The following is a 72,089-nucleotide window of genomic DNA, read 5'->3' on the forward strand; positions in this document are numbered from 1 at the left end:
TTCCTATGAGTGACTTAGTAAAATGGGAGGGGTTCGAATCCCCTTTGTGTTTTTTTAAATATAGAAATTTATCCTAGATAATAAATATTAGCTTGCAAGCCTTGCAGACATCTTAATGACCATATAAATATTACATGCTAAATATGTAATCACAAACCAAGGTTCTAAAAAACGTTAGGCGCTAGTCGGACGGCGGGCGGCGGGTGGCGGGTAAAGGCCTAGCGCCTAGGCGGATTTATATAAATTTATTATATATCTTCTAAATAAATGCTTATTTACACTAAAAATATACTTGTATAGATAATAAAAGAATTATAAAATACAAAACTAATACACAAAGTACATCTATCCAACAAGTTCAATATTTAGAAAATGGTAAGCATATAATCATAATGAGAAGTATTGTTGGATGATAGACTAAATTATTCTTATTTATGATCATTGCATTAGATTGAGTATAGATTAAATGAAATATTAATATATATATATATATATATATATATATAAACTTTTGAAAGAGAAAAGCCCACGTAGTGGGCTGTTGTGAAATTAAAATCCATTGAATGTGCACTCCACCTCTCACATTACCCAAGGTGAGTGTGCACTCCACCTCTCACATCCCAAATAAAGTAAAACACCTTCCCAATTTCCCATTAAATCTGTTCGGTTCTCATCTTCCTTATCTCTTTTAGAAGAATCAGAACCACAAAGTGAAACAGAAAATGCAGCTCACATAGTCGCACCGCCACACTGAAATGTCAAATACCCTCTCTCTCTCTCTCTCTCTCTCTCTCTCTCTCTCTGCGCGTACTATCTCTTCCTTCATTTGCTCACAGACGGCAAATCTGCAGAAGCTCGTCGAGATCGGAAGTTGCAGATTCAGAGTTGCTGCGCGTTTGGGATTTGCAATCACCTAGACGGGTACGGTCCACCCGGGACTTGGGCTCGCACACCCATGGCTCGCGGGACCTGGGTAGGGTGTCCTCTAGGTGCCCCAGAGCTTCACGGAGACGAAAGGAGAGAGGGTTAACGCCATTGATGATTTTGGTACCGTCGTCGATGGGTGTGGGTGTGTAAATGGGTGCGTGAGTGTAGATCGGGGTGAGAGGGAGAGTCTGTGCGAGAGAGAGGGGGAGAAAGAGGGAGTGAGCTGAGAGAGAGGGAAATGTTAGTGTGGGTAGGGAAGGGGTAGGGAAGGGGTGGCGAAGGGGTGGGGGGTTATAGGGAAGGGGAAGGGGTTCTGGGGATGCAGAGAGAGAGGCGAGAGAGGCACTTAATATATCGCGATATTATTGATAATATCGATAATATCGCGATACATTAACGATAATTAAATGGATAAGTGTAAAAATATCATTTTCTTAAAAAAACGATATTATCGGCGAAATATCAATATTTTGTACCATGCTTTGAAGGAGTTTTAAAACTTATATTTAAGTTTTATTTCATGAGTTGGAGATGTTGTTAGAATAGATAACACCGTTCGTTAAGAAAATAGTCCAATTGCGCCAAATAATTTATGTCTGACCGTGTGGGCCTCAGTCAGAAATAACTAGACAAAATGCCATTTTCAAATTTGAAAACGTACGGACGATAAATTGATGTTTTAGATGGGTCTGGATTCGGGAAGAAGCCTATTATATCTTAACTGGCTTTCCCGGCATATCTTCACTTGCTTGAGTTGAGTTCCTTCGTCCTTGGTATTAAAACACACAATTCGAGCCCTCTTCACTATCAATCAAATCTCCCAAACCCTAACCCTAAAAACATATCCACAAAATTAATTACTTTCGCCATCTTCAGTCTAAACACTGCTAGGGTTTCAATTCTATGCAATTCAATCGCAATGGCGCCTCCGACCAAACCCAACAAGCTAGCCACAGACGATTCGGAGACGCCGTCCAACAATCTCTGGGTTGGGAATTTGGCCAGCGACGTCACCGACTCGGATCTCATGGACCTTTTCGCCCAATTCGGTGCTTTGGATAGCGTCACCACCTACTCCTCCCGGAGCTACGCCTTCGTCTTCTTCAAGCGCGTCGAGGACTCCGCCGCTGCCAAGGAGGCATTGCAGGGTGCCCTTCTGCGCGGAAACCCTGTTAAGATTGAGTTTGCCCGACCGGTTCGTATTGATCTTTGTGCTTCGTTAGGTTTATTTGGTTGTTTTTGTATGATATTTATCGATTTCTTTGTTTTTCAAACACGAGTTTTGGGTTTATTTGATTTCAATCAAATTGTGCCTCCCGATTTTTGCAAAGTTAGAGTATGAGTGATGCGCTTATTAGATTATAAACTAAAGAAATTGGGAAAGTTTCGCTTACAAATCTAAAAGGTTAGGCATGAAGAAACATAATTTATAATGGGAAACTAAGAAGTATGTGGACGCTTATAATTTTGATTCCAGCGTATGTTTTTAGTGGGAAACTAAGTAGCCCTTGTTTTGCGCCACCGTATGTTTTTAGGTATCCCATTCTAGAGTGCTTAGAATCAATAATTTTCATTCCAGCGTTTCTAAATGCTGCAAAAGTCGATAATTTTCAGGATATGAAGGATATTTATAATGTATCATGCATCCATTGCTAGGATTTTTCCAACCATTTCATGAAATCCTGTTCGTTGTAAAAGTTTAACAATTAGCAAGATGCGTGCTATTGTGACCAATTGAATCCATAACCAATTTAAGTCTCAAAACTGTGAAACAGAATTTACATCAGCGGTTAGGTCTCTGACTCTCCCCATATATAACTTTTCTAATATAATAAGAATTTGGTAGTACTTAGCTGTTATTTGAAATATTCTTCTTCTTTTTTCCCCACGGATAGGAGTGATTTCAAATATTATTGTGACCTGCATATCAGATGTTACAAAACATATATACAGATGCTCAACTCAAAATTGTGAATTGATCTCAGTTAATACAAAGTGGGGTTTCAGTCGAAACTGAAGCACCAAAATCAATATTTGTGCACATACCAATCTCAAGGCTCAGTTATGAGTTATGAACATTTTGAAGTCCAAAAACCATTGAAATGAATCCCTTAAACATCCCCATGCTCCAAAACAGCAAAACGAACGCACAACTTCAGCCTTTGTTGGTCTCTGCGAATCACTAAATACAACTCCCAGTAACATGATAGGTGATTAATTTGAAATCCCATTGTACAGATAGGTGATTGATTTCAACTTAAAGGCACAACACAAAATTATGAACCAACGTAAAAAAGTTGTGTTTCAGTTTCATATTAATTTAGCACCAAAATAGGCGAGTTTTAATTTCAACTTGAGCACAAAAATTGATATACGTGCACTCACCAATCTTAGTTGTGCTTTAGTTTCAATGTTTTAGGTGCAGACACAACAGAAATGTTTATATAACCATTTCCAAGCTCCCAAACTGCAAAACAAACACTATCTCCTGTGAATCAAAACTGTGAAACAAACACTACCAACTGCGAAAGATCAACTACGATTCCTATATTAAATGATTTGAAATCTTATTTTAGTCGCATTGACTGTACACAATACTTATTACCTCGACAAATAACTAAAACACTTACCAATGCCAGTAAGTGCACAAAGGCGTGTTTCTGTTTCAAGCTAACACTGAAGTGTGAGTGTTTGTGTAAGCACGAATCTCAAATGATAGTTAATCAACTGTTGAGGTGACCAGATCTGACAAATTCAAGTGCACAAAGGCATGTTTCTGTTTCAAGCTAACACCGAAGTGTGAGTGTTTGTGTAAGCAAGAATCTCAAATGATAGTTAATCAACTGTTGAGGTGACCAGATCTGACAAATTCAAGTGCACAAAGGCGTGTTTCTGTTTCAAACTAACACCGAAGTGTGAGTGTTTGTGTAAGCAAGAATCTCAAATGATAGTTAATCAACTGTTGAGGTGACCAGATCTGACAAATTCTAGTTTGATGGCCTGAATTAACTACGTACTAAGCTTCACAGTCTTCTTTTACCACCCATATAACGTATGTTTGAAATCCTTTGATTTTTATAAGTTCAGCATAACTGTGTTCCAAGAAACGAATTAATAGGAGAACAAGTGTTGTGGAACCAAAGTTACAAAATGATTGTATAATTCATATTAATTGGATCAGATGATGGGACTGTGCATCTCTCTATTTTTTTTGTTGCAATACAAGTACATAAGAGAGATATCTACCTTTTTGTTGCAAGACAAAAAAAAATAGGTAGGGCACTGTGCATCCCTACCAATGTTATATCTACCACTGGCACAGGCATTCCACTGATGTGTTCTTAACTATGCATGCATTAGCCCCCATGTCCGGATGTGGCTTACTTCAAATTTTTGATGCATTCGTAATACATGTGGATTTTCTTCCTCTGCTTAAAAACTGTTATACAAAGTGTTTTTACTCTGAGATCACTTTGTTTCACTTGTTGTTTATTTTTTTCCTCACCTTGAGATAAATTTTTGCAGCTTTTTTTTACATTTTTGGGGAACTGAAATTTGTCGTTCTTACGCACTATTTACAGGCAAAACCTTGCAAGAATCTATGGGTAGGTGGAATTAGCCCATCTGTCTCAAAGGAAGAATTAGAAGAAGAGTTTTGTAAGTTTGGAAAAATGGAGGACTTCAAGTTCCTTAGAGACCGTAATACTGCATTTGTTGAATATTTTAAATTGGAGGATGCTTCCCAAGCAATGAGAAACATGAACGGGAAGAGATTGGCTGGTGACCAGATACGTGTTGATTATCTTCGATCGCAACCCTCGAGAAGAGTAAGTTTATTATTCATAACTTCAATGGTAGTTCCATGTGTATATTATTGCGGTTCCAGGACTTTGTAGGTTAGCAGAAATATTGCGAGTGAAAATTCGCTAGAGAGCAGTAATAGGCTCACTGCGTGGCAAACTCTGGTGCTGATACTTTGTTTTGAAGGATTCTTTCTAGGGCTATGTGGGTGTCTAAGGACATGACACTCCCACCTGAGTAACAATGCCAAATATATTACACTTATTAAGTGGATAGAAGGAAAGGAGTTAACTGTTTTAGAAGGGTTATGCATTTTTGTGGAGATACTTATCGTGTGTAATATTTCAATCATTTTAGTAAATATGATAATTTTCCATGATTGCATATTTTTGAATGTCATAAACTGATAATCATTATTTTGTTGTTTACATGGAAAAAGAAAAGACCAAAGAAAAACTAAGAAACAATTAACCTAGGCCGGGAAACACCAGCCATATTATCAGCAAGAATTTGAATCAAACAATCAGGAGGAGCATCTATTAACAATTGTTTATTGATCAGTGTACTGTGATTAATGCATGATTTGCTTGTTCGCTGTAACATGTCTGTCTTCGGTTACTTATTAAAACACTTTCTGGTTTCCTTTGCTCTTTTGAACAGGAACAGTGGCCTGACTACAGAGACGGACAGTTTCCAGCCAGAAACACGGGGCCTGATTCTCACAAAAGACAACAGGTGAGTAATAAGCTACATACAGTGTTCTACTAAAGATTGTGAACTTTTAGAATGTTGATTGTGTATATGTTTGTTGCTTCATAAGAATGATTTGTTTGCTGGTTATGTCACACAAGGTGCATCTTACCTCCAATATATAACTTGAGTTGTAGACTTACCTTTGGTCCTAGGATCTGATTTATGGATTTGTGGGTTAGACAGAAGATGGAAATCTGTATGTGAATTCCAAGTAGGAGTAAACTTCTCAGTTGTGATTATTTTCTCAAAGTTTTGTGTCATGTTGCAGTATCCACAATCTTCCGGGGGACGAAAAGGTGACAGCCAACCCAGTAATGTTCTTTGGGTTGGTTATCCTCCTTCTGTTCAGATTGATGAACAAATGCTCCACAATGCCATGATTTTGTTTGGTGAGATTGAGAGAATTAAAAGTTTTCCTTCAAGGCACTACTCCTTTGTTGAATTTAGGAGTGTAGATGAAGCTCGGCGGGCCAAGGAGGGCTTGCAAGGCAGGCTTTTCAATGATCCTCGGATTACAATTATGTTCTCAAGCAGTGGGCTGGCACCTGGGAAAGATTACCCTGGCCCTTATCCTGGAGTCCAAGGACCTAGATCAGATATGTTATTCAATGAACATCCATTTCGGCCTTTACAGATGGACATGTTTGGTCATAACCGTCCAATGATGTCTAATAATTATCTTGGAGCTCTACCACAAAATGGCATTCTTGGACCAAATGCTCCAATGAGGCCTTTAGGTCCTCAAGGTAGGTTTGACCCTCTGCTTTCAGGCCCCGAACTTAATGATTTGGCGTCGCATAATAATTATCAAGATGGAAGTTCCAAGAACCTGATGGGTCTCAACTGGAGGCAGCTGTCTCCTCCCACACCTGGGGTTGTGTCTTCTCCTGCGCCTGGTATTAGGTCACACACGAGACCTGCATCTAGTGCATGGGACGTTTTGGATGTTAACCAATTTCAAAGGGATGCTAAACGGTCAAGGATAGATAGTCCTTTGTCCATAGACGACCCTCCATATCCGTTGAGAAAGATTGATGACCATGGATTAGGGTTCGACTCGTCTTACGGACCTGGTCCAGTAATTGATGGAGGTGCTTCTGGACCATCTATGAATGTCCAAGGGAAGAATCACCTTAGTCCAGCTGGTGTAAGGGTCTCAGTTGGAGGGCTTCCTGATAATGATTTTATATGGCGTGGAACTATTGCCAAGGGTGGAACACCTGTTTGCCATGCTCGCTGTGTCCCTATAGGAAAAGGAATAGGAAATGAGCTGTGAGTACAATTTTCCTTTTATCTTCTTTTTTTTTTCCCCATTTTCTTTGGGCACTCGAATGGCATATTTTATTTGTTTTACTAAGAACATGTACATGGATTCCACTGTGCTATCTGCTATGGTATTTGGGTAAAAGTTTATTGTCAAGTTACCAAGAAACCATAGTATTTCACAATTGTTCATATTTATCCATGCAATATCACCTTTCTCATGATTACATTGATAACCGTTTCTTATTCGTCCTGTTATACATTCTCAGTATTTTGGAAACTAAATTATGGTTTCGACTGATGTTCCAAATGGTGTATCTTGAAAGAGGGTCCAAGTGAAGTTGATCAGACGCCTTACTGCACACTTAATAAAACAAAGTCGTTTAGTGTGTAGGCTTTTTTGGTCTAATGCATGTTCCATGACACCCTTTTTTATTTATTTAATGTATTTTATGTATGGATAGATGAACCCGTTACTATTAGCAGTTTGTCTACTTTATGCTAGAATCCCCTGAAGCATCCCTTTTGAACTTAATAAGACTATTAGCATAGAAGGGTACAATAGTCACCTAATTATTTATGTGAAAAATTCACATAATTATTTATTTTTTATTATGATCTTCCTTTCAGGGCTACCTATCCGGCTATACCAATGCTTTAAACTTTTCTTCTTTATGGTTTTGCAAGTTTATAGTCTCAGACTAATACTTCTTACCTATCCTTCACCCTAAAGAAATAATATTTGAGTTAACTCGCAATCATACGTTCCATATGTATTTCAGTACGTAGGTGGATAGTTCTAGAAGTGTATAAATCAAACAACTTGGTTATAATGTAGTTAAATCCTTATTATGATTACTAAAAGCACAAAAGTGAGTTCAGACTTGCTAATATCCCTCTTTATTTTCAAACCGTTTCCAGACTCTATGATTTTGGACTTCCAAAATATTTATTATGTTTCTTTTGTTATATTTCTGGATAATCTTTGAAATTAAACTTAGTTGCCCTGTATCTTATATCAGCATGGGTTGTGTTTGGTGTGTGACTAGAGAATTCTCTTGTTTGTGTTTAATGTATTTGTATTCTGTTTTGCAGTCCTGGAGTTGTTAATTGTTCGGCTAGAACTGGACTGGATATGCTCACAAAACATTATGCTGAGGCCATTGAATTTGATATAGTATTCTTCTTGCCAGATAGTGAAGATGATTTTGCTTCCTACACTGAATTCCTTCGTTATCTAGGTGCAAAAAACCGTGCTGGTGTTGCAAAGTTTGATGATGGGATGACCTTATTTTTGGTGCCTCCTTCAGATTTCTTGAAGAATGTCTTGAAAGTTGCAGGCCCTGAACGTCTGTATGGTGTGGTTCTCAAGTTTCCACAACAAGGTCCTAGTACTGCCTCCATGCACGAACAGATGCAGCCTATGCCACCTTTACAGTTTATAGACAGACAGCAGATTCCTTCTTCACAAGTTGAGTATAGTGTAATCCCACCGAATGATGATCATATTTTACCTATGGATTATAACAGGGTTTTGCATGAGGGCTCGAAGCTTTCTGCAAAACCATTGTTTCCACCTACTAGTGAGTCCTCTAGAGTGCAACCACAAGACTATGCTTCTAGTAATAGTGCTGCAGTATCACAAGCTGGAGTTTCATTAACTCCTGAACTTATTGCCACTCTGGCCACTTTACTGCCTGGAAATGCACAGCCGTCTGGTCCAGAAGGTGCTAGGGTGCCAGTATCCTCAGCAGCTAGGCATTCATTTCCTGCTTTTGCACCAAGTAAAGTATCCTCTCCTGGATGGAAACAAGATCAACAAATTTCTGATCATACTGGTCATGCATTACAACAGTTAGGTAGTCAGTTTAATCCACACGAACAGAATCTTTTGCAGTACCAGCCTTATCCATCTGTTCCATACTCATCCAACCATTCTGCCCCACTGGCCCTTGGTATCAACCAAATCCCAGACTCTTCTACCAGTCAGCCCTTGCAGTCTGCAAATCCTTCTAGGCCTTTGAATAATTTTACAATCCCTTCTCAAGGTGGTGGACAAGTTACTGGATCCTCTCATCTCAGCCAGTATCTGGCTGAAGCTCCTCTTGGTACTCAGAAATCAGCACATGGAACTGGGTTGTACAATCCACCTGTTTCTCAGCAACATAATAATTCCATGGCCTTTTCTGATCAGACTTATGGTGCTAATTCGCAGTCTCAGACCATTCTGCCATTAGCGGCTGAAAAGGTAAACCCAGAATACCCAAATCAAGTGCAGCAACTTCAGTCTGCACTTATTGGGGCTGGTCAGAGCGCCCCAGATGGTGAGGCTGACAAAAATCATCGGTATCAGTCGACGCTCCAATTTGCAGCTAACCTCCTCCTCCAATTACAGCAGCAACAACAGCAGCAGCAAATGGGTAGTCAAGCAGGGCGAGGGTCTGGAAGTCAACAGTGATAATTATTATCCCATATAGGTATTTTCCCGTCTCTGGCTTATGGCTATTTTTTTTTCTTTGCATATGATCAAATTTATGTGCTAGTATAATAGTATTTGTTTTATATTAATTAATGCAATAGGTTTAGCACATATTTCCTTGGGCGATTGAACAATATGTGATGTGCTCTTTCTAGAGAAAAACACATCTTTTGGAAGTATGAGTCAGCCAACTCATGTGTTTGTTTCTGCTTTTTGCATATGGTGAAACTTATGTGCTAGTTTTCGTTTTCTATTACTTCATGGATCAGTTTAGCGAATCATTCTTCTTTTGATCGAACTATATATAGTCTACATTCCTGGTTGCATAGACATCCACGTTCAGTTATTTGTAGTGTCAGTGACTTTGTACTTTGGTATGAATGTTTTTTCTAGAAAAACATGCATCTCTGAAAGTTTTGTCAGTTGGCTAATCTATTTGCTTGTTTTCTTTTCTTTTCATATGGTGCAACTTATGTGGTTGTAATTTTTGTGTAATTAAGTCCTTAGGTTTTATAACATCTTTCCTAGGAAGTAGAATTGTAGAGCTATATATGATGTGACATGTCTGGTTGGATGGGGTTGCTGATGCAGAATAATATCTAGGATATTATTATTTAGTTTCCTATATTATTTTATATACCTATTTATTATGGAATTAAGATTACTTTCCTATTTCTAGTAGATTTAGGATGGCTTTTTAGTCAAAATGGTCCTGAGATTGGCGTAACTCCTCAATTTGATCCCTGAGATTTGAAATAGATAGAAGTAGTCGCTAAGTTTGTCCACTAATTATTTTGGTCATTCCGTGAAAAATCTCCATTAAATAAGAAGAAAGTGACAAAAATTCCCTCAATTTTTGTCAAATCATTTTCGCTCATTGGTTATTAAACTGAGGGTATTTTTGTTATTTTGGTCCTTATTTAACAAAAATTTTCACGGAAGGACCAAAATGTTTGATGGTGGACAAACTCAAGGACCACTTCTATCGATTTCAAAATCTCAGAGACCAAAGTGAGTAGTTATGGCAATCTCATGGACCATTTTGGCTAAAAAGCCATTTAGGATTCTTTCATATTTGTTGTAGGATTAGGTTACTTATTATAAATATGTGCTTTGTAATTGTATTCGGGCAGTTGAATGATTGATTAAATGGATTTTTTCTGAGTCTTTATTCTATCTCGATCGTCCTCTCTATAGTTTTATTCTAATCCTGTCTGATTCTTCGAAATTCTCCTCAACCTCCCTATTTCCCTATCTACTATCTCTCTGATCTAAAGTTACATACTGGTACTACATCACTTGCTGCAGGCATACTTGTATTCCGTGATTTGTTTGTAGAACATGGTTCTGGTTTCATCAACATTTTCAATATTGTAGAGTAGTTGGCTCGTGAGTGTTCATGCATGTCTAGATACCAAAATCACCAAAATATCTTCATAAATAAAGAAAAATGTTGTACCAGTATTAAATTATAATTTCTATAAATGTATAGCCGACCCCACTTAGTGGGAAAAGGCTTTGTTGTTGTTGTTGTTGTTGTTGTTGTACTTTTGTGTTTTCACAAGCAAATATGTAACAGGAGTATATCACATACCCATACCAGTATCCTGGCTATCCAGGTATGTACCCAACAATTAGACAATATGATTTTTGCATCTCATCTATATGATGTAAGCCCATCAGTTTCAATTCAGAAAATGTTGAGAAATAATCTAGGGTGCATTCATTTGAATCATATTGCTTCGATTTGAATGTAGAATTGAAGATAGTTGTCACATTCTGTTTTAGTTACTTTTTTCCCCTGGGAGAAATGGGCTTTTCACGGCCATGATCTTTAGAGAAGGATGGAACGTTTGGTATCTATCTTCCTATCAATAGTTGACAAATAACTTGATATTATTTGATATTATCGTTTGAAGATTATTTGAAGGAAGGAATTGGGGTTTGGTTTTGGGAAGATGTTTATCAGTGGTGACTATTACTAGGGTTATTTTGATAGAAAGGAATGTGCAGAAATTTGAGGATGTGAGGGGTAAAGATCTATGTGGGGAGGGAGAGGTTCGGTGTTTGGGTTTGTCTTTGGGTATTTGTGTCAGCAAAGTCTAGGAAGAGGTTTTCTGTTGCAAATTGCGATCATGAGCAAATAATGGTTTTTGTAAACTGGATTGCTTGATTGCAAGCATGCAAAAAGAATAGACATGTTCATCCTTTCTTGTTGGATGTGTGGGCACACGAGAAAGGATAAGATTAGGAATGAGAATATCCAAGGTAAAGTAGGAGTAGCCGAAATTGAAGGAAAGATGATAGAAAATCAGTTACGGTGGTTTGGACATGTGAAACGAAGGTCTACTGACACTACGGTTAGAAGATGCGATTACGAGACAGTGATTCAGGACCGAAGGGGTAGAGGAAGACCTAGAAGGACTTTGGAAGAGACTAAGAAAAGACTTGTACTTGGATCTAATGGAAGAAGTGACACAAAACGAGCGCAATGGCGTTCTAGGTTTTATATAGCCGACCCCACTTAGTGGGAAAAAGCTTTGTTGTTGTTCATCAGATCAGATGTCATGTTTTTCAGTTTATGAAAAAAGAAGACTCTGTTGAAGGGTTTTGTCTTCTTCTTTTTTCCATCAGTATGCCTCTACCATGTGGTACGCGGTAATTTTATTATCTGTAGGTTAAACTCATTCCATATGGCTTATTTTCTTCTGTCTTTTTGAGACTTACTTTAGGGCCTTGTCAAATTGTAACTATCATATGTAATTATGTTTTGTAAAAATTCAGCTGTTTCTTCGAACTCTGAAACCTTTTGGTTTCTCTGGGAATAATGTGACGACTTGTTTAGTCGAGGTAAGTCCGGGGAAAAACATGTTCTTGGAAGAATGCTACTGACGAATCTCATGCGGTTACTAGGCCAAGCTTTCAGCTCCCATCCATCCGATTCGATTCTAAGCAATGTCTTGCTAATTTCGGCATATATAGGAACATATGAAACAACTTACTCTCCTATTGTGTTCTCTATGAAACAAAACAATTAAATGTTTTTAACACTACCAGAAAACGTGTTATTAAACCTTGTACTTTGTTTTTCCTAGGATCTCGGAGGTTATACGCCACCCTTGTTTGTTTTGCTTTTGGTTTGAGTGAAAATTATAGATGACAGCATACCGAGAATGTTGAACATCACATTGTTATTCGTCTATGATAGAAACCACCTACCGTTCCTGCTTATAATTGCATCTATATGGCAGAAATGGATTAAGGAAGGAGACGGAGCTGAGGTCCGGTGAAATGCTATTTTTCAGTTAATAAAAGTTCATAACTGTTACGAGAGAGAGAGAGAGAGAGAAGAGAGAGAGAGAGAGAGAGAGCCATTGCTCCATTTAAAGCTTCAGCCCCACCTAAGGTGCCAGCTGGCCATTCCACTAACAAACTATCTTTACTAAAGGCAAATCAACATAACAGAAATTTTAATTATTAATATTAGTGAATAAGGAAATCACTAATCCTATCATCACTCCCCCCTTGAAGAACCTTGTCCTCAAGGTCATTAAAGCTGAAAATCTAGACATCCGGAATGGAACTCTTCATAGTCTTCCCAAGTAGTATCAATCTCTTTTGACCTGCCCAATGTACCAGTAGCTGTACTCGTGCAACAACACCCTTCTTGTACATTCTCCTGGCAAAGATTGCCAAAGGAGGATCCTGCATTTTCCCATTATCAGTTACTTTAGGCAATGCAGTACTAGGTTGTACCAGACTTCCAAGGCCTTTCTTAAGGCAACTGACATGAAGCACAAGGTGTATCTTGGAAATGGGAGGTAGCTTCAACTTATAAGCAATTGGACCAATCCTTTCAATGAGCTCATAAGGACCATAAAATCTGGGATGTAATTTGTGATTGGCATGAGAGGCTAGAGACTGCAGTTGGTATGGAACCAACCTGAGATACACAGTCGCCCACCACAAACTCCCTCTCAGTCCTATGTTTATTGGCATGAACTCTCATTCTATTCTGAGCAACTTCTAAATTTGTGTTCAACATCGAAAGTAGCCTATCTTTGTCTAGCAAACCTTGTTCCATTGTCTCCAAGTTAGCTGTTCCCTTCTGATAGGCAGTCACATGAGGTGGTGGATACCCATACACTAACTTTGAAGAAGTGTGATAGAAAGTGTTGTAATTCCACTTAGCCCAGGGTAACCAATGAACCCATTTCTTAGGCTAATTTCCTGCAAAAGACTTCAGGTAGGTTTCAAGATATCTATTTACCACCTCAATTTGCCCACCACCTTGTGGATGGTAACCAAGACTCATGCATAGCTTTGACCCTTGTAACTTAAAGAATTCCTTCCAAAAAGCACCAAGGAATATTGGATCTTTGTCACTAACAATGGTAGTGGGCTTCCCATGTAGTTTAAACACATTGTCAAGAAACAACTGAGCTACTAAGGTGTCAGTATAGGGATACTCCGTGAGCCTATCAACCACAACCAATATAACCAATTTACCGTGACATAGTGGCAGGCCAACAATGAAATCCATATTGACATCAATCAAAATTTACTCGGGAATTGGAAATGGTTGAATCAAACCTGGAGGAGAAAGAGTTTCATACTTATTCTGTTGGCAAGTGTTGCATTTAGAAATGAAGGCTTTGATGTCTTTCTTCAATCCAGGCCAGTAGAAGTCCTTTGTGATCCTGTGATAAGTCTTCAGTACACCTTGATGGCCAACAATTGGGGTGGAAGGGTGTTCTTCCAATATGTTCAGGTTCCAAAGAGAGTTAGGACTAATAACAATCCTGTTTTTATATTTCAAGAAGCCATTGTCCATTTGGTAATGAGACTAAGTAAGTTCCCCAGAAGGATAGAGTTTTCTTCTTCACAATCTTGAGTTTTTGCTTAATCCACTCATCCTGTTCATTTTCTCTTCTCAATTCATCTAACCACCCAAAATAGGGTTAAGAAATGGAAGAACAATTGATTTCTGTCAATTCTGAGTTATCACTAGTTAGAACCATGAACCCTTGAAAGTGCAGCTGTCACCACATTGTCACACCCTTTCTTATACCGGATCTCGTAGTCAAATCCTAGTAATTTGGTTACCCACTTTTGTTGAAAAGGAGTATTTGCCCTTTGAATGAGAAAGTACTTCAAACTGCAGTGATCAGTTTTTATAATGAAGTGTCTTCCTTTAAGATAGCTATGCCATTTTGTCACAGCATACACTATAGCAATAAGCTCCCTTTCATAAGTTCGTAAGTTGACAGTTTTTGGTTCTTAGGTCCTAGAGCCTGATTAGTCAAGGCTATAGGCTTCCCTTGTTGTAAAACTGCCCCTATGCCATTACCTGGAGCATCACACTCGAGTTCAAGGGAAATCACTAATCCTATCAGTCTATGCAAGCATTTGATTGCCAGCTCAACTTTTGTTGACTCTGCGCCTTCTAGGAGTTTTGTCGCTTAGATTTGCAAGAACTAAAGGTTTTCTATTTTCAGTTATGTTCCGACCAACCTGCAAGTGAGGTAGGGAATCAAGGACTCAACGATCGCTAAAGAAACAAATACAGGTGTTCTTTCTGGATGTCACTGCCAGTTTATATCTCCATTGCTATTTGAAGTTTACCTAGCATGAATCTTCGATAACCATATTGTTTTTCGCGTTTTTGAGTTCATATTTTCCCTCCCACTGATATTGAAATTCCTCTTTGGTTTGCCGAGGGATGTGCCATCTGCGTATTCAACCTTTGTGTTATACGTCGTGTAATTCTTTGTTTTCGTATGCCCCAACTTACGTTTTCCTGCACTAGTTTCCATTCAAAACATTTCCACCCATCGGCAAAGCTATCCAGTCGTTTCTTTTCTTTGTCTTGTGAGCAAAGCATCATTTTCTTTCGTTGGGTTCGATAATCTGTTAAATAATGTCTCGTTATCAAGCTAATCGAGCTGTGTAGACCACTGATCATGCCAACTAAAGCAAAATTAACAAGCGTTTGTCCTTGGTTTTTTATTTTCGGGGTTGTAACGAACGTTTATGTGTGTAATTGGACTTGTAGGTGTTCGGGGTAAATTTGGAGTTTCACGTAATCGACGACCGCTTTGCAATCACCAAAAGAAAGGGTCCTTCGGAGAAGCTCAAAATCCAGGAGATATTTTGTGTAGGCTTAAAAGTTAAAAAGCACGTTTGGCTTGTTCCAAAAGGTCAACATGCCTAATTTTTGTTTTTGTTTTTGTTTTTTTTTTCAGTTTTTGCAGCACATACAAATGCAGTGATGTTGCCCCTTGTTTTTTTGTTTTTCGTTTCCTAGATTGTTAGTTTCAACCTGCTCTTTAATTGAGCATTTGTGCTCTCTCTCTCTCTCTCTCCCCCTCTCTCTCTCTCTCTCTCTCTCTCTCTCTCTCTCGTTTTCACTTCCAAGGACACGTGGGAGAAGCTACCTTGACTATAATAGATGTGCTACCCCTACGCATCCGAGCTCGAATCCCTTTTGAGTAACTAAATAGTCCAGAATCCCGAAAATATAATGAATTTACTGTTCTTAAATAATAATTGGAACAAAATCCCGTTTTCACAAAAGGAGAAAAAACATTTGCAAGAGTCATCCATTCCTAGTTTCAAAGTAGGCGTATGAGTTGAACACAAGACTGTTGTTTATTAATGAAGAGGACTACCATTAACAGTAGTATTAGTATTAGTTAGTGTAGTCCCATGAGGTTTGAATTGGAAAAAAGAAGAAGAGCATACCAGATGGCATTGTGTCTGCTCAGAATTTGTACTCCGTGACTGAGAAATTAGGCACACTCTTCCACGCCTATGCTTAGAGCGTCCAAGTAAACGAGCTGCTAAAGCTCAATTCAACAAGATTAACCAATATTTGACCAAAAAAAAGAAGAAGAAGATTAACCAATACTGTTTTGTTCTTGTTGACGGTGTGTCGAAATTTATAGAGTTTAATTGATTTGTAGAGATTCCATGTAAATTTTTTATTCAATTCTCTTGAAATCTTATGAGAAGATGTGAGATTCGTGGATGCTTAAAATACATTTCAAAATCTTTCTAATTCCCTCTAATTCCTCAACTTTTTCAAATTCTTTAAAATAAAATTCTAATTGAATACACCCGGAATGTTAAAAACTACTTTAAAATTCTAATTAAATACACCCTGATTTCTAAGGATTTTTAAAAACTATCTTAAAATCTTGATTGAATACAGATTCAATTTCAAATAATCACTTAAAATTCTGATTGAATATACCTAGATTCATTAAAAGAATAAAATCCCTCAAAATCTTAATTGAATACACCCCCCAAGGTTTTTTCGGTGTTGGAGAATGTCGGAACTTGAACGAGCTAAATGTGTTAAATGTAAAAACTGCAAGGTTAGCAGAAGAAAAAAAAAAGCTTTTTGTGAACTTTTTTGGGCCAAAAAAGGGAAACATAACCTAATATGTATTTTAGGTGTTGCATTCAATTGAGATTTTAAAGGATTTTACAAGAGTTATAAGTTTGTGGAGTTTAATGGATTTTCATAGACTCCATGTGAATTGTAGATGAGTTCATTCAAAATCTTAGAGGGAGTGGTTTGATATACTAAAGCTTAAAAACATTAGAAAATCCATCAAAATCCTTCACCTTTAAAGTACTTTAAAATCATATCTTAGTTGAATACACAGCCTTAAGGACTACTTTAAAATCTTGAATGAATACATGTCGATTTCTATGGAGTTCATAAACTTTTTTAAAAGGGTAATTACAGTTTACCCCCTCCACTTTGTGTTCAATTAAAACTCTTGAACCCCACCTTAGGCCAGCTAGACTATTAGGAATTTTATAAACAAAAAAAACTTAAATTTGTTGTGAAATTGAGGATACGTGTGCTGTGGAATATAAGGTAAATAAAATACAATATTTACGAGGTTTGGCAAGTGTGCCTACATCCTTGGGACAACAGTAGTATTTCTTTCATTATTTGAAATAATAGGTGATAGGAACGTATTTATGCGACTTAGTTAGCTTGTTTTCTTGCATTTTCATAGCTAGTTTCTACTTATTAGAGTGTTTTAAGCTATTTTCGTGTGTTTTTAGGTTCAATTGACAAAGTTGGCAAGAAAAATGCAATTTGGAGCATTTTGGAGCAATTTTGGGCCAAGAATGGATAGCACATGCATGGAGCAAGGTGGATGGACGTTATTGGAGTTCAAGAGGCTAGGAATATGCTGAAGAGATGAAGAAAATAAAGTTAAGACAAAGAAGATAAGGAATCAGCTAAAAAGAAGGAACATTATCCAAAACCTTATCTTATCCAAACTAACCTTATCTTATCTTATCCTATCCTAATCATATCCTACCTTAATTCCAGCTACAAGGGGGTATCAACTTCACATTAAAATTACCTAAATACCCCTTTCTAGAAGCCCTATTCCTGATCCTAAAAGAGTGCCGCACTTAGCCTTTCTAGAAGGTTTGTGCCGAACTCCCTAATCCTTTTCCCCCTGGAATCTAATGTGAAGTGTCCTTTTTCCTTGATGATTTGGAGTCCTGATTCCTCTCCTTCTCAGCGTTTGCCGAACCCTAGCCTTATATATACATATCTTTGCCGCATAATTCAATCATCACCACCACAATTTAGCACCACACACACAAGAGAGAATTTAGAGACAAAAATACACCTGTGTGCCGTATCTTTGCAAGGAGAAGAAGGAGCTTTGTGTCGTGCCCTGCAACCAAGGATTGTGCCAAATATGCCATTGGATTGCTGGAGCGTTTTTGGGTTCTTTCTATCCTTAGTTTTAGTCCAATGTTTAGTTTAATTTGGTTTTCAATTATGATGACATGTGGAACTAATTTCATTTTAGTTAGAGGTGAATTCAAAGCCATGAACATATATGTGATATGAATTGATTACATCCAGTTATGATTTCATGAATCGTGGATGCAATTTACTTATCTATTTGGTTGATAACTTGTTCTTGTGTGTTGATTAAAGAGGCCTACTTAGTTTGCATGCAGAGATTTGATGCTAGAATATAAGGGAATTTCACCTAATCGTTATGAACTTATATTCACAAGTAGTAAAAGTCACTAGTCATGATTGTGTTAAGTGAATTCTTGGCAGGAGTATCATGCAATTCATAGTTACGAATGCCTTGTCAATGCTTATGATTTTCATAGAACTTAATAATCTTTGATATGTATCTCTATCATGCTGTTCATATAGGGAACTTGATAAGAATAATTTGGTTGTGTTGTTGTGTCCAATTCAATGAATTTATGAAAATCTGAAAGTTAATTTTTGCTTCTCACGATTAATTTGGGGCATTGTCATTATGGTTTATCGAAAGAATAACTGGAAATCGATTTGTATGCATGTGTGTCATGTGTGGAGAAGGACCCTCTAACTAGTCATTCACCCTTTAAATCACCAATTTCGTCCAAAGTATTTAGAGTCTTTAAATCTGTTTGCTTTTAGTCTTAAATTCGTCAAAAACCAAACCCCCTTTCTATTTCGTGTCCTTAGGTTAGAATTCGTCTAGATTGGTTGTTTTTCATTGTTTTGAGTCTTTTTAGTTTAATTTTCTTCCAAATCACCCTCTAGTTCTTGTTTTGAGTCAATTTAACTTCGTTTGTGTGTTTTGAGTCAATTTAGTCTTTTTTGAGTAGTTTAAGTTTAGTTTTCTGTTTTAGAGTCTAGTTTTGTGTTTAAGAGTTTAATTTGTGTTGATTAGCATCCCTAACTAATCCCCGGCCTAGAACGATCCCTACTTACACGTACTACAACTATCTTAATAGGGTTTAATTTGTGTGTTAGTTTTTAACACATCAAATTTTGGCTCTGTTACCGGGGATTAGCAAAATTGCTAATCTTCCCTTTGTTTTTGTTTTTGTTTTTCTGATTTTATTTTCTTTGTTTTAGGTACTAGTTTATGACTCGAAGTTATCAACCTGTTCATGCACACATATTGGAGTTTGACGACGATTTTGAACGAACGTTGAGAAGGAAGAGGAAGCAGGCAGAACCCAATCCACCTAGTTCTAGTTCCGAATTAGAATCTGAAGTGGAAATTGAAGAGGAATTCGAAGAGGAACAAGACATGGCTATTGACAATCGAACCATCAAGGAACTTTCAGCCTCAGGATTGGACAATGTCGTGCCCCTTTGCATTCAATACCCTACAGCAGCCTAAGGCAAGACCAATGAGTTTGAATTGAAGTCTAGTTTGTTGCATCACATTCCCAAATACCATGGGTTGTCCATGGAAGATCCAAACAAGCATTTGAAGGAATTTGAAGTGGTGTGCTCAAGCATGACACCAATCAATGTGGATGGCAATATTCTGAAGATGAAAGCCTTTCCATTCTCTCTTATGGACAAGGCTAAAGATTGGCTCTATGAATTAGCACCTGGAACTATCACTTCTTGGGAAAGCATGAAAAGAGCATTCTTAGAGAAATTCTTCCCAACTTCAAGAGTCATTCTTTTGAGGAAAAAAATTAGTGGAATTCAACAAAGCCAAGGAGAATCCTTTCCAACGTATTATGAGTGTTTTAAGATGTTAGTTGCATCCTGCCCACAACATCAAATGAAGGAAGAGCTTTTAATTCAATATTTCTACGAAGGACTACTTCCAATTGAGAGACAAATGTTAGATGCCTCGGCAGGTGGTGCTTTGGTTGACAAAACCCCCATTGCAGCCAAGATCTTAATAGCGAATTGAGCATTGAATGCACAACAATACGAAGGAATTGGACAGAGAGACACCCCACGGCAACACCAAGTTAGACCTGGAATTCGTGTCATGTTTTTCGTGTTCGTGTTGTTTTCATGTCATACCCGATATCTTAACAGGTTGTGTCGTGTAACACCCGTTAAAATAAACGTGTAAAATGATCCGACCCGAAATCGACCCGACCCTTACCCGTTAAGGAAAATATATTTTAAACCAATAAATAGTAAAATGAAAAACATAATACTAAATAAGTATATACATACCATATTGTCACGTCCAAAACATAAAAACACAATTTTCTTTTAAGTATATTTTCACTTACCTAAAGTCTTTAATAGTTTTTTAATTAATGTAGAAGTGTAAAAAAATATAGAAAAAATGTAGAAACGCTCGTAATGACAAGCTTTACAACTTTCATGAAGAGCTTAACTTTGAAATTCGCCACTATAATCATATAAATCATAGATCAAAATTTAACCGTTGATTGTTGTTTACATTTACGCTTCATTGTTCTTATCAAATTTTGTTTTTTTTTTGAAATTTTCTTTTTTGAAAACTTGATCTATTAGAGGATGTAGGAAGATGAACGGTTTGGATTGTTGATATTATATTCATAGTTTTACGGTTAGTGAAAATATTGCTTGATGTTTATAAAGTTTCTACAAACTATATGTCATCGACTCATATTTCAGTTAACCGTAAATATCGAAACATGATATCAAAGATCTGAACCGTTCATCTTCTTACATCCGCTAGTTGATCATGTTTTCAAAAAAGAAAATTTTAAAAATGAAATTCAGTAAGAAGAATAAAGCGTAAATGGCAATTGACGGTTAAATATAAATTTAAGGTTTATGAATTATAGTGTTGGATTTCGAAGCTGACCCCTTCATGAAAGTTGTAAAGTTTGTCACTATGAGTGATTGTATATTTTTTTTTTTACATTTTTTACACTTGTACAATAATAATTATTAATTTTATTAATTTTTCCCTCAAATAAAAAACATTATTCATGAAAGTTTGGAGGATTTTAAAAATCTAAACGATAATGTAAGTGTAACCATTATCTGCTCGTGGAGGAATAATGATGAATCACGAGTGTTTATATATTCTTTCACATTTTTCATACTTGTATGTATGTCTTCTTAGTTCTTGCCTATACAAATACTATATTAGTTTATTTTAATTTTGGACAACAACATGTTAAGTAAAATTTATCCTAGTAATGATAATAAGGAACTCTCATAATAAAAATAAATAATGACTAAATTTTTTTTTTTAAAACTTATATAGAATAATAATACAAAACTATATATTTAATATATAATATATTGTATATATTAATATGGCTATTGTATTTTATAATAAATATTTTAGTAATTAAACTTTAAAATTATCAAAATAAAATTTTTCTTAACGGGTCAAAACGGGTTACCTACGAGTTACCCGCGTGTATACCCGTTAAGAACCCGTTATTAGCGGGTTCTTAACGGGTCACCCGATAATGACCCGATAAGTTATCGTGTTGACCCGAAACCCGTTATTTTTGTGTCGTGTCAGAAACTGCCGGGTCTACACCAAGTTAATGAGGTAAGTTCAATGGCTGAAATTCAATCTCAATTGGCTAATCTCACTGTTCTTGTGTCACAGGTTGTTGAAGGATCCAAAGGGCAAGGAACAAATGCTTGTGGCATGTGCTCTATGCAAGGACATCTTAATGATCAATGCCCTCAGCTGATAGAGAATGGGGGATGGGAAAGTGACAATGTCATAGGTTATCAAAGCCGAAATCAACCAAGAATGACCCATTTCCCAACACTTACAATCCGGGCTAGAGAGATCACCTAAATATGAAGTGGAGGGAGCCTCAACAAGCTCAACAACAAGGGGGATATAGACAGCTACGTCCGGGACTCTATCAAAGGCCATTCGCACCAATTCAATCTCATCCACAATCTACCCAATCAAACTCAGGTTCGTCATTGGATAATGATAAAGTTCTTCAACTACTAACTTCATTGACGCAAGAATTACAAAATCAAGCCAAAGAGATGGGCGAAGTGAAGAAGCAAATGGGGCAGATGGCGAAATTCATAAGGCAGTTTAGAGAAGAAGGCAAACTGCCTAGTTCAACCATTATCAATCCGAAGGGAGGATTTGAGACTGCCAAGGCAATCATGTTAAGAAGTGGCAAGGAGGTTGGAACCAACCCACAAACATCCAAATCAAGCCAAAATGAGGAAGAGAAGCTGCTGCTTGAAGAAGAAGAATTGGACAAACCCACGGCAAGGATAGAACAACCCTTGCCGCAGGTTTCTAAGCCTTCCACACCATCCAATTCAGGTAAGGTTGGTTCAAATTCGATTATTTCTAACCCTATTCCACCAAATGTGCCTTTTCCTAGCAGGTTCAAGCAATCTAAGAAAGAATAGAATGAAAAAGACATTCTAGAAACCTTCAGGAAAGTACAAGTCAATGTCCCACTCCTTAATGTAATCAAGCAAGTTCCAAAGTATGCTAAATTTTTGAAAGAGCTTTGCACAACAAGGAAAAGGATTTCGAACAAGGAAGTGGTACGAGTAAGTGAGAATGTTTGAGCAGTTTTACAAAGGAAACTGCCTCCTAAATGCAAAGATCCAGGTAGTTTCACAATCCCTTGTGTTATTGGAAATACCAATTTTGAACATGCCATGCTAGATTTAGGTGCTTCCATCAATGTCATGCCATACTCTATCTATGCATCTATGAACCTAGGATAGCTAAAAAACGATGGGGTTATCATTCAATTAGCTGATCGTTCTAATGCATATCCGAAAGGAGTTTTCGAAGATATTTTGGTGTAGGTTAACAATGGAATTTGATGGTGAGATTATTGATTTTAACATTTCTGAAGCTATTATTGATTTTAACATTTCTGAAGCTATAAGTTATCCTAAAGACGATCATTCTCGTTTTTCTATTGATGTATTTGATTTGTTTGTGTAGGAATATCTTGACTCCTTGGAGAGGGATCCCCTTCAAACAACCATTGCCGAAGGAATAGGACTTAAAACCAAAGTGGCCGAGCCTAATTGTGCAGAAATTGGCGAAATGGTGGCTGCCTTTGAGTCTTTGCCATAACACATTGGTAAGCCTCCAATCCTAATTCCAATTCCCGTTTCTACTAATAAGTTGTTACCCTCAGTGATTCAGGCACCCTCCCTCTAGCTTAAACCATTACCAAATCATTTGAAGTACGTTTTCTTGGGAGATAAAGAGACGTTACCTGTCGTAGTTTCTTCATCAGTCACGGCAATGAAGGAGAAGAAATTGGTTCGGGTGTTGTAAGAGTACAAAACAGCCATTGGATGGACCTTGGCCGACATTAAGGGAATTAGCTTTACAACATGCATGCATCGCATACTTCTAAAGGAGGGGGCTAAACCAACTCGAGAGGCTCAACGTCGACTCAACCCTCCAATGATGGGTTGTGAAAAAAGAGATTATCAAGCTTCTTGATTGTGGAGTGATTTATCCAATTTCGGATAGCTGTTGGGTTTCACCGGTTCAAGTTGTTCCAAAGAAATCTGGAGTCACGGTGGTGAAGAATGCAAAGAATGAACTTGTGCCCACTCATATCCAAACAAGTTGGAGAGTTTGCATTGACTATAGGAAGCTCAACGCCACCACAAGGAAAGATCACTTCCCTTTGCCGTTCATTGATCAAATGCTTGAAAGGTTAGCTGGTCATTCTTTTTATTGCTTTCTTGATGGTTATTCAGGATATAACCATATTGTTATAGCTCCAGAAAAATACTACTTTTACTTGTCCATTTGGTACTTTTGCTTATCGTCGAATGCCATTCGGTTTATATAATGCACCAGCCACGTTTCAAAGATGCCTGGTAAGTATCTTTTTAGATTTTGTTGAGAAGATTATTGAAGTTTTCATGGATGATTTTAGTGTCTTTGGTGATTCGTTTGATGATTGTCTAGCTAATCTCACTTTAATCTTAAAACACTGCATTGAAACTAACCTTGTTTTAAATTAGGAAAAATGTCACTTTATGGTCAAACAAGGCATAGTTTTAGGTCACATAGTCTCAGAAAAGGGAATTGAGGTTGATAAATCGAAAATAGATCTTGTACGCTACTTACCCTCTCCCACTTCGGTGAGAGAGGTTCGTTCTTTTCTTGGACATGCAAGATTCTATAGGCGATTCATCAAAGATTTTTCAAAGATTTCCCAACCTCTTTGCCGTCTGCTTCAAAAAGATGTGCCCTTTGAATTTAATAAGGAATGTGAGAAGGCCTTCAATCACCTAAAAAAGATGCTAACTTCGGCCCTCATCATAGTTCCACCAGATTGGAGTCTTCCTTTCGAGCTTATGTGCGATGCCTCAAATTATGCAATAGGGGCTGTTTTGGGACAAAGGAAGGACAAGCAGCCGCATGTCATCTATTATGCATCTCGGACCTTGAATGACGCTCAATTGAACTACTCCACCACTGAAAGAGAACTTCTTGCTGTTGTGTTTGCTTTAGATAAATTTTGTTCGTATTTACTTGGTACTAAAGTTATAATTTACTCAGACCACACAACTTTGAAGTACTTACTCACAAAGAAAGAAGCTAAGCCAAGACTTATTCACTGGATGCTTCTTCTCCAAGAGTTCAATATCGAAATCCGGGACAAGAAAGGGAGTGAAAACGTGGTGGCTGACCACTTGAGCCGTTTGGTACACAATGAGAAGCCCTTAACCATCCTAGAAGCATTCCCAGACGAGTAGTTGCTGTCCATTGACGTAAGTGAGCCATGGTATGCTGATTTAATGAATTATTTGGTGTCCAAACAAGTTCCAAGCACCCTGAACAAGCACCAACGTGATAAACTTAAAAAGGACGCACGATTTTATGTATGGGATGACCCATACTTGTGGAAATATTGCCCTGATCAGATTCTTCGTAGGTGTGTGCATGATTATAAATTTACTTTTATTTTAACTTTCTGTCACACTTATGCATGTGGGGGTCATTTTGGTACACAATGCACAACATTTAAGGTTTTAGAATGTGGATTTTATTGGCCTACTATCTTTAAGGATGTTAGAACTTTTTGTATGACTTGTGATCGTTGTCAAAGAATGGGCAATATAGGTGCAAAAGATCAAATGCCGTAAACCCCTATCTTTTCTGTTAAGATTTTTGATGTTTGGGGTATTGATTTCATGGGTCCTTTTCCTTCTTCACATGGTTTCAATTATATTTTACTTGTTGTGGATTATGTGTCGAAATGGGTGGAAGCAAAAGCCACCAGTACTAATGATTCCAAAGTAGTTGCAGATTTTGTCAAAACTAACATATTTGCCAAATTTGGAATGCCAAGAATACTTATAAGTGATGAGGGATCCCATTTTTGCAATTGAGCCATCGAGGCACTACTCAAGAAGTATAATGTCACATATAAGGTTTCGACACCTTATCATCCTCAAACAAGTAGGCAAGCCGAAGTTTCCAACCGAGAAATCAAGCAGATTTTGGAGAAGACAGTTGGGCCAACTCAGAAAGATTGGAGCTTGCGTTTGAACGATGTACTGTGGGTGTATCGTACAACCTACAAAACACCAATTGGGATGTCTCCATTTCGGCTTATTTATGGGAAATTGTGCCATCTTCCGGTTGAGGTGGAGCACAGAGCGCATTGGGCAGTCAAAACATTCAATATGGACATAGATGCGACTGGAATTCATAGAAAGCTTCAATTGAATGAGCTTGAGGAGATTAGGAATGAGGCGTACGAGAACGCTCATATTTACAAGGAGAAAACGAAGGCATTCCATGACAAGATGATTCGTAGCAAGACGTTCTCTATAGGGCAGAAAGTGTTACTTTTCAACTCCCACCTCCAATTGTTTCTGGGTAAGTTGCGTTCTAAATGGATTGGTCCTTTTGTTATTACTAATGTCTTTCCCTATAGTGCAGTCCAAATTCAAAGTTTAAAGACAGGACATGAATTCAAAGTGAATGGACACTGTTTGAAGCCTTACTACGAGAATTTTGAGGAGCATGTCGTGGAGGATGTACCCCTCCATGCCGTGGGCTCTAGTAAGCTTAAATGGTGGTACCATCTGGCTAGAAGCCGTTAAAGCAAGCGCTTTTTGGGAGGCAACCCATGCGTTCAAATAAAGAAGACCTAGGAATCTCCGGCTCCACAACCAGATTTTTGTTCCTAAACTCTACTCTTTATTGCTTTTACTTTGCCATGATTGTTGTGATTGTTAGTTGTGTTGTTTGATTGCTTGCGTGTTAGTCTATGTTTGAAACATTGAGGACAATGTTTGGTTTAAGTGTGGGGGGGGGGAACAAAGTGTTTTGCATTGATTTTCGTGGGATTTTACCACCTAGCACCTCTAGAGTTGTTTCTCATTGTTTTTAAGTGTTTTTATTATGTTTTGAAGCGTTTTAGTGTGTTTTGAAAGAAAAATACGAAAATTTGAAAAAAAATTAGAAACAATTTTGAAAAACCCAAAAAGAGTCGTTTTTGTGTGTTTGTGTCTTAGGGTACCTTCCAACACAATGATGAGGATTTGGTTTTTAATTGCATGACTGTTAAAGAAAGTTACAAACATGGGTGGAAGTTTGATATGCTCTTTGGTTAATTCTTGGTTGTAGTTGACGTTTACGAATTCACATGTAATCACAAAGGAAAAAAAATCAGTTTTTGTAACATGCTTGAAGGAAGGAACTCAAACTAACGCTACAACCCTGAGAGACTTGAGCCTAAACTTTATTTGGAGAGTTATTAATCTATGATGTTTTTGTTTTCTAATGTCGTTGCATGATCTCATTATTTCTTTGCTTGGCTACTACTTAGAATGCTTTTTCATCATTTTAGTTCCAAATACTAGAACTCATGCCCATTTCATTCAAAGCTTAAAATTGAGTGCATAACATATAACAAGATGAAGTTGTTTAGTAGTTACCACCAGAGCCAAAAAAGCCTTTATCCCTTGCATATGTTTTGTAGGTTTTAACCCCCTTGAGCCTTATTTAGCCTATTTTCTTTGTTAGCCACATTATCCTTACCTAGCCTAGAATAGGACTATCCATACCCTTGTTCTTAAAGTATAGTGGAGTATGACTTAGAGGGAATTCCTTTTGATCAAACATATTGCAGAAAACAAGTGTGGGGGAAGGTTATTTAAAAAAAAAGAAAGAGAGAAAAACACGTGAAAAAAAAGAAGAAAAGAAAAGAAAAGAAAAGAAAAGAAAGGAAAATAGTTGAGAAATAAGTGAGAATGAACTCACAAGTATTGGTTGTTGAAGAAAGGGTCCAAAAGTTTGAATCTAGCCCTAAGTGTTGTAAGAATCTTTCCCTTGTGTTTAAAGTTGGTTGCTGCATTCAAAAGTGAATTCTAACTGTCAATTTCATTATTTTTGCTTACTATTGCTTTAAGAACCTTTGTTTATCCTTAACATTTCTTTGTTAGCCAATACCCTTAGCCCCATTACAACCCTTAGACTTTTATCTTGGTTGTTATGTGTTTCAATTTGTGGAGTTTGAAATCGGTACGAGCATATGGAATCCCTGGTTCTCGCTTCTAAGTAGTGACATTCCGTTCATGAGATCATATATATGCATACATTAATAATTCCAGAAAGTGCCTTCTTTGATTATAACGTATGTGAGTGCTAGTCTACATGTTTACATCAATCTTCTCACATATACCTAGTATAGGGAGTGTAGTCAAAAAATCTGTGTGAAAATAGAGAGTACATCCGGTGAGGAATTGAGGGAATTCTCTAAGGCATGTTACTACTTTCAAACTATTGTTTTAATTGATTAATTGCGAGCTAGTGAGTGGTGACTGCGATTAAGTATGGGCTTGAGGGTAAGGATAGCAAAAATATGTGGGAGTAGTGATTTTTAACGTGTTATGTTTCATTGGAAATCCTTGAGGCAAATGTTGGAAGATCTAGGTTATGTTTTGTTTGTTTTGTTTTGCTCGAGGACTAGCGAAAGCTAAGTGTGAGGGAATTTGATAGGAGCGTATTTATACGACTTAGTTAGCTTGTTTTCTTGCATTTTCATAGCTAGTTGCTACTTATTAGAGTGTTTTAAGCTATTTTCGTGTGTTTTCATGTTCAATTGACAAAGTGGCAAGAAAGTGCAATTTGGAGCAATTTGGAGCAGTTTTGGGCCAAGAATGAATAGCACATGCATGGAGCAAGGTGGATGGACGTTTTTGGAGTTCAAGAGGCTAGGAATATGCTGAAGAGATGAAGAAAATAAAGTCAAGACAAAGAAGATAAGGAATCAGCTAAAAGGAAGGAACATTATCCAAAACCCTATCTTATCCAAACTAACCTTATCTTATCTTATCCTATCCTAATCATATCCTACCTTAATTCCAGCTGCAAGGGGGATCAATTTCACATTAAATCACCTAAATACCCCTTTCTAGAAACCCTATTCCTGATCCTAAAAGAGTGCCGCACTTAGCCTTTCTAGAAGGTTTGTGTCGAACTCCCTAATCATTTCCCCCCTGGAATCTGATGTGAAGTGTCCTTTTTCTTTGAAGATTTGGAGTCCTGATTCCTTTCCTTCTTAGCCTTTTCCGAACCCTAGCCTTATATATACATTTCTTTGCCGCATAATTCAATCACCACCACCATAATTTCGCACCACGTACACAAGAGAGAATTCAGAGAGAAAAATACACCTTTGTGCCGCATCTTTGCAAGGAGAAGACGGAGCTTTGTACTGTGCCCTGCAGCCAAGGATTATGCCAAATCTGCCATTGGATTGCTGGAGCATTTCTGGGTTCTTTCTATCCTTAGTTTTAGTCCAATGTTTAGTTTAATTTGGTTTTCAATTATGATGTACATGTGGAACTAATTTCGTTTTAGTTAGAGGTGAATTCAAAGCCATGAACATATATGTGATATGAATTGATTACATCCAATTATGATTTCATGAATCGTGAATGCAATTTACTTATCTGTTTGATTGATAACTTGTTCTTGTGTGTTGATTAAGAAGGCCTACTTAGTTTGGATGCAGGGATTTGATGCTAGAATATAAGAGAATTTCACCTAATCATTATGAACTTATATTCACAAGTAGTAAAAGTCACGTCATGATTGTGTTAAGTGAATTCTTGGCAGGAGTATCATGCAGTTCATAGTTACGAATGCCTTGTCAATGCTTATGATTTTCATAGAACTTAATGATCTTTGATATGTATCTCTATCATGCTGTTCATATAGGGAACTTGATAAGAATAATTTGGTTGTGTCGTTAAGTCCAATTCAATGAATTTAGGAAAATCTAAAAGTTAATTTGTGCTTCTCACGATTAATTTGGGGCATTGTCATTCATGGTTTATCGAAAGAATAACTGGAAATCGAATTGTATGCATGTGTGTCATGTGTGGAGAAGGACCCTCAAACTAGTCATTCACCCTTTAAATCACCAATTTTGTCCAAAGTAGTTAGAGTCTTTAAATCTGTTTACTTTTAGTCTTAAATTTGTCAAAAACCAAACCCCCTTTCTATTTCGTGTCCTTAGGTTAGAATCTGTCCAGATTGGTTGTTTTTCATTGTTTTTAGTCTTTTTAGTTTAATTTTCGTCCAAATCACCCTCTAGTTCTTGTTTTGAGTCAATTTAACTTCGTTTGTGTGTTTGGAGTCAGTTTAGTCTATTTTGAGTAGTTTAAGTTTAGTTTTCTGTTTTAGAGTCTAGTTTTGTGTTTTTGAGTTTAATTTGTGTTGATTAGCATCCTAACTAATCCCTAGCCTAGAACAATCCCTACTTACGCGTACTACAACTATCTTAATAGGGTTTAATTTGTGTGTTAGTTTTTACCACATCAATAGGATTACAAAGATATCTCTCACTATTTTTTTTTTCTTCTCTCTAGCCTTTTAGCTTATTGATATATTTCTCTTCTATGTCCTCTGCTACTTCTTCTCCTCTTGGTTTTATAGGCATATGGCTTACCATCCTTTCTTCATTCAACCTTACATTTCCAGTAGTCAATAATATTAAATACAAAAGTTATGTGATGAACCTACCAATCACAACGTGATGTCTAAAGTCTTCAAGTGGGTGTTGCTTTTATAGAGGACATTCACATTGCTTTTACAACACTCTCCCATGGAGGTCCATATGTCAATATTGGTTGCCACATTAACAAGAGTACAACACACATGTGTATTGGATGCTCCCCTTAATGAGTAGCTCCCCCTAGTGAGTATCTCCTCCTGATTCCACATTCTTCAATCTAACTGATTACTAAATCGTGTAATCCGATATTATGTACCAACTTATGGAATATACACTTTGGTAGTTATTTGGTGAAGAGGTCTGCAAGATTATTGTTGGAACTGATTTGTCTAACTTCAATAACTTTAGCCTTCGGAAGCCCATGTGTACTGAAAAATGTTGAAGATATATATATTTCTGAGAGATATGAAGATGTAACAACAAATGTTTGTTTCATTGAGCGTTATAGGATTAATCTATTTCCATATGAAAATACAAATCCTTTATGTGAGCTATCTATTTGCATGCTAGAGTGATATTAAGATTTTGTTTGCCCAATAAGACCGTGGCTATTAGTGAGTTGTTTGGAATAGAATAAGCACATGTCTATAATTTTTCGGAGATATCAATGTATAAGTTTCACTTCATTCCAATACCCATATGTTGGTATTGTGCTTCACATAAAATGTAACATCCAATTCAATGTATTATGCTAAATACAATAAGACACATACTTCACTAAGATATGGTACTTCTGAACCAAATATCAATTCATTATTTCTGTCACGAGGATGAATGATCTTTCTTATTGTCTAAATGTTGGTTAATCATTTGAGTGTTCAACTCACAATCTTCAACCCATATGACTCTTTAATACCATAAACATTTTGATGGATAAGAATCGTGTTTGTATATTGTTCGATCTGCAGTTCGAGACAATATTCTTTTCAACACATTGTAAGTTTTCTAGACTTTTCAAAAGTCTCAATCTAATATCAACTCTTGCTAGAGATTTAGTATGTTGCAACAATATCATAATGATAGTACTCACTAAGGCAATTTATACCATCCATTTGTATTGAGTACATACTTTTGCTTGACCCTTCTAGGGTTCACTATAAGCAATTTGAATCCTTCATGAATTTTCTACATTTCATGACATAGTCTCCTTTGAAATTTATACAGAGCAGTTTGTTTCTATGTATAATTGAGGGATTTATTTATGGAGATATGCTTCAGGAATTTCAGAAGCCTTCGTATAATATATAATTCTCCATTGAAATGAACAAGTTTCACAATGCGAAATCATGTTTACAGGAATGTATTAAACTTTCAGGTTTCAATTAGGATCCTTGTGTCATATTATGTGAGTGTACTTCACTGTATTTCAAATCTCCATATGTAACCTTCTAAGTTTAACATCATTTGGCAATTTGCACTATAGATCCATTTTACTAAATAGTAATAGAGTTGCTTCTCTTCATTTTGTCCAATAATTTATCTTTTCATCAACAAACAAAAGAACATGGTTCAATATCAACACATTATTGATGAATCTAGTAGTTATTGTAAAACCAAAATTAACAATGGCTATCATCAATTCGTGATCCACAATTATCATGTACATGTGCATGTACAGTTTATAAGCATTTCATTACTTTGGATATCCTTGCCTTTTCAGGGGCTTTACATTGTCTCTTCTAGGACAGTCATCTCTTATTAGATAAATTGTATTGAGAATTTGAATCATGACCTCCAATAGAACGTTATAGAGCTTAAATTTTTAACTCTACTTCCGAGGAGTTGAGTCATTGGAACCTATACGTCTATCATACTTTAGGCATGAGATATATTAAAATTGCCATGTCCATGAATTGTCCCATTGTGACTTGAATCCATGTGGCGACTGTCATGCTTCAGGCATGGAACAGTTTAGTAGTGCCAAGTGCATGGGTAGTCTTATTGAGACTTCAATCCATGCACCATCTTTTTAACTTGTTGATGCATTTGGTAGTTTATTAGTAATCATGAAAATTGTACTGCCTTTTGTACATCATCGGAATGAATAAACTAGTGAGACAGAATAATTGTTGAAGTTGTTTGTACCATACTTGACCAATCCCGAAACTACTGAGCACCGGTCAACGTTATACCGTCAAGGACCCAGAAGAGCTTCCCTTCAACCAGGAGGCCAATCACAATGTGACACGTGTCGACATCAGAAGCCAATCACAGCTCGACACGTGTCAACATCAGAAGCCAATCACAACACGACACGTGTCAATGTTAGAACAAAACTAGAAACTCTCTTCTATAAATAGGGATCATTCTCCCACAATAATCTCGAATGTCATTTTGTACTAAACTATTCACTAGAACTCACAAAATGAGAGCTTGAACCTATGTATTTGTGTAAACCCTTCACAATTAATGAGAACTCCTCTACTCCGTGGACGTAGCCGATCTGGGTGAACCACGTACATCTTGTGTTTGCTTCCCTGTCCTTATTCATTTACGTACTTATCTTCACTAGTGATCGAAGCAACCAAGCGAAGGTCACAAACCTGACACTTTCTGTTGTACCAAAGTCTTCGCTGATTTTGTGCATCAACATTTGGCGCCGTCTGTGGGAAAGACACTTACTCCCACTCTCTTCAGCTTTGTTAAGCTGGTTTCCACCGCTCGTACACTTTCTTTTGGCCAAACATCTCTCTCCAACATGGGGAGCGAAAGAAGCCATAGCACACAGAATGACACCCCCATTGGACCTAGTATGAAGGAACGAAAGCAGGAAGGAAATAGAGTTACTCTTCAAGCTAAAATCGATGAGTTAGAAGCTCAGAACAACAAGATAGTGATGAGGAACGAGTTCCTCCAGGAGCAGTATGAAAAAATTTTCGAGATGCTTCACGAGGCTAGGCATGCTCAAGCACACAAGCTCGTCGCCCCTGCTGAGGTCAACAATCATCTGAATGCCCCCCAACACGGAGGGTCACCGATATCCAACACGGACATCCCTGATAGGGATCGAGCTACACATCAATGTGATAATCAACATGAGACTTCTCTCAACCCAGCTGCTTCAACCCGAAGCAGAAGGAGTAGATGAAAGCACCTCTTCACAGAAGGAGTGGAAGGATCAAAAGCCGTCTATCGTGATTGTCGAGACTTCCTAAAGCAACGTCGAGAGAATCCCATCCACATAAGCTCGAAGATCAATGACCTAAGAGTTTCTGAAAGACTCGGTCCTCTCCCACGACCCAGGCCAGCAGTTAATCTAGGGAATGGGCAACAAGTCCCAGAAGAACACGAAGGTACAGGGGACTCGGAAATGTTCCGACATACTCACTCTAGGAGTCAGTGTGACGAGTCCAAGGAAAAATCATGCTATCATGATCAAACTTTCCTACTTCCAAGAGGCGATGGGGACTTATGGAAGAAAACTTCAGTGATGCACGACTCCACTCAGGACCCCCTCGTCCTACAGCTCCTAGAGGAAGTAAACAAGTTGAAGGCTGAACGTCAAGCCGAGATACCTGACTAGAACCAACCCAGGCCCGGCCCCCTCACAAGAAGGATCCTCAACACCCCCCTCCAAGCGAAGACAAAGCAGAAGCTTGACTTACAACTCTATACTGGAAGGGAAGACCCGATTGAACACCTTAACCTCTTTGAGTCCACCATGGTATACCGGAGACACACTGATGAAAAACGGTGCCTTCTCTTCCCCTCCACCCTCTCTGGCGGAGCTTTAAACTGGTATTGCCGTCTTCCACCCAAGACGGTAGACTCATTTGAAGAGTTGAGGAAGTTGTTTGTCTCTCAACACATCTTCCAGACCGATCGCTTGCATTCCGCAGATGACTTGTACATTATTCGCCAAAAGCCGGACGAGTCATTATGAAAGTATGCTGGCCGCTTCAGCCATGAGTATTCCCGCTGCGCTGAGGCAGATGACAAGACCGCCCTCAAGGCCTTCACGGCAGGCTTACGTGACTGTTTCTTCAAGTACATGATCAATGCCAACACTTGGAAGACTTACTCTGAGGTGATGGCACAAGCTTACAACCATGCCTCTGCCGAGGCAAGGACATATCAAGGGAAACCCCCTACAGTCACCTCTTATCAGCAAGTAGGGAGTGGAGGCCAGATCCAACCGAATGAAAAGACCTCAACCTTCCAAACGGTAGCAGCATACCCCCCGACCTCATTTAATGCTTCGCCAAGTCAGCAGACATATCAATCCCAAGGCAAAAGGAAAGATTTCCATCCTCACCAATCTCATTTTAATAAAAAGAATAAGGGGCACTATCGCGATAACTCAGTATATCGTCACAATAACACCCATCCCTAGGCAGTCAACGCATTGGGCCAATCGCGTGTCAAGACAGGCCCTACCTCGAGGTATGAGACATACACACCTTTGAACGCTACATGCGCGACCATCTACCCCAGTATAGCTTACCTGATACCAAAGCTAAAGCCAAGGCAGCCAGATTACAAGTCCACGAAGAACACGGGCGTGTTTTGCTGCTACCACGAGTATAATGGCCATGATGACGAGAAATGCATCATCCTCCGTGATCATATCGAAGCTTTGGCACGTGAAGGAAAAATTGATCAGTTCCTCCTTCACCCTCCAAGGGATAACCGTAAACAACGCCAGGTGAATGTGATATACTCCATAAGCGGCGGCACACCCATGTCTGAATCTTCCAATAGGGCCATGAAAAACAGTGAACGAACTTTGAGACATGGCCATCAAGTGTTTCACGTGGAAGACATCAGGGGAGGCAAGTATCAAAAACCTAACTGGGATCCAATATGTTTCTACCCTGAGGAAGAAAGAGGTATCATCTACCCTCACAACGATCCGCTGATCGTGGAGGCTCACATAGCAAATTTTGATGTGAAACGAATCTTGATAGACACAGGTGCTTCAGTCAATATCATGTTTGCTGAAGCTTTCAAGGCACTTAATGTAGCTGAACACTTGCTCGATAGCTCGATTTCTCATCTGATAAGATTCTCTGGCGATATCGTGCAACCTTTAGGGAGTATACACTTACCCTTCACCATTGGTACATGTTGGAAATGTGCCCTAAAACCAATCATGTGATGATACTTTACGGACATTTCACATGTTAAACTAATCTAGTTTAATATAAAGGGCAAAGATTATTGTTTGAGCTGTCTCATATAAATGTTATATGCTTAAACGATAAAGTCCAAGGAATATGTGATTGGAAGAATGTAATCTAATGAAGTTAGATTCATGAGACCATTCTTTCGTAGACACATCCTAAATGTTCCTGATCATAGGATTGCCAATTGGGCATTGACAGTCCGTCAAGATCGGTACGTGCTATGTCTTCTCTCAGGGAGAGTGACTAGTCTCGAGTCATTGGTGTGTGTGACATCAAGACAAGTACGTAGGTGCTCAGTAGAGAATGAGTTCACTGAACGTGATCAACGAAGAGTTCTCATACTCATGTCACATGAGAACTCATGTTTGGGATAATGCAAATTAGTCCTTTGACCTGAGGCATCACAGTTGTCTTGTGGTTAAGTCCTTGATCTTTGATTATGTCAAAGTCACCCCATCGGGGTGTCCACGACATCGTTGGGGTTAAGCCACTTAGTCATGGAGGCAAGTGAATGCGCAACAAGGGATCTCTAACCTTCAAATCGTTTGAGGGAGAATACTCTATGATATGATTTAGAATCTCTGGCCAGAGTATGAATGAGATTTAGAAAAGTCGTTCTAAATCACATTCAATGAAATCATATAAGCACACGAATCACATTGGATAGTAGACATGAATAAATAAACTATCAAACCAAACAATGTGGTCAGGAGTATTAGATTAGAGAAAGACCGTATTGCATTTGTAATCCCAAACTGAATAAGTTTTCTCTACCTCTTCTGATTAGCTTGGGTAACCATGATATGCTGCAAGGTGTCACTCATGGTTTGTGGAAGCCCTAAACGTGTGTAATCACTAAAGGGAGAATTGAAAGTAAGTTTCAATTCACAATCGATTTGAAATGGTTTTAATCGCCCACTGCCTCGCTAAAAGGAACCTAATGGATCGCACACCATAAAAGGTGGAGATTGGAGATTAAACGGAGATGAGTAAGAATGATTAAATGGTTTAATCATTTATTTATGGCAAGGATTAATTAATATGTTAATTAATCAAACGAATAAGTTCGTTAAAGACGTCGGGATAGGTTTTGGACCTTAAGGCCCAATGGGCTTCGAACGTCAAGCCCATTGACTTAAGTTGTATGACAACTTAATGAATAATGATTCACTAAGACCCAAAAGCCCAAACAACACCCCATGGCCGGCCATTTAGAGGAAGGGTAGTGAACTTGCTTTAATTACAAGTTTGCCACTCAAATGAATAAAGGTATAAATATGACTTTATAGCCTTTTATTCATTAGGGTTTCTTTTAGAGAAAATTGGTGAGAACTTGTCTCTCCATTTTCTCTCTAGGAGGCCGGCCCCTTGGGGGGTGCATCTTGCAATCCCACTACTCCAAGGTCACTCATTTCTTCTCCAATCTCTCCTTGGTGAAGAGACTTAGAGGTTCTCAATTTTGGGAACTTGGAGAAACCTATTCATCCATCCAAATCCATAGATTTTAGATGCAAGGAATGAAGGCCCTCTCTTTGGGTGATTAGCCTTTGCTTATGCAAAGAGGAATCTACAAAGGTATAAATTTCAACTCACTTTGTTTTGAGTTGATTCATGATTCACCAATCTACTAGGCTTTGAATTTCTTGGTTAATGTTTTGTTTTTAAGTGCATGCTAGCATGATTCCGCCTTTAATTGTTAATTGCATGCTATATGATGTTGCTTAAATGAACATGTTTTCACAAAATCATCCTTCAAGTGGTATCAGAGCCTAGGTCTAGTAGTTGGTGAATCCTTTTGGGTTTTGTAGTTCATAGTTTGTGATTTAAAAGTTGTAATATGTTACAAGCTTTATTCTTGTTTCTTTGAATGTAAATTTTGTTAGAAAATTTGCCATCTCAAATGTTGTAGATGTAGTTCATATGAGCATGAATATTGGAGCTAAAATTTGGTGCCATGACTTTGGGGATTTTCGGCCAAATCCAAAGGGTGGATTTTTGGGTTCTTGTTTGACTTGTTAAAAGTGTTTTCAAGTGACTTTTGGAACCCCTATGTACCCTAGTTTGGTTAGATGTTATTTCCCTAAAGTTTGAATGGTTTTGGAATGTTTTTGGGTGAAAAATGTTCATGGAAAATTTTGAGTTTTTTCATGAGTGTTCTTCATTGTTCTTGACATTTTTGCCAAGAACAAAAAGGTTTGTGTTTTGATTCAAAGTTTTGATTTATTTCATAAAGTCTTTGTTTTGTGTTTTATCAAATGTTTTAATGTGATAGAAATTGTGTAAGGTGATGGAAATGGTGATAGGTGTGTAAGAAGTACTTCTCTTACACACACATCACTTGCATGACTTTAAGTCACATTCCACTTGCATGAATTTATGTCACAAATTCCACTTGCAAGGCTTTATGAAATTGTTGAAAAAAATTTCTAAAATTTTGTGGAATTATCTCCACTCCCTTTCCCTCTCTAAAACCGGCCCTCCCTCAAGTGGGAGTACTTTTGAGGCCTTTTATGCAATTACATAAAGTTTTGATACTTTTGTGTATTTGCACTTTGGCCCAAAAGTTTACGTTTTTACGTTAAGGTCCAAAAACGCTAAAGGACAAATTGTTTTGATCCTTTAATGAAGTTTTTGCATTGATTAAATTTTGGGTTCTATTGTAATTACATGAAGTAGTGGACTTTTGTGTCTTTACAAAGTGACCCCAAAAGTTTTGCAATATAGCCCAAAAGTTGAGGTTAATTGCAAGATAGCCCAAAAGTTGTGGTTATTGCATGATGGCCCAAATTAGGTTGAGAACAAAATTGTTTTGTCTCTTTAAATGAGAATTGGATTTTCATTTTGTTTAGCTCCATTTAAATCAATTTTATGGATACAAAAACCAAATGAAAATGTTGCATTCAATTTAATTAGTTAAAGTGTTAATTAATTAAAGGGTGATTATGAACCTAAGCCTAAAATAATTGAGCTATGTGAAAGGCCGTTTCAAATTTGTTTGAACCATGGGAATGTGTAGATTAATTTTGGTTGTAATTTGATTTGATCAAATGTTGTAAAAGGGCTTAAGCTCTTCTTTACTTTAAAGTAATTTGTTATATGCAAATGTTGTAATGAGCATAAGCTCACCTTTACTTTGAAGTACTTCTTTCTTGCTTTATTTGGTATGCATGAAAATGAAGTAGTTGGGTCCAACGCCCCTAAGACAACACGCCTTAATGTGATTAAACGCGTAACTAAAATCAATCACCATCCCTAGACCGAGATTCAACACAAGGCTCGTGTTGAATCTAAACAAAGGTTCATAGTCATCCTAAGGCCCTAAGGCAACTATATAGTCCATCAAATGAATGCAAAGGTTATGTTAGTAGTATCATATACTCTTGCTTTAAAAACCGTTTTATAAGCATAGTGGGAGTATTATATACAACTAAAAACAATCATATGGACCAATAGTTGTAATAGGACCAAAATAGTTTTAATAGAGATTAAAATGTATGTTTATATGTGATGAGACCTAAAACCCTCAACCAAACCATTATTAAGTTGATAAGCGTGAGAGTGCTTTGAACACTCTTTCGTGGCCTTCCACCGTGGTAGGCTCCGATCGTTTGTGACTCGTACACCGGCTTCACCCTATAATGGGAGAGTACAAAGTGCGTGCTTACACTCAGGAGGAGTTCTATATACATACATGATGAAGTGAGGTAGGCAACGAGTTTAGCCAACATGATATAATTCTGAGGCTATGCTTGAACCCCTACACGAACTAGGCATGGTGGGAATGACTTAACTAAGTACAATGACGCCAACATGATATAATTCTGAGGCATCATTTTCTAGAGGCCAAATAAGATGGGTACTTGCAAGAGGTTGTTGCAAATGAGTAAGTGTACTCTCTCATTATTATTAACGCTAGCCAACATGATATAATTCTGAGGTGGGCTTGGTAATAGTGAGCCTCCCATAACCTACTAGGAGTTTCATCCAAAACTCTCGAATTCCAATGAGGGATATGGAATTTGCCAAAAATAGTGGGTGGTGCTATTTTGATTTAAAGGCCTGAATCAAATGGCTTAAAATCAATCAATTTATATTCGTTATGTATTTGTTTACCAATATATTTGCAAACGCTATCCAACACTTGACAAATAAAACCGAATGTTTTAGTTTCCGGACTTGGTACCACAATCCCAAAGAATGTCTTAAAAGGATTGCATATGTATCTAAGTAGTCTCATCCTCACAATCTTCCTAATGATAATGTATCATTGGAAGAACATGTTAGAAAAGTCTATCATGAAGAGAACAACACAAACAACCAATGCTTATTCCTTCGTTATATGAACAAAGGAACTTACGAAGATTAGCATAAAGAAAAGGACACTTTTAGTGTTATTAGTTCTTCACTTACAAATCGTTGTATGAAGAAATAATAGTTGCTTTGAACAACCCTTAGCCAATGCAAACACTAGTGCTTGTTTCTTTGTTAAATGAACAAAGAACTTGAGAAGAAAGCACAAAGGCATGGACACTTAATGTGCCATGATTCTTCACTTACAAATTGTTGTATGAAGAAATGAGAGTTGCCTTGTACAACTCTTGAAGGTTTGTAATTATGTTTAGAACATAATGGTTGGTTGACAAAAATAGTCCATCAACATGGACTTATGATGATTTTGAATCATTGAGTGTTGAAGTATTAAAACACTTCTAGAGACGGGAACTAGGCAAGGACTTCACCTTTGTGTCCCTATCCTAATCGTTCACTAAGTTTATTGTAAACTATGTAGTGTAAAATAACCACGTGCTCTCCAAAATGTTTGATGTGTATAACACAATTGAAATAAGTTTCAAGAGAGATAGTGGGAGTTTAGGGACCTTGACTATGGTAGTCAAAGGAGAAGTCAAATGAAGAAAGCGAAATAACTCCAAGGGAACAAACTTTCTTTATGAAAGGATGGACATTGGAAGGGGTATTTGCAAGAAATGTCTTGCAAGTGTCAAGAACACACCTTTCGAAGGCGTTGTAAATTGTTCTTGAATAGTTCAAAACAGTTGGTTCTTCTACTTGAATGCTTGATTCCGTATTAGTAACTAAGTTTTACAATCGTTGTAAAAGTATGGCTAATAAGAAGTAGAAGATATATGAGAGAAGAGAAAGTACTTCACATTCAGAAAGTGAATAAAATATAGATTTCTGCGAAAGCAGATGGTACTTACTTCCTCATATGAACTACCAAAGAAATTGGAAAAACCAAAGACTGTCTTTACATTCCAATTTTAAGGAACTAAATTCCGTCACTATGTGAAATGGATAAATGTTTTGTTTGACAAAACAATGTTCTTTATTAATCAATGATTGGATTATGGTAATCTAATTAATTATCTCTATAGTAGAGATGATATGGTAGTGTTAACTGTTTAGAATACAACGATGCTTAAAACCCAAAAGGTTGCAAGGTAGTGACTAATCCCAACTAAGTTGTGATTCCTCTAAAAACATAAATTACGAGTTGGTAATAAATGGATGCTTTGGATTGTTAGATCCGGATCCAATACCTTCTTGTTAAAATTGTATAGAGGCGAAATGTTTGAATCTTTATTCTTTTGGAAAGAAGAAAGAATCACAAAGTTGTTGAGGTTAATTCACTTAGATGTTAGTGGCACTTGTCCACAAACATAATACTACTCATGTTGGATGACATTCACCGAAGATCACCCTCGGTTGGACTATAGTTTATTTTAAATAAACACAAGTCCAAATACTTTGCAAAAGGTTTCAAAGAATTCAAGAAATGTAAGTTGATGAGTAAGACGTTTAAAGTATTTACCTCCTTAGATTTGATCCAAGGAAAGGTAACACTTTAGAATAGTTTCCTTGAAAGATATCAAGGAAAGAAGCATCATAAGATAATGGATTTCTCCATTAGGAGAAGAACGAACTTGAATAAGATTTAGTTTGTTGGATATTATCAATTACCCATATATAGGATATATATGCTTCTAAAACAATATGATTGTCAATTAGAAGATCTTCCAAATTTTTCATGACTCCATAAGATGTAGTTGGAAAGAAAGACAAATCTCAAGCATGTTAAGATTTGGGGTTGTGTGCTAATAAGCAATATTTGTTTGATAACAATCTTGTGGGATATCCTTAAATTAACTTTTGGATATCGCTTCTATAAACCAACTAACAAATGTTGTTTTGTTGGGTAGTTCATTGTAATCCTACAATGTGATTTGCCTAAGAGCAAATGAACGAGGGATAGAACTCAAAGAATGGTTCTTTGAGAGACAAGATAATAATCAACAAATATAACAACCTAGTTCCTATACCAAAAGCTCCAAGGTAGTCGAGAAGGATTTATAAACCGTCTCAGTTGAATGGTTTGAACTTTATGACTATGTCATAGAGTTACATCTCTTAATTCGAAAGAAATAAGAATGAAAATCCTTATGACTACATTGAGTGTATATATATGATATATACTCAAGGAAATGGTAAAGTACCATTTGACTCGAAATAATGAAACCTTCATAGCTAATTGGTAGCTTAAGGTGACTACAATCAAAGAGAATGGTTGACTTTGAAGGAACCATTTTTGACGTAGTCTTAGTTTCAATTAATTCGAAGATTGCTAGCTACAACTAAATGGTGATTCAATGTTTGGACATAATATAGGTTTCCGAAACCATTATTAAGATAGTCTTGATAATATATGTCTAAAACTATGAATCACAAGACATGTAAGTTGTAGAGATCCATCCATCATGGATCTTAGCAAGCTAGTGGGAGCTATAAGCGTCTTATGAGAGAAAGGTCAAATCGTTTGATTTCTCATAAAGATGTAAATGAATCTTTTGTTTACTAGTTTTACAAAAGATTAGTGGGAGTTAATCATATTCCTAAATTTGTATATATATATATATATATATAAATATATATGTGATATATATGAATATATGTATGATATATTAATTTTGGAAATGAAAAGAATATTTCTTCGTTAAAGTTATGACTTTAAACATTATATGAAGATAGAATGTATATGGGAGACATAGTCTATATACATGGGATGGAAATCTATATTGATAGATTTTAGGATATAATTTGATTATATAAATCCCTAATAATAGACAAAAGATGCTAGGAAGTTTCTCATATGATGATAAACTTTAATCAGAAGAACAACTCTAGTGAGACTAGGAGGTAGCTCTTCTCAAAGGGAACGTACCCTTTGACTCCCAAAGAAATAATGCGTAAATAAGAATCCTTTATGCATACACATAAAGGTGATTTATGTATTTCATATTGTATGAAAAACATTGATATGAGTTGTACCTAGAACGGTACAAGACGATATCAGTGCAAGCCCAGGATCAGAACCATGGCAACTGTCAAGTGAGTCCTTAAGTATTTAAGAAATACTAAAGGATAAATTCCTCAAAGATCGAGGAAGAATTAGAGTAACGTAATGGAAGCGTAAATGTATTAGATTATGAATCTAATCCATCATTGGATGTTTCTTCATTATGAATGAAGAGATAAACGAATATCTCTTTATTATGACTAAAGAGATATTTGGATGGAAACATTAAAGTAATGACTTTAGTGTGTTCCATTATGAATGCAAAATATATTGCCATATAGAAGTTTGCAACAATGTTGTTTGGATGGGAAAGTTCATTTAGTGAACTCTCTATTCGGTTCCAACCAGAAAGTGTATCTAGTGTACTAACACTATAACACTAATGGGGCGATAGCTCAAGCCTGGGAATCAAGGTCTCATCAAGGTCCGAACTCAAATGAGAGACTGAACCACATGATTGAGAATCATGTATAATGGTGACGTCGTTATTCTCAAGGTTGCTTCTATGGATAACATATAGATATCCATTGTCTAGGCCTACTATTCAGCCATTTATGAAATGACTACAGAAGAGGTATCATCACTGATGACCAAGCTGATTGGCTCTAGTGCAAGTGGGAGATTGTTGGAAATGTGCCCTAAAACCAATCATGTGATGATACTTTACGGACATTTCACATGTTAAACTAATCTAGTTTAATATAAAGGGCAAAAATTATTATTTGAGCCGTCTCATATAAATGTTATATGCTTAAACGATAAAGTCCAAGGAATATGTGATTGGAAGAATGTAATCTAATGAAGTTAGATTCATGAGACCATTCTTTCGTAGACACATCCTAAATGTTCCTGATCATAGGATTGCCAATTGGGCATTGACAGTCCGTCAAGATCGGTACGTGCTATGTCTTCTCTCAGGGAGAGTGACTAGTCTCGAGTCATTGGTGTGTGTGACATCAAGACAAGTACGTAGGTGCTCAGTAGAGAATGAGTTCACTGAACGTGATCAACGAAGAGTTCTCATACTCATGTCACATGAGAACTCATGTTTGGGATAATGCAAATTAGTCCTTTGACCTGAGGCATCACAGTTGTCTTGTGGTTAAGTCCTTGATCTTTGATTATGTCAAAGTCACCCCATCGGGGTGTCCACGGCATCGTTGGGGTTAAGCCACTTAGTCATGGAGGCAAGTGAATGCGCAACAAGGGATCTCTAACCTTCAAATCGTTTGAGGGAGAATACTCTATGATATGATTTAGAATCTCTGGCCAGAGTATGAATGAGATTTAGAAAAGTCGTTCTAAATCACATTCAATGAAATCATATAAGCACACGAATCACATTGGATAGTAGACATGAATAAATAAACTATCAAACCAAACAATGTGGTCAGGAGTATTAGATTAGAGAAAGACCGTATTGCATTTGTAATCCCAAACTGAATAGGTTTTCTCTACCTCTTCTGATTAGCTTGGGTAACCATGATATGCTGCAAGGTGTCACTCATGGTTTGTGGAAGCCCTAAACGTGTGTAATCACTAAAGGGAGAATTGAAAGTAAGTTTCAATTCACAATCGATTTGAAATGGTTTTAATCGCCCACTGCCTCGCTAAAAGGAACCTAATGGATCGCACACCATAAGAGGTGGAGATTGGAGATTAAACGGAGATGAGTAAGAATGATTAAATGGTTTAATCATTTATTTATGGCAAGGATTAATTAATATGTTAATTAATCAAACGAATAAGTTCGTTAAAGACCTCGGGATAGGTTTTGGACCTTAAGGCCCAATGGGCTTCGAACGTCAAGCCCATTGACTTAAGTTGTATGACAACTTAATGAATAATGATTCACTAAGACCCAAAAGCCCAAACAACACCCCATGGCCGGCCATTTAGAGGAAGGGTAGTGAACTTGCTTTAATTACAAGTTTGCCACTCAAATGAATAAAGGTATAAATATGACTTTATAGCCTTTTATTCATTAGGGTTTCTTTTAGAGAAAATTGGTGAGAACTTGTCTCTCCATTTTCTCTCTAGGAGGCCGGCCCCTTGGGGGGTGCATCTTGCAATCCCACTACTCCAAGGTCACTCATTTCTTCTCCAATCTCTCCTTGGTGAAGAGACTTAGAGGTTCTCAATTTTGGGAACTTGGAGAAACCTATTCATCCATCCAAATCCATAGATTTTAGATGCAAGGAATGAAGGCCCTCTCTTTGGGTGATTAGCCTTTGCTTATGCAAAGAGGAATCTACAAAGGTATAAATTTCAACTCACTTTGTTTTGAGTTGATTCATGATTCACCAATCTACTAGGCTTTGAATTTCTTGGTTAATGTTTTGTTTTTAAGTGCATGCTAGCATGATTCCGCCTTTAATTGTTAATTGCATGCTATATGATGTTGCTTAAATGAACATGTTTTCACAAAATAATCCTTCAGTACAGGCTCTTACACAGCTACTATTACCACTAACTTCCTAGTGGTCAATTGCCCGACGGCATACAATGTCATCTTTGGGCGCACAGGCATCAATGATCTCAAGGCCATGGTATCCACACATATGTTGTTGATGAAGTTTCCAACCCCTTTCGACAATGGATACATCAGGGGAGATCAACTTAGTGCTCGATCATGTTACAACACTTCAGTTAAGCAACAACACCTGCCTGTCCCCAAGGAGACCCTCTCTATACATAACCAGGTAGTAAAGATCAGTCCAGATGAAGCCAACTCGGATCTTCATGATGGCAACAGTCAACCCGACGACCCTCGAGATGACTCATTCACCCAGCAAACATAACCCGCTGAAGAGTTAGAGAATGTCTCTATCTCAAAAGACCATCCAGATCGCATGATGAAGATTGGCACCACTTTGTCACCACCCCTTCGGTTGTCGCTGATCTCCTTTTTGCAAGAGAACGCCGAGGTCTTCGCTTGGTCATATAAAGATATGCCGGGCATCTTTCCCGATATCATCTGTCACCACTTGAGTATTGATCCCAAGACCAAGCCAGTAAAACAAAAGAAAAGATCTTATGATGTTGAACGATACGAGGCGATGAAAGCAGAAGTTGAAAAACTCAAGGACATAGGCTTCGTCCGTGAAGTCAATTACCCAACATGGGTAGCAAATGTTGTCCTTGTTAAGAAAAATCCGACCAAGGAAAGTCTCCTGCTTCAAAAGGTCTTGTTGAGAATGTGTGTCGATTACACCGACCTAAACAAAGGATGCCCGAAGGATAGTTTCCCCCTTCCTCTCATTGATAGACTTATAGACTCTATGGCAGGGTGTGAGCTCTTGGGCTTCATGGACGCTTATTCAGGATACAACCAAATCCTCATGAACCCCTCAAACCAAGAACACACAGCCTTCACTATTGACAGGGGACTATATTACTACAAAGTCATGCCCTTCGGTCTAAAGAATGCAGGAGCAACTTATCAGAGACTGGTCAATTCAATGTTCGCCGAACAGATTGGGAAGAGCATGGAAGTTTACGTTGATGATATGTTAGTCAAGAGCAAACATGCTGACCAACACATCACCAACCTATCTGAAACTTTCACCATTCTAAAGAGGTATCGAATGAGGTTGAACCCCAACAAATGTGCCTTCGACGTTGGCTCTGGCAAATTCTTAGGCTTCATGATTAGCCAACGAGGCATTGAAGCAAACCCCGAAAAGATCAAAGCAATCCTAGACATGAAAGAGCCAGTAACTTCAAAAGACATCCAAAGCCTTACCTGCAAGGTGGCAGCCTTAACCAGATTCATCTCTAAGGCCACAGACAGATGTGCTCCTTTCTTCAAAGCACTCAAGGGAAATAAGAAGTACATTACATGGACGGAGGAATGTGCCAAGGCATTTAGGAACCTCAAAGAGTACATGAGTAAAGCCCCTCTGCTCTCCAAACCAAAAGTTGGTGACACTCTCATTATCTATCTATCGGTTTCGGCTTCAGCAGTCAGTTCTGTTTTTATTCCAAATGACAGTGGTGTCGAACGACCCGTCTACTATGCTAGCAAGGCCCTACAAGATGCGGAGACAAGATACTCCAACATTGAGAAATTAGCTCTAGCATTGGTCATGTCTGCTCGAAAACTTCGCCCTTATTTCCAAGCATATGCCATCATCGTGCTTACCAATCACCCTCTTCGACAGATACTCCAGAGTCCTGACACGTCTAGGTGAGTGATCAAATAGGCGATAGCATTGGGTGAGTTTGACATCTCCTACCAACCAAAACTAGCCGAAAAGGGTCAAGCAGTAGCAGATTTCATCGCCGATTTCACATATCCTGTTGACATTGCTTCTACACCTGAAGCAATAGCTTCATTACCATCGAAAGCTCAGAAGATAGAATCAACAACCCTATCATGGAGTCTGTATGTTGATGGCTCATCCAACCAACAGGGCTGCGTAGCAGGATTAGTCCTCACTACCCCTGACAAAGTGGCGATAGAATACGCTCTTCGTTTCAAATTCAAGGCATCGAACAATGAGGCCGAATACGAAGCCCTTCTAGCAGGCTTACGTTTGGCCAAGCATCTTGGAGTTAAAAAAATTGATATCTTCAGTGACTCCCAATTAGTGGTCAACCAAGTCACGAACAACTTTGATGCTAAGGATAGCTCCATGGCAGCATATCTTGCGCAAACACGACTTTTGCTCAAGCACTTCCACTACCAGATCACCCAAGTTCCTCGAGCGGCAAACAGTCATGCAGACGCTTTGGCCTGCCTCGCCTCGGCAGTGGAAGACAAGATTGGGAGAAAAATTCATGTCGAATTGTTGGCAGCACCAAGCACCATGGTCGCGGAAGTATGCAATTTACAACAAGGAGATAGTTGGATCACCCCAATTTATAAATTCCTTGCCCATGGCACCCTCCCAAATGACAAAGTCCAAGCTAAGCAAATTCGATACAAGTCTGCTCGCTACCTGATCATTAATGACCAACTCTACAAGCGCGGTTTTACCCTGCCCTACCTAAGATGCCTTACACCTGCGGAGGCGGAAATTGTCCTTCGAGAAATACATGAAGGAGTCTGCGGAGATCATGCTGGGTCTCGATCCCTAGCACACAAGACTTTTCGCCAAGGATACTATTGGCCAACACTCCACCAAGATGCCATCAGAATATCTCGCTCATGTGATAAGTGTCAACGCTACGCAACTATCCCTCACTCCCCTCTCGAGCCGCTCACTCTTATGATCAGCCCTTGGCCCTTCGCCCAATGGGGACTTGATTTGATCGGCCCAATGCCTGCACGGAAGGGCAAGGTCTGCTATGCAATCATTGCAGTTGACTACTTCACAAAGTGGGCTGAAGTAGAACCCTTGGCAACCATTACTGAGGGAAAAATAGAAGACTTCGTATGGAAGAACATCCTCTGTAGATTCGACATTCCCAATGCGATAGTCACGGACAATGGGCGGCAGTTCGACAACAAGAAGTTCAAGATGTTCTGCTCTAAGTTCAACATCAACTTATGTTTTGCCTCTCTAGCCCATCCCCAGTCTAATGGACAAGTCGAGGCCGTTAACAAAATAATCAAGCGCACTCTGAAAACTAGCTTGGACAAAGCTAAAGGTTGTTGGCCAGAATTCGTACCCCAAGTTCTTTGGTCATACCGCACTTCATATCGGACTTCCACAGGAGAAACTCCATTCTCACTTGCTTTTGGTACAGAAGCAGTTGTCCCGGTTGAGCTTGAGCAAGCAACATACCGAATCCAGAATTACATGCAGAGTGAGAACGACAAATAACTCACCCTCAACCTGGATCTAGTCGAGGAACACAGAAATCAGGCTCACCTGAGGAATGTCGCCTACAAGCAGCGCATTTCCAACTACTACGACTCAAGGGTCAAACCTCGCTCTTTCAAAGTGGGAGACTGGGTACTGAAGAAAAGATTACTCTGTGATAGGGTCCCGAGTGAAGGAACACTCAGTCCTAACTGGGATGGACCGTTCGAGGTCGTCGGCATCAGCCGCCCTGGCTTCTATAAGCTCAGAAACTCCGACGGTAAAACCCTTGGCCATCCATGGAATGCTGACCACTTGAAGTACTATTACAAATAGACTCACATTGTACAAGTGTTAAGCTACAGCTGTTCGGCATCCTATGTAACAAAGACCATTTGGTATGAATTCAATAAAGAGGTGATTTAGCCAACTCGGCCCTAAACTCTTTTACATTCTGAGCAATGAAACACTCAAGTGTTGAAGCTTCAACGCAAATGTTTCCAATACAAAACAAAATCTAAGTATGTGTCAACAAGACTATACAAAGGATCTACATCATACATTCCAACACATTCATACATAAACATCATACATTCCAACACATTCATACATAAACATCATACATTCCAATACATTCATACATAAACATCATACATTCCAACACATGCATGCATAAACATCATACATTCCAACACATCCATACATAAGCCAACTGTGCTTCGAAAGGGTTCAACACACTTTGTGTCATTCGACATTTGCCACAATGTGCCTCGACACCTTGCCCTTATTCTCACCAACTAGGTGATAAAGGAACTCACCTTCGTACCACCAACTAGGTGATGAAATGTACAACCCGTACTCTAATATTATTTGGAAACTTGCCACCCTTATCACCAATCAGGTGAAGAAGGAACTCATCTTCATGCCACCAACCAGGTGATGAAATGTACAGCGCGTACTTTCCTTCATGCCACCAACCAGGTGATGAAATGTACAACGCGTACTCTCCTTCATGCCACCAACCAGGTGATGAAATGTGATGAAAGGTGATTAAGGAATTCACATTCGTACCACCAACCAAGTGATGAAAGCAACCCACAATTCATTCCACTAACCAGAAGACGAGTGGTACAACTTGTACATGTGAACTCCTAACATTCACAAATAATCAAAAACCATCAAGCTTTACAACTCAACTAGGGGAGCACTTATGCCTAATAAGAGCTATAGTCACCAACAAAGTCTTATTGCAAGCCAACAATGGCTTCAGTGCATGGTATACGAAGATCAAGCTCTTCAGCCCTCTTGCATCTGCTTTAGACATTTCTCCTCTGTAACAATGCAAACACTACAACTCATAGAAAGCTTCACACGCTCTTGATCAAGACTGTTCGAAGCAAATTCAATTTATATGGTTCATCCAAACCTTCGACTACTACAAGATGTGGCTTGCATCACAATCTCATGCTTAACAGTATGGAAGAAAAATTTGTATACGTTGCCTCTCCCACATTTTCAAATTTCTAGTTTTCCCAAAAAAAAAATAAAAAGAGGAAATTGGAAATTGGGAAATTCAACAAAGCTTCATCAATGGAACACAACTACAATCCTCAAAAGCTTTGCACTATCTTCATCAAGATAGTGTGAAGCAAAATCAATTTATGGTGCCAACAAAAGCTTCATCAATGGAGGACAAATATCAATCTCAAAAGCTTTGCACTATCTTCATCAAGATAGTGTGAAGCACAATCAATTTATGGTGCCAACAAAAGCTTCATCAATGGAGGACAAATATCAATCTCAAAAGCTTCGCACTATCTTCATCAAGATAGTGTGAAGCAAGATCAATTTATGGTGCCAACAAAAGCTTCATCAATGGAGGACAAATATCAATCTCAAAAGCTTTGCACTATCTTCATCAAGATAGTGTGAAGCAACATCAATTTATGGTGCCAACAAAAGCTTCATCAATGGAGGACGAATATCAATCTCAAAAGCTTCGCACTATCTTCATCAAGATAGTGTGAAGCAAGATCAATTTATGGTGCCAACAAAAGCTTCATCAATGGAGGAAAAATATCAATCTCAAAAGCTTTGCACTATCTTCATCAAGATAGTGTGAAGCAAAATTAATTTATGGTGCCAACAAAAGCTTCACCTATAAAGCCCAAAGCTTCACCTATAAAGCTTTAACACCAAAAGCTTCACCTATAAAGCTTCAACCCTTCAACACCAAAGCTTCACTTATAAAGCTTCAACACCAAAGCTTCACTTATAAAGCTTCAACACCAAAGCTTCACCTATCAAGCTTCAACCCCAAAGCTCCACCTACAATACAAAATTTCAACACCAAAACATATAAAAGCTCCACACACTCTTCATCAAGATAGTGTGAAGCAAAATCAATTCATGATGCCCAACAAAGCTTCAACCTCAAAGCTTCACCTACAAAGCTTCAACCTCAAAGCTTCAACCCCAAAGCTTCACCTATAATACAAAATTTCAACACCAAAACATATAAAAGCTTCACACACTCTTCATCAAGATAGTGTGAAGCAAAATCAATTCATGGTGCCCAACAAAGCTTCAACCTCAAAGTTTCACCTACAAAGCTTTTAAATATATATATATATATATATTATTTTTAATTTTTATTTTTCAGAAATTCGAAAATTCAAAAATACGGAAATTTGAAAATTCAAAAATCCGGAAATTTGAAAATTCAAAAAAATAATAAAAAAAAAATTCAAAAAAAAAAAAAAATTAAAAAAAAAATCAAAAAAAAAAATAATTAAAAAAAAAATCAAAAAAATTGCCTAGGCCTCCTCTTCTTTGAGCCTAACAACTTTCATAACAAATATATATGAAGAAGGAGTTTTGGGCTACCACTTAGAAAGGAAATGCCTTATTCGTCAACTCCCTCGACCAGAGACTTGGGGGACTCCTACCATATGCTACTGCACCTTGATATTCGGAAGTCTCATGACCACTTAGTGACTTGGATTTTTCAAGTCTCCAAACGAGAAGTTTTCCTCACTCGGGAAATTAAGGGAGCACTACCTCAACCTACATGCTTCACTCACAAAGTTTCAACATACAAGCTTCAACAAAAGGAAAAATTCAAAGAACTTAGTGAAGAAGGCCTTGGTGTATTTAACACAATACGTTGCAATGAAGCAAATCTTGTTTATTGATATTTCCGATAAGTTACAAATATGTACATATACATGAATCAAAATAAACCAACAAGAGGGAGCCTTCACAAAGGTTGCTCAGGGGAAGTCTCAGCAGTCGGTAGAGCCCCAGAAAGAGAAAGCACCGGAGGGTGGTTATCCGGAGCCTCAGTACTGGATAGAACCCCAGAAGGAGGAGGGATCGGAGGTTGATCATTTGGAGCTTCATTACTCGGTACAGCCCCAGAAGATGACGACAATAAATGTCTTTTGAACAAACCCACAAACCGCTGATGATCAAGTAAAACCTGACCATCAGATTCCTTCATCTGGTCAAGCTTCATTTTCATGTTTGTAGCATAGTCATGTGCGAGCCGGTGCAACTGTTTATTCTCATGCTTGAGCCCTCTAATCTCCTGTTTCAGACTCATTACTTCAGCAGCCAATGATTCAACTTGGCGGGTTCTAGCAAATAGGCGTTGGGCCATATTAGACACAGAACCTGCACACTAAACATTAAGAGCCAGAGAATCCTTAACAGCCAACTCATCAGACCGTTTGGAAAGTAGTCTGTTATCTTTGGGAGTGAGAAGGTTCCTAGCCACCACCGCAGCGGTCATATCATTCTTCATCACAGAATCCCCAACGGTAAGAGGACTAGTAGGGGATATGAAGGATGGGTGCCATATGTTGTCGGGAGAAGGCGTGGCTGTCTCTTCTCCAAGGTTCAAGTCAAAACGACGGTCGGAGGGGCCAGACATTTTCAAAGGTGTTGAAGAGGGAAGAGGTCAGACAAATCAAGATCTTAGAAGTGCAAAAATGGAGCTTCTACTGATGGAGATTCAAGTGTGCTGTGGAACTTAATGCCAACCTCTATAAAAATCTGCACTTGACGGAGCTTCAGGAATCAAAGAGGCGTTTGCTTTCTCGAAAGTTGAGCTACTCAGAGACCACGAGGGTCGATCTAAAAAATCGAAGAAGCACCTGCTTTTTCAGCCTCGTCAGCACCTGTCACATGCACACTCAGCTCTACGGAAATTACGGGCAATCTGTCGAAGATTTCTGGTGAAGTAGAAAGCACGTGAATCTTACTGTTCAATCACCACTCTCCACACGCACCATCAACTCCTCGGGTACCACATATAACTTTGCCAAAGATCTCTGACAAAGTTTAGGCACGAGAATTTCGAAGTTCCAGCTACCCTACTATTACCCACAAGGGTAAAGGAACAGCACCACTGCTTGACAACTGGAAAGTCCCTATGTGTGTCGACCTCCGTGTTTCGTGGCAAGACAGGCTAGCAAGAACGTCCAACCTTTACTCACATTCGAGAAAAGACTCTCAACATAATTACTTTCTCAAAAACCGAAGCGGCACCGCTTTCTGAATCTCGAGAGCCAGATCCCCGACGAGATTGCTTATTCGAAAACCGAAGAGGCACAGCTCTCAGAACTTCAAGAGCCAGATTTCCTTAGATAAAGCTTGTCTGTAATCTTCACATGCAACATCAGCTTTCCAGATACCACATACCATTTTTTCAAAGTGCTCTGACAAAGTTAAAACACGTGAAGCTGGCAGCTCCCACTACATTGTTGTGACCAAGAAGGGTAAAGGAATAGCATTACTACTTGTTATTGGGAAATCCCTATATACATCGACCTCCCTTCTCAACGGACAGGCAAACCTGCAAAAATGCTCAACCCTTTCTCGCATTCGAGAATGCACCCTCAACATAACCTTTCGAAATACTCAGCTTTATTTCCCCCCGATAATACCTCAGCAAATAAGCCACACCAAGAACAAGAGTATCTCATATCATCAGGGTCGAAAGCAAGAGTATCCCATATCATGCTTTCTCCATGTCCTTGTCTTCGTCCTTGTCCACACCTGCAGGACAAAGAGAAAGAGAGCAGTCAGTCGGAACCTGAAATCAAACCTCCAATCTGGAACTGACTGCCTGAGACCTTTGCCTGGTTGCTTACTTAGCATTGCTCTCGAGAACTCATCCTCAACTGCTGTCAAGGTCATGAATTCCACCGACACATACCTCATGACAGTTGATCGGATATTGGCTCTTTACACTGAAGCTGCCAAGCGTGGATGAGTCACTATGAAGGAATGTTCTGAATGACCATTTAAATGCAAAGGTTGCACACCACTTCTGCCATGCAAAAGATTGAAGCAGAAGGTTCAACGGTGAGCTGAAACAGATCACTACAGCACGACACCTTTCCATACCACATTCATTATTCCGTCAACCGCAAAAGTATCCCATATCATCAAAGTCGAACGTACTCTAGATTTGATGGACTTGTTTTGACCCTCAAATTCTTGAGTCGGCCTTATACTCTGAAGGGAACCAGAAAACCCTCCAGCATAGTTCAAGAATAAGCCTGTGGAAAGTTACTTCTTCAAAAGCAAAAGTATCTCATATCATCTCTTCTCCATTTCTTTCTCCTTATCCTGGCAGCTGAATGAGAGACAAGGAGAATGAGAACAATCAACCGGAAGCCAAAGTCGAACCTCCGATCCTGGGTTGCTTGCTTGGAAGTTTGACTGCTTACCTTGTCTGTCACCTCTTTCGGCAGATCTCCTAGCTCGGCGACTTGGGGGACTCCTACTATAGGGTTTGTATCGCACTTGACCAAGCCTGAAACTACAAGTAAGCTTCAAGTGAAATTGATACATTACCTTGTGCATCTTCATTGGTTAAAGATACCACCCATGGATGAAGGAAAAGTACTTCCAGAGAAGATGCCACATCTACATATGAGACAGATAAGGCACGTGAAAATGATACCACACTTCAGTACTTAGAAGTTTCGTGATTACTCAATGGCTTGGATCTTGCAAGTCCCCAACCGAGGAGCTTCCCTCACTCGGGAACTTAGGGGAGCACTGTTTGTAACATACTTGACCAATCCCGAAACTACTGAGCACCGGTCAACGTTATACCGTCAAGGACCCAGAAGAGCTTCCCTTCAACCAAGAGGCCAATCACAATGTGACACGTGTCGACATCAAAAGCCAATCACAGCTCAACACATGTCAACATCAGAAGCCAATCACAACACGACACGTGTCAATGTTAGAACAAAACTAGAAACTCTCTTCTATAAATAGGGATCATTCTCCCACAATAATCTCGAATGTCATTTTGTACTAAACTATTCACTAGAACTCACAAAATGAGAGCTTGAACCTATGTATTTGTGTAAACCCTTCACAATTAATGAGAACTCCTCTACTCCGTGGACGTAGCCGATCTGGGTGAACCACGTACATCTTGTGTTTGCTTCCCTGTCCCTATTCATTTACATACTTATCTTCACTAGTGATCGAAGCAACCAAGCGAAGGTCACAAACCTGACACTTTCTGTTGTACCAAAGTCCTCGCTGATTTTTTGCATCAACAGAAGTCATCCTTGTCCTTTGGTCGTCATAAAGTTAGGTAGAGTTTGCAAGGGTTATGAATGGGATTCCCATCATTGAACTTTGGTCTTCCATTTAGTCAACTGCTCATTTTCTCCCTTTGAACTTCTATGGGTTCTTCGTTGAACCTTCAGCTTTAGCCTTATGCACAACAGAAGTGGTGTGTGTAACCTTGTGCCTTTGGATGATCCTTCAAAACATAATTTTCGATAACTCATCCATTCTTAGCAGCTTCGGTGCAAAGAGCCAACATCGTACCAACGATTCTGCGATGTTGGTGATTTGAAACCTGGATCTAACAACAGTTGAAGATGACTAATTGAGAGCAATGCAAGGTAAGTAATCATGCAAGGTTCCAGGCAATCGGTTCCAGACCAAAAGTTTGATTTCAGGTTCCAACTGATTGTTTTTTTTCTCTCCTTGTCTTGCAAGCAAGGGCAAAGGAAAAGACAGGAAAAAAAGCATGATATGTGATATTTTTGCTCTCAACCCTGATGATATGAGATACTTTTGCTTTTGAAGAAAAACAATATAAGGATTTGATGTTGATATATTCTCGATCAAAAGTATTTTCTTGTTAAGGAAATGAGTTGGGCATTTTGAGGGACTTGGTTGAAGAGGTATTCTCAGAGAGAATGAAAGCTGAGTATTTGAGAGGCTTGGTTGAAATTCATTCTCTAGAAGGTAGAACAATTAGGCATTTCGGAGGTCTGCTTTTCCATGGAGGATGGAGGTCGACATATATAGGGATTTTTCAATAGCAGGTAGTGGTGCTATTGGGACCTTGTCATCCATGCTTGTCGGCAATAGTGGTGTAGTTGGAATTGTGAAATTCACGCGTTTTAATTTTGTCAAAGATATTTTGATGGAGTGGTCCTTGATATCTAGAAAGCTAAAATTACGTCTGAGAAATGACTAAGAACTTTATTTAGAAAACTCCGAGCTTTTGAAATTCGGAAAATGGTGTCTCTTTGATTTTTGAACAAGTGGTTGTATTGCCTCTCCTTTTATAGAGGCATCAATTGTGTCCAAAAAGCATGCTTGGAAAGTTGCTTGCCTATGGAATTTGCCCCTGTTGCATTTTTGACATTTCAATTTATCTGATTTCCTTTTCTTTCATCATTTCTAAAAATAGCTTGCCCATATAACCGTTGTTTTGATTTGAATGCTATGGAAGATGTATACGTGCCTTTTCAGGATCATATATGGTGCCCATCCTTCTTGTCCTCTAATGGTCCTCTTATAGTTGGAGATTCTATGATGAAGAATGATATAACTATCACAGTAGTAGCTAAGAACCTTCTCACTCCCAAAGATAAAAGAATACTTTCAAAAGGGTCTGATGAATTGGTTGTTCAAGACTCTTTGGCTCTCATTATTAAGTGTGCGAGTTCCTATCCAACAAGAGCCAACGTCTACTTGCTCGAGCTCGCCAAGTTGAATCATTAATGACTGAGGTGGCAAGTCCAATACAATTTTACAACTTAATTTTCATGTATTGCATAATTGGCAATCAATACATACAATTCTTGTTCTCCAAGGTAAACTAAAAAAGGACATAAGAAATATCCTTCCTAATAAAGGACTCTAATATTTACACAATATTTACATTCCTATTCTAAACCACCTCACACAACACTCCCCCTCAAGTTGGAGCATAGATGTCACACATGCTCAACTTGACAAGTGAGTCACCAAAAACTCTACTACACATGGGATGAGTGAGGATATCCGCAAGCTACTCTTTTGAGTTCACAAATGGTATTGACACAATCTTCTTCTCGAGCTTTTCCTTAATGAAATGTCGACCTCCACAAGCTTCATTCTATCATGTTGTACCAGATTCTCTGCAATTTCTCGTGCCGACTTATTGTCACAATACGACTCTATAGCATTCTTTGGTTTGAAACCAAGACCCCAAAGCAACTTACGTAACCAAAGAACTTCACACACTCCATGCGCCATACCTCTGAATTTGGCCTCCGCAGAAGACCTAGACATCACATTCTGTTTCTTGCTTCTCCAAGTAACCAAATTTCCACCAACGAATGTAAAATATCCAAAAGTAGAACGCCTATCAGACACATCACTTGCCCAATCAACATTAGTGAACCCCTCAATTTTTAGATGACCAAAATTTCTATACGAGATTCCTTTCCCTGGGTTCAATTTTAAATATGCTAAGATACGCATAACAGCAGCCATATGATCCACACTTGGTGAGTGCATAAATTGACTTACCACACTCACTGCATAGGCTATATCTGGACGGGTATGAGCTAAATAAATTTGTCTTCCTACCAGCCTCTGATATCTGCCTTTATCCACTGGTTCTTGATCCGAATAAATCCCTAAGTGATGTTTCTCCATAGTAGGTGCATCCACAGGTTTACACCCAAGCATATATGTTTCCTTTAACAAATCGAGAACAAACTTCCTTTAAGACAAGAAAATACCTTTGGACGAACGAGCAACGTCAACTCCTAGAAAATACTTTAAGTCACCCAAACTCTTCATCTTGAACTCGGCCGCAAGGTTCTTCTCCAGTTTGACAATCTCATCTGAATCATCCTCTGTTATTATCATATCATCCACATAAATAATTAAAGCTGTTACTTTACCGTTCCTCTATTTCACAAATAGAGTATGATCAGAATGACTCTGATAATACCCATTCTTTCTCATGGTCTGAGTGAATCTTCCAAACCATGCACGAGATGACTGCTTTAGCCTATAAAGAGACTTCCGCAATCGGCACACTCCCATTTTTCCTCCATTATCACATCCTGGAGGAAAATCCATATACACTTCCTCCTCCAAATGTCCATGAAGAAACACATTTTTTATATCAAACTATTTCAATGGCCAATTTAAATTTGCAGCTAATGAGATAAGAACTTGTACCGTATTCATCTTAGCTACTGGAGAAAAAGTTTCTTGGTAATCAACACCATATGTCTGAGTATATCCTTTTGCTACCAACCGCGCCTTATACCTGTTGTGTGAACCGTCAACTTTGTATTTAACTGTAAAAACCCATCGGCACCCAATTAGCTTTTTCCCTTTCAGCAACTCTACTACTTCCCATGTACTATTTTTATGCAGTGCCTTCATATCTTCATCCATTGCTTTCACCCATTCTCGACTCTTCAAAGCTTCCTCTACCGGAGTTGGCACTTGAATTGACTCCACATTGTTTACCCAAGCTTGACGTTCAGGTGAAAGGTTTTCACACGACACATAATTTGCTATGGGATACTTTACTTTTCCTTGGTGGCAATTTGATATGTACTTATAACATCGCATCACTAGTACTTACCTCAGGATATTCAGAGAAGACGTATTAGATGATGGCACGATCGAGCTAGAGAGAGGGGGGAAGCTTTAGCATAAATCTCATGGCTGCTAGCTTCGGCAAATGCTTGTGGTAAGGCTAGCTCAGCCTCAATAGCAGCTGGCTGAACACCACTTACAGCACAGAGGGTCTCATTACAAGTTTCCTCGGTGACAATCAATGGTTGCCCATCTATATCATATTCGGGAGGAAGCAACTGAGACCTTGCTTCCTCCATTGGCACGGTATTGTCATCTCCCTTTAAAGGACGCACGTCTTGGACATCCAACCTCCTAAACACACCATCAAGATTACAAAAAACACTCTCCCTTGGGATCGAATGGTGAGAATACGAGAGTATAAAAATACTCAGATTCAGAGAAAGTGTCACATCCATGGTGACATACATGTTGTGGGTTTCAGGATGATAGCATTTATAACCTTTTTGTTGGGATGCAAAGCCAAGAAAAACACATCGAAGAGCACAAGGATCCAATTTACTACAATGAATCTTGTGGATATGAACGTAAGCAACACAACCAAACACTCGAGGAGTAAGAGTGTTAGTAAAGACAACTAGAACATGTTCTGTCAGAACTTGGAGTGGAGTAAAGAATTCTACAACCCGAGATGGCATGCGATTGATGACATACACGGCATACGTAACGGCGTCCGGCCAAAAACTCTTAGGTACGGACGCGCCAATAAGCAATGCACGAGTAGTTTCCAAAATATGACGGTTTTTCCTTTCAGCCATCCCATTTTGTTGCGAGGTATAAGGAAAAGTGGTCTCATGGAGAATTCCTTGATCTCGGAAAAAAGAAGAAAGCTTAGAGTTAACATATTCACCCCCGTTATCAGAATGAAGAACCTTAATAACGGAGGAATATTGTGTAGCCACCATCTAAGAGAAAGATTGAATAATCATACTAACATCATTTTTATGTTTGTGCAATCATCAACAAATGTAATAAACCATTTAATTCCCGAATTAGTACTAATAGGGGAAGACCCCCACACATCAGAGTGTACTAGCGCAAACGGAGAAGATGTTCTATTCATACTTGGAGGGAATGAAGCACGATGACTTTTGGCTAAAATACATACTTCACATTTTGATTTTGAATCTTCAATACCACTGAACAAATTAGGTAATATATGTTTCAAATAACTAAATGATTGATGCCCCAAACGATGATGTAATAACAATACCTTCTATAGATTACTAATGTGACGCACAAACCAAATTAGCTCTTCCGGGAACCACGTCATCCACATAATATAGCCCATCTCTCTTAGTGCCACGCCTAATGATCTCCTTTGTTTGAATATCCTGAAGCAAGCAAAATGAAGGATACATTAATACAACACAATCCAGTTGTTTAGTGACTTGAGGTACAGACAATAAGTGATGGGACAATGACGGAACCAATAAACAATTATGTAAGGGAATAGAGGGTGTAAGAGACACTGTTCCTGCTCCAACAACAACAACAGTAGAACCATTGGCAGTTGCCATATACTCTCTATGAGGACGTGTCATAGATTGAAATAAGGTTTTATCATACGTCATATGATCCATTGCACCAAAATCCAAAATCCAGCCAGCATTTGCCATTGTAATAACACATGAAACAGTATTACAAGGCAACCACAAAAACGCGACAATTATCCCAATACACGAAAATTGTAGCAAGAAGGCACGATGATTACTGCTTCTGAGGCTTGATTACAGCTTTTGAAACACCACTCATGGAAATACAGACAAGACCACATGACCACGAGAAAAGGGAAGACCACGTAATTGTCATGCTAAAGGTTATCACCCAGCCAGAGTTGCGCAAATCCTTTTTCTATTTTATTATTTGGTCAGTACCTTTACTTGCTGCAATCATGCAACAAGCAGCATCAAAATCCCCTTTTGTTTTGGTCAGCAGCAGCAACCAATCACAGTATAAAATAGGAAAAATCCACACACCTCAAGACACTGCACAATTTGTACTTTGAAGCAGCAGCAGGATCATAGCCTGCAATACCAGGATACACGACCTAAATTGATTTCTGCAACAACTGCGCAGGAACCAATTCGACCGACACATTAGTGGAAGGAAAAAAAGTTTTGCAATTTCTAGAGTTACAGCGGCTTGGCTCTGATGCCAAATAGAATTTTATGGCTTAATGTTCATGTATTGCATAATTGGGAATATAATACATACAATCCTTGTTCTCCAAGGTAAACTAAAAAAGGACATAAGAAATATCCTTCCTAATAAAGGACTCTAATATTTACACAATATTTACATTCCTATTCTAAACCACCTCACGCAACAAGTCTTAGACTAGAGATTAGAGGGCTCAAGCATGAGAATATGGAGTTGCACATACTTGCAAATAATTACTTGATGAATATGAAAAGAAAGCTTGACCAGTTGCAAGAATCTGAAAGTCGGATTTAAAGTGACCACCAGAGGTTCGTGGCTTTATTATGAAGGTACCTGTTGCCTCCATCTTCTGGGTTTTGCCAAGTACTGAGGCTTCAAATGATCAACGTTTGTGAAAGCTCATTTTTTTTGTTTTTTCCTTTTTGTATTGTAACTCATGTGTATGTACATGTATATATATAGAAAAATTGCCTCTCTTCTAGTTTTATAAATGTTATTATAAGAAGGGCGATAGTGTCGGGCCATTCATACATGCACGCGCGTAAGCGCCCGCACACACACACACACACACACACACACATATATATATATTAATAAAGGAATGGCGATGAATCTGCACCATTCATACTATAATAATATATACATTATAGATTCGCGCTTATACCACACCAATCACATGAATAACAAAATTAATAATTATGAGGAAAAAGTAAATATTAACTTACTATACTTCCCTTTTTCTTTCTAACCGTGGTCATGTATCAACGATAGTGTCTGAGGATTATAGGAAGATCAAACAGTTAGACCTTACTCAAATTTAGTATAGTAGCGACAATAGGGTAATGAACAACTTCAATGAAGAAAGTGTTTCTAAGGTCAGGAAGTTGGAGTTCAAAAGTCGTTAACTTGGCTGTTAGTTTTTCTATAGATTTTAGGTCTATAGTAGTATTTATAAGATGTGGATTGAATTAACCGTTAGATCTTTCTATAATTTTGATATGTTATGGGAGAGAAAATATGGAACAACTTTAAGAAGGAAACATTTATGTTTGAGCAATGGAAGTCGGAGTTTTAGAACTCGTAACATGATTGTTGGTTTTTCAGCGAATTTCAAGTACATGCCCTTTTTGTTTCTGCAAAGAATGATATACAGTCATATAACAAGATACATACTTACTTTATGAAAATTAGTCTTATTGAGATATGATCATGAAACGAGAAGATTCTCTTATCTATGAGATTCCAGCCGACAGAGGTGGGAGGTAGATAGTGCTTCATTAGATTTATGGCATTGTGCTTTCCACTAACCTGAGAGATTCTCGTGCTGATAACGTGTTGTGAAATTGAGGATATGTGTGCAGTGAAATATAAAGTAAATAAGACAATATTTACAAGGTTCGACAAGTGTTCCTACGTCCTTGGGGCATCAATATTTTTTTTTATTATTTGAAATAATAGGAGTACTAAGATATCTTTCACTATTTTTCTTTCTTCTCTAGCCTTATAGCTTATTGATATATTCCTCTTCTCCTATTGGTTTTGTAGGCAGATAGTTTTCTTCATTCCACCTCACCTTTCCATTAGTTAGTAATAGTAGGATAAACTACATAAAACTACCCCAACTATGGGTCGAAGTTTTCGTCATTCCACCTCACCTTTCCATTAGTCAATAATAGTAGGATAAACTATGGGTCAAACCACAATCTCATATCTTAAACATTGCAATGTTATACCTGAACTTATGAATTTGTTGCAATATCAGACAACCGTTAAATTATCTATCAATTTGGCTATTAAACGATGTGGCAGGAGCAGGCCCTCCTTCGCCAATTGGAATAAAACATTAATTTAATAATAAAGTAATTTTTATTTATCAATATAAATTAATTAAAAAAAATCTTTCCCTTTGGCCAGATTCTGCAAGGAAGATTACCAGAAAATTGTAGCTCCGTTCAACACTCAAATCTCCGCTGAGCCTTGACCCACATGTTTACAGTAAAAAACTCAATCACTCTTTCACCCCTTCAGCGAATAAAATCACACCCCTTTTGGGAACTTTTTTTTTATTTTTTTATTTTTTTATTTTTTTTTACGAAAAATTGAATTGAAAGATTTGGGGAGTTGGATTTTGAAGGATTACCAATGTCGAGGAGCAGCTTGGGGATTGCGAGTGTACTTGCAAGCTTCCTCTTCATTGTAGAATATCTCAGGTGAAGCCTGCAGCCTCTGGCCGATACATGTTTATTTTTCTCTTCTGTTTCGCAAGAAGGTGGAAGAGATAAGGGAAATGAGAGAGAACTTAAACCCTAGCAACGTTCTCAGGCAATTCTTTGGCCACAACTTGTCCTTAAGTGTTGAACGAAGCCGGAATTTTTCAGTAATCTTCCTTGCAGAATCCGACCAGAGAGAGAGATTTTTTTTAATTAATTTTTTATTTAAGTTGACGAATGAGGGGCCGCTCCTGCCACGTCATCATTTAACAACCAAATTAACAGAAAATTTAACGGAGATCTAACATTGCAATGAATTCATAAGTTGAGGTATGACATTGCAATATTTAAATCATAAGATATGCGATTTTGGTTCGACCCATAATTAAGGTAATTTTGTATAATTTACCCATAATATTAAATACAAAAGTTAGGTGATGAATCTGACAACTACGGCTTGATGTTCAAACTCTTCAAGTGGGTGCTGCTTTTATAGAAAGCATTCATATTGCTTTTAGAACAAAATTATAACTTTTTTCTTGAAGGACGCACCTAGTGTTCGTCTGGAGGAATTTCCGATGGGGACGTTTCCTGGCCAACGAGCACACAGCTCCCCGATAGGTTGGCACCGGTTGATATTATTTCTCTGGCTTCTGCTTATTGGCGGGCTGTAAGAGAAAGACAGAGTTAATTATGAAAAGTTCCTTTGTGGGGCCTTAGGTGTAGGCCTTGAGGCTCATAATCAAAATTAACTTTGGGTGTTCAGGCGTGCCACTGCCATCTTTAGCATGACAGATGTAAAACATATGTTATATATGCCCGAGAGACCAAATTAGCTATGAAAGGTGCCTTTGTAGGGCCTTAGGTGTAGGCCTTGAGGCTTCCAATCAAAACTAAGTAAGTACTCGAATATATATTGGTTGTTTCATTGTTACAGAAGTATCACAACTGTTATCCTTAATCGCCCGTGCCCGAAGAGCAGAACGAACCCAGATAGATGCCTTTATAGGGCCTTAAGTATAGGCCTTAAGGCTTCCCATCAGAGTTAATTCTATACTTAAGGGTTCTATGGCAATCATAATATAAAATAAGTAAAACTGAGAAATAGGTTGATTACTTGCACCCCAAGTAACTTCGGACTTCTTGTTATCAATGACTGTCATGGATGGGTTAAGTCTAGATAAAGTTCTTTTTTATGCCTTGAGACCAAGGACTTTTAAGTGATCAATCTTGTATGCCCGAAAGGTTAGAACTTATAAGTTTTTTAATCATAAACTTGCTAGAAATAACTTGGATGCAGATGGCCGTATACATCATATTACTAGATTTATGAATGAAAAGAAAAGCAAAGAGGGTCGGGCAAGGCTGATCGTCTTGCAACTTCCTCGCTTTGTGATTTACAAAGGATTTGAGTGCTAGAAGGGGAGATTGGAGGATGAGTTTACAAGAGGGAATCGATACTACAACAAGATTTAGATAGGGTAGCAGAGCTTTTACAAGGGTTTTTTGGTGAAGGTTGATCCCGAAAATGATGAAAGCTTGGTGCTAACTACAGCTTCGTATGCAAATCTGGCTTGAGCAGAGTTTATGTATTTGTTTGTTTATTTGAGTGTCCTTATCTTTGATTTCTTTTTCCCCTTTTATAGACGATTTGGCTTGGCTGCCTGCAGTATTAATCTTGCTCGAATGCAGCTGAAGGGTAGTGACTCATCAGCTTTTTACTTGTACTGCCATTATAAAGTACTTTTGGGCTGATTAGCTGGCTAGTCTACACCACTTGATCTCTTGGTAGGTGAGCAAGTGGCTTAAGTGATATACACTTAGTCGGGAAAAGGGCTTCTTCCTTCTTCTGGGCTTCGGCTGGGCTCCGGCTTCCTTCCTTCTAGATCTTTTTTTGAGCTAACCCCTTTCTGAGCCCAAAGTTCAAGTTTTAACCCAAACAGTGCCCCCTTCAATTAATATTTAAGCTGGAATTCCAGGCGCCAATATTGATTGAATAGCCGCCTTTCATACCCACGTCTTTACTTGGGATTTGTACCCTTTCCAAAAACAACCGTCACTTACCTGCGATCTCTCTACTGACCCACGAATCATCAGATATCCCTAATACGAAATCCCCTCTTTTTCGATTTCCTACCTTCCCAGATATTTCATTTCTTCCAAATTTTCAGACTTCCTTTTGCTCTTCGCCCCATATCTTCTGCCCTCATAACCTTCTTGTCACACCTCGTCCAAACTTATCAAATGGCTTCAGGATCCGTCCAAGTCCAGCTATCATACGAATCTGGTGAAGGCATCGCTACTTTACGTCGCTTACTCAACGGATTGCATCGCCCTCGGGCAGGTTTGTGCTCTGAACTTTTCTTTGAAGCACACGGGGTACAATCGTTGGGTCCTGCATGGATTTCTCGTGTCCCTGCTGTGATAGAGAGTAATATGCCCAGGGGTAACTGGTTTACCCCAAATCCTTTCTTGGCCAAGTCGGGCATCTCTTCATCTAAGTGGTTATCATATTGTCGTGGCTTTCCTCTAATGAACGACCCAGCTTAGACTCAGTGGTTTGATGAACTAGAACCAACCTTCAAGAAGAAGTGGATGAACAATGGTATTTATGAACTAATAATGCTCTAAAAAACTACCATTATTCCCAAGCCCGAACTGCTTGCTACTTCTCTTCTTTTCTGGAACTCGGGCACAAATACTTTTGATTTTCGCATGGGTCCCATGTCTCCAACTAATCTAGATAAGGCCCAAGTCTTCGGGCTAAGACCATCAGGCAGGATTGTAGATGTTACTCAAGACTGGGTTCCCTCTTCCTCTTCAATTGCTGAAAGCTCCAGTTCCTCCGATTAGAATATAACTCTGCGACTTTTAAGAGTTACGGGACCTTTTTCAAGGGATTCATCCCCTTTGTAAAGGAGAATTTTGGTGCAGATTCCTCTCATGCCAATAAAGATCAGGAACATATGTACTTCCTTTTATATTGGCTCAACAAGCATGTTTTCCCAAATAAATCTAAATGGGTGAAGGTTGAATGGATCCCCTTAGTGGAAGCCCTCCACAACTTTGATGATGTAGCCATAGGTCCATTTCTTCTTTCTCATCTTTATTATCTCATCTTTGAAATGACTCAAGGCGAGCCATTTGAAACCAATCTGAATGGACCCATATGGATGATCCAAATATGGCTCCAATGGTATTTCCCAGAATTTCGGGCTATTAACTTAGAATTCCCAGAAGGTGTGGCCTTTGCCCGAATATTAGCTGAAGCCGCTCCTACAGATCACTCTACTTTCGCCTGTTTTTATTTCTTCAAAGTTTGTAGAACTCGATCATAATTGGAGTGTGGCGCTTCAGTTTTGAGGAGATATCCTTGGTTCTCGGACCAAGCCTTCCAAGACGCTCTCGGGGAAGATTCCACCACATTTTGCAGGGAGAAATTTATCAGTGGTAATCAACCAAGAGACATAGCCTGGGGAGTTTGTGGCAACCACTATGATCGTGGGTTGGAAGTATATCACCCTAATTTTTGTAGCAAGCAATTAGGCTTTAGGTAAGCCATTCCCATCCCATTCTTTGATTCTGTTCACTGTGGCACTTCCTTTCGGTCACTATCCCCTTCAGAGGTAACCTTTCAAGCGGCACGACGAAGTCTTGAAGTTATGAATCAGGCTGCCTGAAAGTCTATAGTTCTTAACTTTGAATGTACTTCACTCTTTTCCACCTGGTGGGAAGCCAAATGGACTAAGAAATATGGAGGAGATTTGCGAGAAACTCATGACCGTCTTTTTAGCCAACTTTCCCTCAAATCATACCCAAGTTCGGGCGAACTTGAAAACTGGAAGGAAATGATTCAGCAGAAGAACCGATTACTCTTGATATGTATTTCTCTCCCTGACTCGACTCTGCCTTCCTTCGAAGTTTTTTCTCTCCCTAAACCCTAAACCTTATTTAAGTCTCATTTTTCTTGATCCTTCAGCTCAAGTAGATGTTGAATTAGCATCCATTGAATCATAGGATGATTCAGCTGATGTAGCAGTTCTTCATGGAGCCGCAGTAGAGGCTCAAAGATGAGAAACTGGAGAAGAGAGATGTTTCAGAATCTTTTGGAGATTCAGAAGCTGAAGAAGTACCCGAGGCAAACATCAGGGCGCCTAAGCGGAGAAAAGTAGTTGTGGTCGAGACCTTAGAATCTGAACCTGCATCACCACCCAAACCTAAACGGTCAATCCCCACCAGAAAGAGTAAGAGATCAAGGACTATTCAGGCTTTTAAGTCTTCAACCTCGTTGGTTCCAATTTCTAAGGCAGGCATAAAGAAGCAAAAGTCTTCAAGTAAGTTTTTTGCTTTCCTTTATCAGACTGCCACCCTTCTTCTTTATCTAATTGTCCCTGTTTTCTTTGAAATCAGAGCCTCAGGCCTCCAAGAAACCAACTACTGCATTCAGGGAGGATCCACTGGGAGCTGAAATGCATCAAAAAGTTGAAGATCTGCAAAATGTCACCCTCAGGGAGCTTGAGGTATTTGTTTGTACTTTGAACATGATTGCTTGATTTAGGCCATAAGGGAAGAAAAGATTCTTCTGCCCAAGGCCTCTTTATCATTTGCTCGAAAAACAAGTGTCTCTCCTCTTCGGGCTAATCCTTTAGAAGTGCATTTCCCTCATTCTTGAATCTTGAATAACTTTATAGTCTTTTGAACAGATGACCGAACTTTCTCTTCCTCTCTTTTATCCAGGTTGGGGTATCTGCCCCCTTGCCTAGCCAAGGTTCACCTCCAAAGTCTTCTATTTCTCCTTCTGCCCTGGAGGCAACTCCAGCTTCTCAATTTAATCCAGCAACAGGGGTCATGTTGCATGTTGTGGATGAGGATAGCAGTTTGGTGAGCAGTTATCCTGACATTGAACTTCTATACATTGTGCCCATATTAACTTTCTATGTATCATTTCTCTAGCCATCTCCAATACATGAATCACAATGACCATCAGTGGTGACATTTAAAGAACTCGTAGTCCCTGAGATTCCTGTGACCCCAAGGGTAGCTATCTTGCAGGTGCTTCCGTGCCCAATAGCTACTACCGATAAACCTCATTCTTCTCCTCATATTCAGGTATGAAGGCATCTTTTCTTCCTGTTTTCTTCTCATAACTTGTTTACTAACAACTGCTACAATCTCTGGATGCTGTTAGGGCATTGGTGAAGGTTCGGGCACAACTTTTTCTTCCCTTGCTGGTGATAGTGATCCTCTTCTTTTTAAAACCCCAGGACACATTCAGGTATATTTCTTCTTCCCAAAGCTTCTCTCTACCTTAAACTGTCTTTCTTGTTTTAACCTGCTCTTCTTTGGTTCTTGCAGCAGGCCCTAGGAGAGGTTTCGGGCAAATCTCCCCCACGTTTAGTGCATAAGACGGAGTTCCCCCGACCTCTTTCAACTTCTGGAGGTACAGGGATTTCCTTTCCTGGAATTGAGAGGACCGGGACCGAAATTGGAGATCTGGCCTCATAGTGGTCACTACTTCATTAGAAAAAACTGGAGTACAAACCCCTCCCCCTTCTTTTTCATTTTCGACAACTTCTAACTTGCCTGAACGTTTTGAAGAATTCGGGCAACTTGAGACAAGGCTGAAATCTTCAAAGCGTTCTTCTGAATCTTCCAACTTTCAAGAGCAATGCTGAGCTTTCCAAGAATGAGTGAGGAAGGACTTCTCAGCTTCATTCAGCCTCAAGGCTCTTCATTACATAGAAACGGTTACGATAGAGCTTTTTAAAGCCGGCCAGCTATCCAAAACCTAACATGATTCCTTCCTCTCTTTCTTTGAGAACTTGAGGGCTCTCAGGGATCAACATCAAAGTGCTGAGAGACAAGCCAATCGTGTAAGATGCTTCAAGGAGAAAGAATCAAGTACTTCTGCTTAGGTTGAACAGTTGATGGATGAGGGCTTGTTGACAAAAGAAAGGATTGGAGTGGTAACTTCTGAAATCCAAAAGCTAGAAGAACAACTCGTTGCTCTTAAAGATGAGCAAACAACTCTTCTTGGCACCTTTAAACATCAAATTGAAGAAGTGAAGAAGTCAAACTTAGAGCTAGAGCACACTAGATCTCAACTTGTTAATAGCAACACTATTCTGGCCGAACCTAGTAGAATTTTTGCAATCATGTAGACTTATCATTCCCGAATAATTACTCTGAGTGAAGATGTAAATTTGTTAGACTAGGATCACTTGTAACCCTTCTTTTTATCAGAATGAACATGTGTTTACCTCTGCTTTCCTTGCTCATGGAACTGTCTGAAAAACCCCATGTTTATATATTCGGGCAACTCCCTGCCCACTCTTTACTTTCTTTTCTGCTTCCCCTACTAATACCAATTTTAGGACTTGATTATGATCACTTGGTCCCTCTTATGTGCTTTTATTATTGTCGTGGGGGGGGGGGGTTGGAGCAACAAATGATGACCCCAAAATCAGGTTGATCGCGTTGATAGGGGCTTCCAGGAAAGGGTTTGTATCAACCATCATACTGGCTTGGGGTTTGTCAAGCAACAACTTTCCCTTCATTATAAGGTCTTGTATCCAATCTCTGAACTGGACATAATTAGCTATGGAATGGTTAAAGGTATAGTGCAACTTGCAATATTTCTTCCCCCTTAGCTCTTCTGGTTTAGGCATCTTTTTAGAACTGTCGGGCAAAATTACTCTTGCCCGCACTAGTTCTTCATAGATCTCAAGTGCTTTGGCTAAATTAAATGAATAACTCTGGTACTTGGGAGGTTTCATAGGGACGAACCCTCCATCGTTCATTACGATTTTCTGGTCTTTGATGGGTTGAACCAACCCTTTCACTATCAATGGTTTAAAAGGCGTGGTCATTTCAGCAGTACAAAGATCAATTTCCTCTCTATCATGGCCATCTTCATGCTCTGGCCTTGCTTCTTCCACCTTCACACGATGAATAGCGTCTTTGTTTTTGTAAAAGGGAGGAACCTTGGAAGTATGTTTCACTTGCTGTTCTTCTAGCAGCAACCTTTCATACTTGGTGGCGGCGATTACCAACTCCTGTAACTCGTTGAATTGCGTATCATAGAACCTTTACCTCAGAGGTAATCTCAAAGCCCTTTGAGCAATTGATACAAGCTGAGCTTGGTTAACAGGGATTTGGTATCTCATTCTTGTCTTTCTGAACCTCATCATGAAATCCTCTGTGGACTAATGGTCGCATTGTTTGACTTCAACCAGGTCATTGATAGTCATTTTTTGCTCTATTCTGTAAAACTGTTCATGGAAGGTCATCTTCATCTGCCCCCCAGTTGGCAATAGAGTTAGGGGCAATAGAGAGTACCACTGAGATGCTAGCCCTGCCAATGAATTTTCAAACAACCTCAATTTGTAGTTCGGGTTGTCTTCATATGCCACACAATGATTGGAGAATTTGAAAATGTGATCTCTGGAGGATACACTGTTATCTTCTCCTATGAATGTTGGGAATGCTGGCATTTTGAAGTTGAGAGGAAATGGGTTTTGCTCATCAATGTATTCAGGATAAGGTTTTTGATAGGTAACCCTGAATACTGGAAGAGCTCGTGGTTGAGCATTATGAGCCACCATCCTCCTTAATTCAGCCAACTCCTCCCTTAGTTGCTGAGTAACTGTATTATCATGGAAGATAAAATTAGACTCATTCTTTGGGCTTCGGTCAGTGCCCGCACTTGCTTCCTTCTTTGATTCGGGCTTTCTCCAGTTGACTCATCCTCCTTCCTTATTGGCCAACGAGGATGGCATATAAGGATGAGGCTTATCTGAAGTTGTAAAGCTTTCTTTTCTGCTGGATTTTCCGATCATTATGGGCATCCCATACTTTGGTCTTTGTTCACTCTGCTTCCTATTATTAAATGATAATAATGGGAAGCTAGGGAATTCTTTCTCTAGAACTGGTGCAATCATGGGTTGACTTCCTTCAAGAACTTCCTTTTTCTTTCCCTTATCCTTTTCTTATTCAAATAACGGAAATAGGGGAATAACTGGTTCACTTCCGGAGGTAGCTTGACTCATCACACCTCCTTGAGCACCTCTTGGGGTAGAGAACTCCATATCTAGTCTCCTCTATAGATTTCCTATTAAGGTACAAAGTCTACTTACTTCTCCCTTGGTTTCCAAAGAAATCCTTTCCATGCTCTTCAACACTTGTATCATAGTAGCCTGCAGTTCTTCATTAGTTCTTTTTCCTTCAGACCTTCCAGATGAAGTCGGGCTTTCCAGGACCGCCTGTCCTGATGGAGAAGAAGGATTTCCTAGTTGATCTGTCATCTTTAGCGAAGTTTGAGATGATTCGTACTTTGTACTCTTTCTGAAAGGTTTATGGCTTTTCTTCTTTGACATACAAGATTGAAATGAGGTCCCACTGGACGTGCCAAAACTATGTTCATCTGGAGGAATTTCCGATAGGGACGTTTCCTGGCTAACGAGCACACAACTCCCCGAGAGGTTAGCACCGGCTGATATTATCTGTCTGGCTTCTGCTTATTGGCAGGCTGTAAGAGAAGGACTTAGTTAATTCTGAAAAGTGCCTTTGTGGGGCCTTAGGTGTAGGCCTTGAGGCTCATAATCAAAATTAACTTTGGGTGTTCAGGCATGCCACTGCCATCTTTAGCATGACAGATGTAAAACATATGTTATATATGACCGAGAGACCAAATTAGCTATGAAAGGTGCCTTTGTAGAGTCTTAGGTGTAGACCTTAAGGCTTCCAATCAAAACTAACTAAGTACTCGAATATATATTAGTTGTTTCATTGTTACAGAAGTATCACAACTGTTATCCTTTAATCGCTCATGCCCGAAGAGCAGAACGAACCCAGATAGATGTCTTTGTAAGGCCTTAAGTATAAGCATTGAGGCTTCTCATCAAAGTTAATTCTATAACTCAAGTGTTCTATGGCAATCATAATATAGCAGAAGTAAAACTGAGAAATAGGCTGATTACTTGCACCCCAAGTAACTTCGGACTTCTTGTTATCAATGACTGTCGTGGATGGGTTAAGTCCACATAAAGTTCTTTTTTATGCCTTGAGACTAAGGACTTTTAATTGATCAATCTTGTATGCCCAAAAGGTTATAACTTAGAAGTTTTTTAATTATAAACTTGCTAGAAATAACTTGGATGCAAATGGAAGTATACATCATATTACTAGATTTATGAATGAAAAGAAAAAACAAAGAGGGTCGGGTAAGGCTGATCGTCTTGCAACTTCCTCTCTTTGTGATTTACAAAGGATTTGAGTGCTAGAAGGGGAGATTGGGGGATGAGTTTACAGGAAGGAATCGATACTACAACAAGATTTAGACAGGGTACCAGAGCTTTTACAAGGGTTTTTTGGTGAAGGTTGATCCCGAAAATGATGAAGGTTTGGTGCTGACTACAGCTTCGTATGCAAATCTGGCTTGAGCAGAGTTTGTGTATTTGTTTGTTTGTTTGAGTGTCCTTATCTTTGATTTCTCTTTCCCTTTTTATAGACGATTTGGCTTGGCTGCTTGCA

General features: G+C 38.6%; 1 protein-coding gene across 5 annotated transcripts; it reads left to right on the forward strand.

Moving 5' to 3' along the window:
* The first annotated feature begins 1,583 nt into the window (after positions 1-1,583).
* LOC126596453 (flowering time control protein FPA-like) lies at positions 1,584-28,280 on the forward strand. 5 transcript variants are annotated; one of them, XR_007613971.1, is made up of 7 exons: positions 1,584-2,122; positions 4,509-4,754; positions 5,389-5,463; positions 5,750-6,753; positions 7,840-9,221; positions 17,309-17,399; positions 28,162-28,280. XR_007613971.1 is itself a non-coding variant. In XM_050263039.1 (6 exons), exons 1-5 carry the CDS (start codon positions 1,847-1,849, stop codon positions 9,200-9,202), a joined length of 2,964 nt encoding a protein of 987 aa, XP_050118996.1. In that variant the 5' UTR covers positions 1,584-1,846; the 3' UTR covers positions 9,203-9,221; positions 17,309-18,097. The 5 variants fall into 5 exon arrangements, 4 of the variants coding, with proteins under 4 accessions (XP_050118996.1, XP_050118997.1, XP_050118995.1 ...); XM_050263039.1 differs by lacking the exon at positions 28,162-28,280 and having other exon boundaries at positions 17,309-18,097; XM_050263040.1 differs by lacking the exons at positions 17,309-17,399; positions 28,162-28,280 and adding an exon at positions 12,008-12,388.
* Positions 28,281-72,089: the final 43,809 nt, after the last annotated feature.

The sequence above is a fragment of the Malus sylvestris genome, chromosome 13, assembly GCF_916048215.2.
Source record: "Malus sylvestris chromosome 13, drMalSylv7.2, whole genome shotgun sequence".
In the NCBI taxonomy this organism is placed as follows: Eukaryota; Viridiplantae; Streptophyta; class Magnoliopsida; order Rosales; family Rosaceae; genus Malus; species Malus sylvestris.

Bases quoted from the DNA above. Each gene is read 5' to 3' on its own strand.
- LOC126596453 (XM_050263039.1), top strand. From the start codon at position 1,847: ATGGCGCCTCCGACCAAACCCAACAAGCTAGCCACAGACGATTCGGAG. The intron at 5,464-5,749 runs GTGAGTAATAAG...GTCATGTTGCAG, and splicing joins ATTCTCACAAAAGACAACAG to TATCCACAATCTTCCGGGGG. The intron at 6,754-7,839 runs GTGAGTACAATT...TCTGTTTTGCAG, and splicing joins AAAGGAATAGGAAATGAGCT to TCCTGGAGTTGTTAATTGTT.